We start from the raw sequence: 60,948 nt of genomic DNA, 5'->3' as shown, positions 1-60,948 counted from the left end.
CCCCATTTGGAAAATGCCTTTGATTAAATACAAATTATTCTGTCAACTGTAGCTATTTATTTTATTATATCATATGTTACCCAAAGCATAGCCTTCTTAAAGATACAAAATAAATAAATAAATTTAAAAAAAAAGTTCTTTAATGTGTCAGAAAATAGACATTGAGCTTAGACAGGGCATCTTACCCCACTAGCTGGGGAAAATGCCTTTCTCACAAAATTTACATTTGATAAAATTCAAATTAATTTGTCAACTGTAGGTGTTTAATTTACTTTACATTATGTCAGCAAATAGACACTGATCTTGGGGGCCGTCTTACCCCACACTACCACATATTTACTCACTGATTGGTTTTGTTTGCAAGTAACAAAAGTATAATGGCTCAAAGACAAATACATTTTGTCCACATGGTCAGCTATTACCTACAAGGTAATAATCCTCATTAGCATACACCAAGATAAAATAAAATAAAACTACAAAACGTTTCTTAATACTAATACTAATTCAGTGTGAACTAATTTAGAATTTGTATTGTGATAGACTATTCTTATTTCTATATATTTTATAACTGCATTTTATTGCTATGTTTTTGTGCCATTTTTGTTCCACAAATGTGCATATGAAATTAATATATATTAAATGAAACTACACCAATAACAAACAAATAAACAACAACTTAAATGTATGCATAAAACACCTGTATTGATCTGTCTATATTCAATATTAATAATAAAAACAACATACTAATATATTATAATATAACTAATATGATACAATACTAATATAATAAGAACAGCAATAATTATTTGTACCATTATTATAATAGAAATATTAGTTTATTGCTCTATGTTGAAGTTGCATTGTCCTTTTTCGTACATTTCAACATTTCCACTGCCTGTAGAGGGAAGCACTGCGCTGGAGTCGATGATTGCTGTACTTGAGAAGACTGAGGAAGAAGAAGCAAAGGGCGGCCTTCACCGATACAGCACATCCAGGCAAGTTAATTTAGCTATAACGAGAAATCACTTTCCCTCCTTTCAGATAACCGACGCGAGGTTTGTCTGGAATAAAGATATATTCATGTAAGTATTTACAGCAGCGATTGTTAAATTATTTGTGGTATATACGTCAGGTCTCGGGCAGGAGCTGAACATCTACTGCTCGCTATTGTTTGCGTTGGGGAACTAGTTTAACTTGTACATGCCTGTGCTTTGTTAGGTTCAGTCTACTTCCTAGAAACTTAGTCCGTTAACGTCATGTAGCTGGTTTTGGTCAGTGTGTTTCCAACAGCGGAGAAAACTGTTGAGTGTCATCAGTTGGGATTATATGTGTTATTGATAGTGGTTAACTATGTGAGCTACATATTGCTAACCCACTGCTAGCAGATGATGATTGCTAACGAAAAGTGTACACTCTGTGGTCCCAAGCCGCGGTAACACACGTGCGCTAAATGGTATGCGTCCGTTATCGGACACCTCCTTGTAAGGGTGCTTTCTTATCCGTAAAACTTAAAGCATGTATTTTTCCACAGTCAGTGGAAGTCGCCGTCTTCTACCAGACATGATTGTTTAGCGACAAAAGCTTATAAACAAGAAAATGCTTGAATAAAGTTAATTTTGGCTCTGCTGACCATAACTGCTAACCTCATCACCATCTTCCTGACTCATGCGTTGAACATTTTGTGATAATACGTTAACCCAGATTCTCATTTGATTGGCAGTAAGTTTTAAATGAGTGTAAAGTAAAATGGTCAAAACAATAATGAGTATTAAACATTTGCTATGACGTGGTGGGGTTGACAGTTTGGCTTGGCGGTTTTATGCGCTGTGACTGCATGAAAAAACACATGATAAATGGCGATAACGTTTTAAGCTCCAATATAAACTATATATTTTTTTACCCAATGTAAATATTTTTACCCGTATGTTGAAACATGTGAATGTTTTAGAAAACAAACGTTACAAAATCTGAAATACTCCAGAGAAATTATGTCCGATAATGGACCCCGTTCTTTCGCAAGATAGGATCAGACAATTTCCCAGCGCACCCTTTATCTTCCACAGCTTCAGGTGTGTAGGTTTCAGTGTAACATTGCTTAAATTGCACTATTTTGTTAGCATCATAACCTGGCAAGCCAACAAAAATGTTTATCCGTAATTTCCGGAACTGTCTGTCGTCATTTCTAAATGCGGAAGCTATACACATTGGAGGCAGCTCTTAAAGACTTTCAGTAATATGAGTAATACTAACACTCAACATATGATCTGTCCCTTAACCAGCTGGACAGCCTGCTGATGGTGATTAATGATAAGCTAATGTGCTTTTATATTGTGATTGTTTTGAGTTTTTTTTCTCCAGAGACATTCATCAGTAAATATAGTGCTGTATATCATAATAATTTCAGGTGCTGGCTGAGGAGTGGATATTAAAACAGGCAAACATGTCCAGAGCATGTCAGGACAGAAGAAGTCGCTGGCAGGAGATTCAGAAAGGCCTGCAGTTCATCCAGTAAGTGTCATGGGTTGTTAAAGTTGGGGTGGAGGGTCTCCCTGAAATTTACTTGTATAATATTAGGTATAATACCCTAATAGGTAGCACGCTTGTGTAAAGTGTAACAACTGGTCAGATCTTATGTTTGATACTTTCCAATGCTGCCATACCCACTAGTCTTTCTTATCATCCTATCTTGGGAACATTGTAGGATAAGAAAAACATCAGTTGGGATTTCTTAAGATCGGCTACAAGTACTTTCCTGCTGCTGTCGCTGCCTGTGTTTGCGGATCCTTTTTAATGAGAAAGCAGCCTCTATAGACAGCATGATGTAAGAGTGATTTGTCAGCCTTACACCATGCATTGTTGTTCAGATCAGCTGGGTGTCAGCGAGGCAGCTGATCATACTGGCTTTGCTTTGGTTTTGTTTTTAATGTGGGATGTATTCGTGCATCAGGCCGACTTGTAGTAGTATGTCCACATTGTTTTGGAGCTACGCCAGGCAGCGCAGTGTTTCATTTCATCTAATCTGACAGGGCCTTTTATTCATAAACAAAAGTGATACTTAAAATACTACTGACGTCAGTAAATACTTCATAATAACAATATAGCAACCTACACCTTAAAGATGAATAACTGATGCTGGAAATGGATCGGAAAGAGAAACAGCAGTGTTAACAGGAATTAGAATGAGTCACTACATTTAACCATTTACAGACAGGTTTATAAATGTAACTTCAGCATGCTGCTGGTGTTATCTGTATGGTGAGCCTTTGTGTTACAGCTGTTTTCTTCATTAGTTGGAATCTGAAAGCGAGTTTAGCATGCCTCCAGTGATCTAAACTAAAACTTTGTTGCCCCCGTAGTGCAGTGTGCAAAAGAGGAAAGACAACTTCAAATGCCAGCTGCTCTAGAAACCAGCATAACACAACAGTGTCGCTGTGATTATTATTGCAAAATTTTCCATCATCACATGTAATCGCACATCCTTTGACGATACAGCTGGTTTAATGTAAAACAAATCATCTGCCCAATTTAGCAATGTACCAGATTAGTAATAGCTGTTGCTAATCTTGACAGGAACTTTAGTTCTGTCAGCATGCAGATGTGTATTACCTTGAACAAAAATCATGACAGGGCAGTAATAATGTCTTTTATTTTTTGTATTTTTCTGATTTGAACCATGTTGAGACATCTATAGTATATACACAGCCTTAATTAGCTTTTTTTTGTTTAATGTTTTGGTATAATTGGACACATCAACCATATAAATAACATAGCATTTTAAAAATATAACAATTATATATTTTTAATGCTGAGTTCAATGTTTGTCTTTCTTTTTTTAAGAGCGAAGTTTTGTTTACATGTTGCTTTTGCTGACTTGTTTGCATTCACCAGCCAATGCCATCAGCACCTGCACACACAGCAACCTATCAGCACACACACACACCTTTCTATTTGTGTGTTCTTACATCTTAAGTTCAGATCTGTTTTTTAGTGACTGTGCAGAACAGAATATACTGTATCAACTGTAGTATATAGATGTTAAAATATATTGAAATTTATTGTTGCATCACTTTAAATACATTGAAAATTAACCCAATTCACTCAAGTGATTTTGATAAATATGAACAATAAGATGTGTACAATGACTAAATGAATATTTAAGAAAATAATTGGTAGATTAATTGAATTTCTTTCAGTCCTACTTTGTGCTGAATAGACTTATTAGCCCTGAATGCAACTGAATTCTAATAAGATCTGTTAATGTCTGACTCCCGGTTATGTTGTTTTTGTTCTGCTGACACTTCAAAGGTTGTAACATGAACCTTTTGTTGTTTTCAGATCAACCCTTCCGTTTCCTGGAAGTCAAGATAAGTATGAGGTATGCTATGTACATATTAATGTGGTTTGTTCAGCTTCCATCTAGCATGACTGTACGGAGTTACACTGATTTAGGAATTTTTCCTAATTAAAGGTGCTTGAATGAAAGTACAACGCTGCACTGTGTGTAGCTTCTACTGATTTGTACCTCCTTAAATTTTCAGGTGTTCATTAAGGATCTCGTGTGGAATCTTTTTGGAGAAGGAAATGACGTGTTTAAAGAAGGGGACTGGACAAAATCCATTGAGATGTACACCGAAGCCTTGAGTATAGCAGAGTATGCTGACTCGGAAGAAATCTGTATTCCAACAGGTTTACTGGAAAAGCTGTATGCTAATCGGGCCGCTGCGTATTTAAACATTGTTCCGGTAAGTACGTGGTGACCGTCACCACTGACCCTGAGTCTTTCAGTTTCTGTTCCAATCACTTTGAACTCCCTTTGACATGCACACAATACAACAGACAGTTTTCGGTCTCATAAAATTGTTTGCTTTATGTTGTAGTAGAGCTGGGCGATATGGCCAAAAATGTTTTATCATACAATATCGGTAATCATCACGAAAATTGTGAAATCATTATTTCTTTCTTTTTCTTTCAGAAAAATTACAAACACATGCTAAACAGTGGACCACTTAACAAATCTGAGGTAGAACATTCAAAACAATTATGATAAAATATTTTTTTAACAAATATGTTAAAGTTAAGTAAAATCATTTTTAAGTCCCCTTTCATCAACAAAATAAATATCTTAATAGAAAAGTGCTAATTTGTTTGTAATTGAAATGAATTAAATCAAACAATTATTGAACATTTGTTATATTGTTATTGAGGAAAATTATATTGTGATAGTTGTCATTTTTGTTTTATTGCCCAGCCCTATATTGTGGTTTAATAGAACCTGCATCCTTTAGGTTTCCGGTGTTTTCCACAGGTTGGATTGCTTGCTCTGTTTACCAAATGTCAGAATAAAACAGGACTGGGTTCTTAAATGTTACTGCAATTATTATCCTCAGTTTCTTTAACATTAAACAAGAGTTTTTAGAAAGGTCCCCTGCTTGTGGCCCATAATGCAACGTTAACTATGACCTTGTTTAGTTAGGACAGCAGAATATTTTGCTATTCATGTATACATTAGTTCAAGAATAGATCATAAATGACCAAAATAATTAATTTCTCAAAACAAAAATGGTAAATAACCTGTACTTATACAGCGCTTTTCAACCTCAACACACAAAGCGTGTTACAATTTGAGACAGCAAGAGAGTCTTTTCGAATTTGACTTAATATATCAATGCTAGAATTTCTCATTACATCATTTATCCATATTTGGAGAAAAAGAGGATCTTTACATTACTTTCAGAGTTTGCCAACTCTCTGTTAAATACTGTTCAAGCTGACAAACCAGGCTAATAGGCTTGGGCAGTATTTTATTTTATCATACCTTCCTGACATTTCACCGGGGTAAAGTGTACCATGGATTGCATTGTGTAGTCTAAACGAAGATGATGTTCGCACAGCACTTTTATCATCAGGACTAAACCAAAACACACCCAAACAGGGGCAGAGAGTTTTTTTCCCCTTTTTTTTGTAACTAGTCCTGTAACGGTATTCCCACCCCTTGCAGTCGCCAATGATTAGCTCCTTTTGTGTGCGTAGTAAGTGTGTGGCTGAGTGAGAGTGATGGTTGAGCAGACAGGCAGTACATTTGTACAGTCTAGGTTAGTTTGTCAGTGAATGAAGGCTGCAGCTTCTCAAGACCAAAGTAAAGCGTGTGTGTGTGTTCTTTCCCAACTGCAGGGGGAAAAATGGGATATGAAAGGGGTTATCGTGTTGAAGATGATGTCGGGGTGTTTTACGCTATGCTGCCCGCCTACGTTGAGGGAGTACACTACAACACATCACCTCATTACAGCATCAGCTTATCAGTTTTTGATATTAAAAGTCATACCTTCGGGATTTCTAAATACCCTTCAGTTTTTTTTTTTTTTGTGCGCATAGTGCATAGTATGTCTGAATATAAAACCCCAACACAACATGTCTTAAAATTTCAGTGTTTTCCTGCCGTTTTATGTGAGCTTTAGATGAATGTTTTGGTGGTGGTCGTAGTAGTCATGGTCAGAGGGGTGGGGAGGTTTGGGGGTTCTCCCCAAGAAAATATTACATTTACCAATGAAAAATATGTAATTTCACATTATCTTGGGCCATTATTTTCACCATATCTCTGAACAATTAGTTGGAAAAATGATCATGTAGCAGGTAATAAATAAACAACGCCCGAAGATCAGCCTACTGGAGGAACTACAACCTTTAGATTTGGTTACTTGGTTGGTTGTTCCGCTCACCACAGTGATTTTACATTTATGGCACAGCATCCCCCCCTAAAACCCTGTTAATATGACCTCAGAATCTATAGACATTAATATAAAAAATAGGCAGCATGAGAAAATCTTTCCCTTCTGAGGTAGATTTTATTTGCACATTAAAATTCAAAAAGGTCTAGTTTGCATCACTAATTTGCTTTACTAACCTCCAGTCACCTCCGTCCTTTCTTTTCCTAACAACCATTTTTTTTCAGACTCATCTGAAAAATAATTTAGGATGTACCTGTCTGTACAGGACAGAGCTGTAGGCTACACCAGTTTAGTCTACATTTGTACCTGATGATCTCAACATTGGACAAGTAGGTATTAATAAAATACAGCTACCAGTTACTTTCTATAAATTCAGCTAATGTTAAGTTACATAGCAGCTAAAGACGTAGCGTACTAGCTTTCCTGCTTAGTCTGAAGGGGAGGGGAGATGTTAGCTAGCGCAAACCAGCTTCATTTTTCCAGCAGTTGGGGAAACAGACGGAGTGTTCTTGGTCTTTAGAAGCTGACACACCGAAACTGACACCGTACATTTACTGCCAGAATATTTTCTTGTTGCGCTCATTCACACAGTCACTTTCTGCCGCTTGGACAATCAAACACTTGCTACGCACCCCCCTCCTGCTATAACATCATCTGTCACGTAGATGTTCTGTGAAGAACGAGGAGAGGAAGCGAGCCAAGCGATGAGTGTGAGCGAAAATTAGTAGCGCATTGATATGATAATGATTGTGTGAAATTTTAGTCGCAGCGGTCACAATTCAGCAGCGGCACACTGTCGCTCCTGAACGCATATAAGGAAAACACTGCCCTGCTATACCGTGATACCACCTGAGCTTACAGGCTACCGTTACATTTTTAAATTGATAAAACAAACCGTAGTCTTCTTTTTTTTCACCCGTTTTACCCTCCCATACATTGTAGTGGTAAATTCTTACATCTGAATCTTTTGTTGCCGCTGTTGGAATATTTCACACTGAACGCTGTCAAACCCTGAAAATCAATGGAGAAACTTAAGATCCACTGAGAAAACTTCCATTTGGGGGAAATGCTTTTCAGAGGAACATCCAGTCCCTCTATCTAGTCTTCGTCTGTCTGCATTGAGTCATGTTACATGGCAGTAAATGGCACTCTGCTGTCTTCAGGGAGGCCACACCCACACCTGACTCAACTCACTGGACATGCAAAGTCAATTTGCGATCAAAGAGTGGCTTCTTTGTTCTGTGTTTACTACAGTACTATGGTTAAGTATAGCTTTTCAAACTCTGGGACATCTTTTTTTATTTTTATTTTTTTCTCAGGGACTGTATGACCAAGCATTAGAAGACTGTGAAAAGGCTCTCCAGTTGAATGAAGGGAACTACAGAGCACTGTACAGGAAAGCAAAATCTTTAAAGGAGTTGGGGAGACATCAAGAGGCCTACGAGGCTGTTGCCAAATGTTCTCTAGCAGTGCCTCAGGTAAGGTCTTTAACAGTGTCTGTGTGTTTTATGTTGATGTATCCAAATATGCAGGAGAGACACGCACTTTTTTTTTTTTTTGTTGTTGTTGTAAGCAAATACTTTAAATGCTGTCCAAGCTGCCTGCAGGAACAGTAGACACAGGGAAGTCATTGTGTTCAGCTCAACATTAAGACACGTTACTATTGGTGCGCTACCTTTTAGTTTGAATTAAAAAATGTCAGGTTAAACTGACGTACCTTTTGGTGTAATTAGCAGCCACATGTCCACATCAGGTTTAAAATAATTTTTTTATGCCTGCACCCCGGCGATAGACGCAGCCAAAGGCTTTATGTTTTTGGGTTGTCTATCTGTCCCATTCTTGCGACCATATTACTGTAGTGCCTTGAGGAAATTTATTCAAATTTGGCACAAGCATCCACCAGGACTCAAGTATGAACTGATTAGAATTTGGTTGTCAAATAAAAGGTCACTGTGACCTCACGAAGCACGTTTTTGCCCATAACCCAAGAATTGATGATCACATTTCACAGTTGGTTGGACACTGAATTGGTGACACTTTTCACTCAAGGGTCATTATGACCTCCAAAATAGGTTTTTAGCCATAATGTAAGAATTGGGCGATTCTGAATTTTACATGTTGACTGGGACGACACAGTGAGTTACAATCACTAGCACAGTATGGGCTTTCCTCCATCTCGTCCATTCTGCCTTTCACTTCCTGCCTCATTCTGAATTACGTGAACTACAAACAGCCTATTGGACCGCACCTAGCTAATCGTCATCCTGTGAATGGACTACATAGTAATCAAGTACATGTGTACCTGTTTAGCCAATACATCTATGACAATCCTTTTATTAATCAGTTCAACAATGTATATTCACTGGAATCATACATTTGGATCTTCCATTTGGCCAAAATACACGTTATACCTTTTATTTATTTATTTTTTGTTCAGATCCTTCAGTATTCAGTATGTAGTATTCACTACATATATTATGAGTAATAAGTTGAAAATTCAAGAATATTGTAATCAAAGCATTTTCTACAATTTTATAAGCATTACAAAAATGCACAAAGATCAAAGGAAGGGAATGTACAGAGTGTGTTTGACTAAACACTATTAATTTACTTTGTTTCCCCAGGATTCCAGTGTCACACAGCTGACTCAGGACCTTGCCAAAATTTTGGGATTGAAAATCCGTAAAGCCTATGTAAGGAGTAAGGTGTGTGTCCGGAAATATCTCAAACTGTCGTCATGATCATATTTACTGAAACCATTTTTTTCCTCTGAAGAACTAGTTCTACATGATATTAATGTCATAACAAATATGAATATGTTTTAAAATGTATGGCTTTGAAAAATTTTGACAGTTTTTGTGGGTTTGTCCCACTATATAATTCACATAAAATCATCAATTTAATTGACTTCAGTTTTTTTTCCATTTTTAACAGCCTGCCTTGAATGTTTTGCGAGGATCAAGTTATCAAGATGCTCCATGTGACAAAGTAAGAGACTTTTCCTGAACTTTTCCCCCTGCACAATCTGAAATATTTATCAATAATCTCCAAAGAAGTACATTGTTCAATTAATTTCTTACCCATTTATTCAGTTTTCCCATGGCTCTTCAGTTGAAGATATAGAAATTGGTAAGTTAGGATAATACTTTATACAGGTTTGATTTGATAATTAAAGGGGGTTAGGACAAAAGTTATTCATGCTGTTTTTCCCTGATGTGTTACAGAAGCGCCTCAGCTGTCTCAGGATAGCAGTGTTGCGGCTCCAGTTGCAGCTCCAGTGGCAGCGCACCCGTCTCTAAATGAAGCAGTGAATGATGAACTTCCTCTCAACAACAGCATCTCATCTGTGACCCCGTCTGAGCCACCGGGCTTCGAGTCCGTCTCCCTCCCTGTTTCTGTACCCTCGTCAGTCCCTCTTCCGGTACCCACATTTGTTAATGGGTGTAGAACCGGTAAGCCTTGCCCGATGCTTGACACCAGTCAAGATTTCGACGCAGACATCATTGGGGACGACCTAGATGATCTACTGGACCAAGCTGGCCCCGAATCAGCCATGGTCAGTGAGCAGATATGACGGCGGGGGCTCAGTGATCAAATGGGACAATGTGTCAGTACCTGAACAGAAGTGTGACTCGTGTTTGTCTCTTCCTTCAGGTTATACCCACAGTGAGGGGTCCTCTTCCTTTGCCAACCAGTATTGCCTCAGGCAGTCCCATGTCGAATCCATTCCTGATGCCATCTCACATCAACCCATTTCTCCACAGTAGTTCCCAGCAGTGCACCGTAACGCTGCCCCCGCTGTATCACAAGTCAGGGTCCAGTGCATATTTTGGGATGGACACTTTTGACCCCCTCCCACCACCGCTCGACTCCCTGGATAGTCTCACCATAACAGACTTTAAAACAGGTTATTCTACTTTCTTACCTGGCCTGCTTAAGCATGGCATTGCTCAAATGAATATTGTACTAATATTACTGTTGATAAAAGTATCAAAAAGCTGAACAATACTTAACCACCTTATTAACTTTCAACTTTCTTTTTTAAATTTCAGATTATGTTCCGAGTTCATTCATTTCACAGGTAATCTTAATCATATTAATTATTAGCCATTGTCAGTCTAGACATTGTTACAGGCTTATATCTTGTCATTATTCATATTTTATTTTTTATTAGCTGAACAGTAATGAAACCCCAATGGGAATGGCTGTGGGTATGCCTGAAGTGAAGGGCTTTCCTCCTGCCGTGGATTTAGCAAAGAATCCCTTAGCTGAAACACATGAATTCAAACAAGCGTGCTCAATCTGCTACGTCAAAACTGGTGAGGAATTATTTTTAACAGTCCAGTTGTGTGTGGTTAGTGGTAAAGTTCAGTCTAATGGTTGTTTTTATCCACAGGACCCGGTGTGTTGGATTACACACTTCATACAGAAGAGCATAAATGCAAAAAAGATGCTTTACTTGGCAGAATCAAACACTTGCCAGACAAAACGTGGAAGCTCATTCGGCCCAGACCAACAAAAACCCAATACGTTGGACCTTATTACATTTGCAAAGGTAACATTTCGAAATGTGTAAAATTCCTTGGTCAGAAAATATTGCATTTGCCCCATGGACCATTTTCTTTTTTTCATTACCTACAAATCCCATTACTTAGATTCTAACAAAGAGGGGAAAAAGGATCATAAATGGCTACCTCCATTTTATAAGGAATTACTATTAGAAAATTTGAGGTTTAAATATATTAAATATTTTCAGTATCCCCTAGCATCCATACCTACCCTTATTGCACAAGTGATGTCTGGATAACAGCGCATACTAAAATGTTACCTGTGTTGTTTCAGAGGTGGCTGTTGGGAAAGAGTGCCTGTACCCCGGTCACTGCACATTTGCATACTGCCAGGAAGAGATTGATGTCTGGACTCTGGAGCGAAAAGGGTTTATCTCCAGAGAACTACTCTTCGATCCTTATGGGCCCAACTCCAACGTCAGGTTGACTGTGCCTAAGATCTTACAGGAGCATCATGGGATATTCATGTTTCTTTGTGGAGTGAGTATTTATTTATTTAGTGTCTTATTTCAAAACTAATATGCCTGCTGTAACTGCAGTGGTGCAGTGCTGCTGGAAGTGGATGTTCTTAATGATGCCCATTCGCAGGATTGTTTTTCATTCCAGTGTGAGGAGCAAAAAAAACACGCTTGTCTCAGTGTAAATGGACATTTAGCTCAAACGTGATTCTTACAACAATCTTCTGCTATGAAGAACAATAAGGCCATGAATACATTCAATGTGATAAATGGTATGTGAAATGTAAGGCTGTGTTTTTATTGGAGCTTCATTTTTTGATTCTGTGTAATAATTGTTTGTCTGGTGCTTTGTAGCTGGTAGAGGTGTGACGAGACACCTAGCTCACGAGATGAGACAAGACTTGAGACTAGATTTTAACACAATTTCTAAGCAATTTTCAATACTGAATTATATATAGACATTTTGAGCATTAAACAGTTCATTTTCTGCACCAGCTTATGATGGAAATATGTATTTATGTAAAGGGAAACAAAATTCAGGTGACAATACAAAATCTAAACTATTAAACAATATGATGCAGTAAGGCTCTCAGGTGTTGCTTTCAGGTGTTTTTTCCTGTAGATCAACTTTTCTCATAATATCCCTGCTGAGTCAGCACACATGCAGGCATGATTTAGTCTTCCCTCCTCTTTTGTGTCTTTGTTTGGGTAAGTAAATATGCATGTGGCACATAAATGATAAATTAGTTAATTTTTAATTCAATTCTAAACTCCCGGACTTTAGTAGCTCCCGTGTTTCAGCAGGTTTTTTGTCTGGGTTGCCTGACATGTCGAGAAAATTACGTAATATTGGGAGACTAACGGCATCATTTAATGAGAATTTATATTTTTAAGTCTACCAGCCCTATACTCTGCTGTGCATTATGTTTTTGCTCCGCTGGTAATAGGGATGGATGATCGGGACCCGGTTCCAAAATTTCTCAAAACCCGAAAATCTAAGGTTCGAGTTTATAGATACTGCTATCGAGACTTGCGGGTCCTGTGATGTAACATTATGTCTTGAGCGTCAAATGTGATTTAATTTGAAACGCAGTGGATAAGAAAATAATCAGGTTGCAGTCTCTGACTGCTCTCTGTCGGCTCCACACACACACACACACACACACACACACACACAGCGGCAGCAGCGCGAGAGGCTGCGCCAGCGCGGTGGAATACGGTGAGGGTTAAGTGAGCTCCAAACTACCGTAACGTTAGTTGATGGCAGCTACGCTCGTTACTGTAAGTACGTGCAATAAAACCTTCGCAAGTAAAAAGACAATACTTTATCAATACACCTGTCTGTAAGGTAACGTTAAACATGTAGAAATGGTTAATTTAATCATCTCTGTCCTCAGTATCTCATCCTGTATGTTTTATACAAGCTAACGCTAGCTTGGCATCAGCCAAATGTTAAAAACAAGCTAAATAGAAAGCTGTCTGTCTGGAGCACAGACTGGCCTGTAGTCTTAAAAACTCAGCTGCTGGCTGAGACAAACCAGCCGCTCCTCCTCCTACCTGGTAAGGTTACCTGCAGCCAGCGAGAGAGGAGGGACTGATACAGACTGGTGTTATTCTTTCTAAACGTCACTCACTACTTGTGATGGCAGATAAAGTTATTCAGTAACTTTGCTGTTGTAAACATTAATGTTGCTGCTCTAGAAACAACATTTAGCTGCATTTAAAATATTAATAACCAGGCAGTTAATATGTACACTTCAATATATGTTTATTTATCGCAAGTGATATGTCACATCAATATATAACGTTATGGCACATTGAATATTTTCCTCATACTGTGCAGCCCTACCTCATGCCTGTTGGGTCTGGTCTTACCAAATAACCATCACAAAATAATAGTAAAGTATCGATAGTGGTATCTGATCATTAAGCAGTCTCAATAAGGGTATCAATAAAAATTAACGATCCCTATCCCTAGCTGGTAATATCCCCTTTAGAGCGTCTGACACACAGAAAACCTGGTTGAAACTGCCTGTAGGATGACAGACAAGGAGGTGGTGGATAGACGAAACTAAAACAGTTGTGATCAGGCAGAAATGTCACCACAAATCCACACTCGTTAACTTCAGCACCTCCGATAAAGTGTAGCTCACAGGCCCAAGCAGAGAGCAAGGTTGAGCCTCAGGTTTAAGATGTTTACATTGCAAATCTCTACCAGTTAGCTCGTCACAACTGTCTGGATTCACTGCACAAGATTCATTTGATTACTATCACGTCTGTGTCGCATCAGCTGGGTGGAGTTGATTCACACAACAAGTCACAGTATCAGTTACTTTTGTTTTTCACTGCATGAGAAAATTGATGTGTGGTGAGAAATGTAAATCGCGTGACTCTCGACACCTTTTAACCCAGGGGTGTCAAACTCATTTTCACCAAGGGCCACATAAGCATTACGGTTACCCTCAAAGGGCCAGTTGCAACTGTAAGACTGTATAAACGTAACTACTCCTTAACATATTGTTAAATAACTGTCTCTTTATTTGATTATGTATTCAAGTTAAGGACATTTATCAATGTAAAAATATAGCCTTAGTTATAATAACAGAGAAATTCTCTTTTTTTCTAACAAATAAATGAATTTATCAGATTTAAAAACCCTCCTTACTCCATCAAAGATCAAACATTTCAAGTAAATAACAAAGACAAATATCAAACATAAGCTTTTACAGTAACCTTTCACTTTTTCACAGTCCAGAGGTGCAGAACCATGGTAAAACAAATAATTGTGAGCTGCTAATAACATGAGGGACAGATGTGGCATTTGATAAAACAAATAGTCTAGCTGCACACAGCCTTGCAGAGGGCATACATCCAACTAATGAGAGATAGTTTTATTACTTGGAAAAATGCAGACATATAGGCTACTGTAGCCTAAGCCTAGTTCACCCTACATGATTTTTAGCCCGATTTGACGATCGGCGACCGTCAGGCTGTGATCGGGAGTAAATCAGTGGTTGATCTGTGGTCGCCAGTCGTTATGTGTGAACTACTCAAGGACGCATCAAAACGGCTCCCCCGACACATTTCTGACACGTGTTTTAACCTGACGCGAAATCTCATCATGTTGTGGTCTGTCACGCCCCTAGTAGCTGGCATACTTGGACCAGTTGTTAGGGAATTTTAGAGTGATATATGGTGTTTTATTGTGGTATGTTGCAGGGTAAGACTTTGTCAACCAATGTAGTCCTTTTGTGTCATTGCTGTGTTAAATCTGTTGCGTTCTGAAGTGTTTCTAATACATATTGTTTAATTTACAGGTGTGCTTTGACCACAAACCCAGAATAATCAGCAAAACCAACAAAGATGATCCCTCACTTTGCTCTCATCCAGTGACAAAGCACGACTTTGAGGATCATAAGTAAGTTATTTCATATTTTGGAGCTCTGAAACCATCATGTTGCAAATTATTTTTAGAGTTCCAATAATCTACCAACGCGAACAAGACCATGTGCAAATATGTGAGCGACTAAGATTAGGGCATAAGAGCAGGATAAGCTTGTAGACATTGTTGTCCCCTCTTTTAGGTGCCTGGTCCACATTTTGAAGGAGAATACAGTACGTTATTCCAAAATCAGACCCTTGAGTCCTCAGTGCCAGCTGGATCTGTGTCGCCATGAAGTCCGCTACGGCTGTGTGAGAGAGGACGACTGCTTCTACGCCCACAGCCTCATCGAGCTGAAGGTCTGGATGATGCAACACGAGCTCGGTAAGACTGCTTTTTAAAATATTCATCCAAGGGCTGGATGCTGTTGTACCTGGAATACTATTACCACTAACCGTCTAGCCAACAAGAACCCATCTTGCAGTATTTTTCACTGCTAAATTGAATATAATTTTAATATTTTAGCCGTTCATTTTCCCCCTTTTTTATTTTGCATCATGTGTAGGTATCACGCACGAAAGCATCGTCCAAGAGGCAAAGAAGTTTTGGAGTGCACATGCTTCATTGCAGGGAGCCCAGGTAAGCCCAACAGTCTGACTCAGTTTTTGGCATTTTGTGATTTGTATAAATGTAACCATATAGACAGATGGGTGATGAATGAAAAGTAAGTCTGTCTAGTATGGTATCATGCCACTGCGAACCTCCAGAACAGCTCGTTGCCAAGTGTGGAATTCTATTGGAGGGATCTAGGTGAGATCAAGATCTCTTTAGCAAAAAGACAAACAAACATAGCCAGATATAACAAAAGGATGCATCAGAGACAGTCACATACGTATACATAATTTTCATACTCACCAAACCAGGTGCATGGAAGCATCTGCATTTTATATTTACTTGTCATGCCTCTGGCAGCCAACTATACTTTTAAATTTGATTTTGTGTGGGTTAAAACAGAATCACTTGGTTTACTTTTGGCTGAATCTTGCAGTTGTATCACTGTTGTGTGTTTACCACAAACATTTTAATCAGTCCTTCAAATTTCATCAGCAGCTTTCCACTGCACAGAGGAGGTTTGGGCCTCCAAATCTGAAGATGATGTTTGTTTGTGGCCAGTGCTGGAGGAATGGCCAGCTAACCGAAGCAGACAAAAACAAGAAGTATTGCACAGCCAAGGCGAGACACACGTAAGTATTACCAAGGCCTGAACACATGAACTGTGGCCAGGAGGTGAATTGATTTGTGAAATGGCGTAATCTAATACATCACCACAAATCTGTTTCTGTCCGTCTTCTCTCAGGTGGGCAAAAGACAGGCGGGTGGTGCTTGTAAGTTCCCACGAAAGGAAAAAGTGGACAACAGTTAGACCACTTCCAACCAAAAAACCCATCCCATCTCAATTTGAGGTATGCGCCTAACATTTTGATTCCCAAGATTTTGTTTTTTGTGTTTCTGATTAAAACAAATCTACAGCAATGGTCACCAAATGTTATTTGTTATGTTTTATGTTGTTCTTTCTTAGATCTGCATGCATGTGACAGCTGGCAAGAAGTGTCAGTACATTGGGAATTGCACGTTTGCTCACAGCATAGAAGAAAGGGACCTTTGGACCTACATGAAGGAAAACAACAGTGAGTTTTGTTAAGAAGAGGGGGTTTCTTCATTGGTAGAAAAGCCAAAAATGCACCAAAAGCAACCACTTTAATTTTATACCCTCCATTTAGTTCCAGATATGGATCAGCTTTATGAGCAATGGCTGCAGTCTCAGAGGCCTGGCTGGGGTGAAGAGACCTCCAATAACTCTGTTAGGGAGAATGGCAAACAGATCCACATGCCAACAGACTATGCTGAAGAAGTGGTGAGTTTACAGCCCTGCAAATATGACACAGTGCTTTTGTCTGGTCAAAGGTTTGCATAGAAACAAGTTAGTAGTGTTTAGTCCAACTGTAACTCTAAAAGTCAAGTTTTAGTGAAACCCTGCAACTCCATTTTGGTTGCATTTGACAAAATCCTGCAAAAGTATCCTGTCCTAGTTTTCAGTTATTGTAGGATCTTAAACTGTTACACTGTCCCGCTATGAAAACACTCATTAGCAGCTGCATTCCATTGCATTTGTACTTTCCTTTGGTACACATTTAGTTGTCAAGTTGATGCAGTAAACGCTATTAGTGCCTAATGGTTAAAGTGTGAACATTTTGATAGAATCTTGTTTTAATGTAGTAAATTGGCAGGTGATAATATAACAGAAATAAACAGCAATAAATTTGAGTGATTAAGAAACAGTAGTCTCATTCGCACCAATGGCAAATTACCGTCTGTGTATTTTTGCAGGCTGGCAATCACTGTTGGCTGTGTGGTAAAAACTGCAACAGTGAGAAGCAGTGGCAGCAGCATATCACCTCAGAAAAGCACAAAGACAGAGTTTTCAACTCTGAGGATGATCAGAACTGCTGGCAGTATCGATTTCCCACAGGAACTTTCAAAGTTTGTGAGAGGTAAGATTATCAGCCGCAGAATAGTGTGTTTCTCCGGCAACCTGCCTGATTCGAGTAGTTTGTGATGGTTGACATTTGATCTTGTGTTCTGACAGGTACCTCAAAGGCACATGCACAGAGGATGAGTTGTGTAAGCTGGCACACGGGGAGCAGGAACTAAAAGAGTGGATGGAGCGCAGGGAATTCCTTTTGATGAAACTTGCTAAAGCCAGAAAAGACCATCTTATAGCACCAAATGACAATGACTTTGGAAAATACAGTTTTCTGCTTAAAGACATTATATAATGATGTGATGACAATACTCATGCTCACTTGCAAGTAACGCAGTATTCAAACAGTCTTGAATCAAATGATCCTTAATGGGCCTCAGAGGTGCACAGGAAATGGCTGATCAGCATGATTTTAAAGAGGGCGTTCAGGACCGGCTCTCTGATTGGTGGTAGGTTTACTCTGATCTGAACTACAGTGTGTTGTCGTTAACAGCAAATACTGAGTGAGACACTTGAAGCTTTGCCATGCACCATTCAGTATCTGAAAATGGTGATTAGGGGGGAAAAAAGCATCTGTAAACCTTGATCAGACACGTTCAGATACTTTGACCTAAAGTAACTTCTTTTCATGAGCAGTTTGTATTTGTCAGTCTTTACCAGTTAATGTTTAAAGTATGGAATACCTAAATTGAGAGTACAGTTGACATTCTCACTTTCCATTTCTCTAATAGTGTTACCAGTGTAAAGGGCACCACACCAAATAAAGCCTCTTTTTTAATCTGTGTTTAAACTGCTGTGTTTTATTCAGTACACATTTCTAACCAGGGGTGGAAGAAGTATTCAGATCATTTACTTAATTAAGTAGTAATACAACACTGTAATAGTATTCCATTCCAAGTGTAATAATCCTGTACTGAAAATCTTAAAGTTATGTAGATATAAAGGGTACAGAAGATATCAAATATAGTACTAAAGTACTCAAGGCAAGGGAAAGAATCCTTCGGAGTAGTGTCAGAATGACAGAATTAACACTTCAATGTCTATATATTGTGTTGCAAAGATGTCTACTGAAGTTAGCATGCTAATGAGCTACCCCTGGGCCGTCCCGTCTCCTAAGATCACTTTGTACCTCTAGAAGTGGTAGTCCGATACACAAGCTCGCTCAGCTTTTAGTCTAATAAAAAACTCACGACATGTCAAAGGAAATATTCCTTCACATATTTTCCTTACTGAAAACAGAAAAATATAACCGCACACCTTCTGAATTCAAGCCAATTAAAGCTCCTTTTTATATAAAAACTGTCAAATGATTGGAGGAAATTTACAATATTTCTGTCCAAGATGTATACTATTAAGTGGAAATACTGGAAAATTTTAGTTTATTATATTCCATCACAGGCAGAAATTAACTTTGATGAAAATGTCATTGTAATCAAATTGTTTTCAAGATGGAGCTAAATATTTTGTCACTGAAAAACAGTATAGGTATAAATATTTAAATTCTGTTTTTTGGAAAATAAAAGTAGAGCAGAGTACTTGAAAATCTAAGTTATCTTTCTTTAATTGTATAACCATCTTGCATCTGCTCTAAAACGATACCAAATTCTTACAAAGATGATTGTGGTATAATCTGACAAGACATTTCCAAAGATAAGATAATGATGCAAGATGCCCTGGTATCTGGATGTTTGTTCCACTGCAAGCATAAGCAGATCAATTACAGGAGGTAACAATGTTAGGATGATGGTTGCTCATAAAGTAGGTAACTGTGTAAGCAACTGTCCTGAGGAGGTGCACTCCAGCTACGTAAACCCTCAGAAGCAACTATAAATCCAGCATTAAACCCCACTTTGAAAACTGAACTCATTGGAGAAGATGCCAAGCGGGAAATAATTTCTGTAACTTAAGCATCTCACACACAGCGTAAACACAGTTTTCTCATGTCAGTCATTGTAACTCATCTGGCATAATACCTCCCAGTCAGCAGCCCGACATCTAGGAGAATCTGCTGTTCAGTCCTGGGAGGTAGTTTTTCTCGTTAGTCACTCCGACACTGAATAACCAGCTGGTTTACATACGACAGACGCAGGTCGTTCTGTCACCAGCAAGGCGGCATTTCCACCAACAGCTCTGCATTCAGGCCAGCACCTGCTGCAGGTCCTCCACCTCCACCTTCCACATCAGTCTGTGAAGTGCGCCGCGCTCGGAGAGGTCTGCCATCTTCACTGCACGGATGACTGGCTCCGGGGAGATGGCCTGGATGACACCCATCACCATGACATATTTGCCTGTAAAAACAGGAGCAGGTGGTCAATTGTTCAGTGACAATAGATTCAAGGAAACAAGGACGGTGATGCAGGGGGAAGTGGCTGTTTTTCCAGATAAAGATATTCAGGTGCAGTCACTATCATTACCAGCGTAATGTTCATGCTTTAGGGACACAATTTGCAATTCTGAAGTTTTTAATATCTGCTGTAAGAAATGTCTACAGTCCCAGTTACCCTTTTCTTTTGTTTTGCAGCTACTTATTAGCAATTTAAGAAGGAATGTGTCTTGACTGGCTGGTAATATTTAAAATGTCCACTTACTAGATATTATAGTAAAAGCCTACTGACTGTTTAAGAAAATTGTGTCCTATTTTTGAAAATGAAAAAGGGAAATTTCACTGTTTTTCCTCAAATGAGGCAACAGAAGACCAGATAAATCCAAATCTTGGTTCTGGATCGAGCATAAAATACAGGTGCTGGTCATAATTAGAATATCAAAAAGTTGATTTATTTCAGGAATTCCATTCAAAAAGTGAAACTTGGATATTATATTCAGTCATTACACACAGACTGATATATTTCAAATGTTTATTTCATTTAATTGTGATGATTACAACTGACAACTAATGAAAATCCCAAATTCAGTATCTCATTCAGTATTAAGTAAAATTAGAATATTACTTAAGACCAATAAAAAAGGATTTTTAGAAATGTTGGCCAACTGAGAAGTATGAACATGAAAAGTATGGGCATGTACAGCACTCAATACTTTTGAGTTGGGGCGCCTTTTGCCTGAATTACTGCAGCAATGCGGCGTGGCATGGAGTCGATCAGTCTGTGGCACTGCTCAGGTGTTATGGGAGTCCAGGTTGCTCTGATAGTGGCCTTCAGCTCTTCTGCATTGTTGGGTCTGGCGTATCGCATCTTCCTCTTCACAATACCCCATAGATTTTCTATAGGGTTAAGGTCAGGCGGGTTTGCTGGCCAATTAAGAACAGGGATACCATGGTCCTTAAACCAGATACTGGTAGCTTTGGCACCATGTGCAGGTGCCAAGTCCTGTTGGAAAATGAAATCTGCATCTCCATAAAGTTGGTCAGCAGCAGGAAGCATGAAGTGCTCTAAAACTTCCTGGTAGACGGCTGCATTGACCTTGGACCTCAGAAAACACAGTGGACCAACACCAGCAGATGACATGGCACCCCAAACCATCACTGACTGTGGAAACTTTACACTGGACTTCAAACAACGTGGATTCTGTGCCTCTCCTCTCTTCCTCCAGACTCTGGGACCTTGATTTCCAAAGTAAATGTAAAATTTACTTTCATCAGAGAACATAACTTTGGACCACTCAGCAGCAGTCCAGTCCTTTTTGTCTTTAGCCCAGGCGAGACGCTTCTGACGCTGTGTCTTGTTCAAGAGTGACTTGACACAAGGAATGCGACAGCTGAAATCCATGTCTTGCATACGTCTATGCATGGTGGTTCTTGAAGCACTGACTCCAGCTGCAGTCCACTCTTTGTGAATCTGTTTCACAATCCTCTCCAGGGTGCGGTTATCCCTATTGCTTGTACACTTTTTTCTACCACATCTTTTCCTTCCCTTCGCCTCTCTATTAATGTGCTTGGACACAGAGCTCTGTGAACAGCCAGCCTCTTTAGCAACGACCTTTTGTGTCTTGCCCTCCTTGTGCAAGGTGTCAATGGTCGTCTTTTGGACAGCTGTCAAGTCAGCAGTCTTCCCCGTGATTGTGTAGCCTACAGAACTAGACTGAGAGACCATTTAAAGGCCTTTGCAGGTGTTTTGAGTTAATTAGCTGATTAGAGTGTGGCACCAGGTGTCTTCAATATTGAACCTTTTCACAATATTCAAATTTTCTGAGATACTGATTTGGGGGTTTTCATTAGTTATCAGTTATAATCATCAAAATTAAAAGGAATGAACACTTGAAATATATCAGTCTGTGTGGAATGAATGTATACATTATACAAGTTTCACTTTTTGAAATAAATCAACTTTTTGATGATATTCTAATTATATGATCAGCACCTGTAGCAAGATCATATTTTGCATTTTCAAAAACACAAACTGGACAGAGAACTAGATACAGTTTAGACCAGGGGTTTTCAAAGTGTGAGGCGGCCTCAGACTTTGAAAACCACTGGTTTAGACTGTAGTGTTTAGCTGGTACAAGTATAATGTTTTTTTTGCTTTTTAATTTTTTTAATCTAGGCCTGGACCTGGATCTTATCTTGTAAAAGAGTGAAATCACCCACCTGTCTGTTTTCACAAACAGAATAAAGGTTTTAAATTGAGTTTAAAATAAGGCACCATGGCTGCAATAACCTGCTTGGTCCTGGGGACTAATAAAAATCTCTGGGCACCTATTGACACCTTATGTCGCACGATATTATTGTGCATTTGAGCAGAAACAATTGGTCAGTTAATCAAACAGCTGATGGACAGACAAATAATTGCCAGTAGTTAGATAATTTATCAATCATTTAAGTCATTTTTCAAGATTTTTTTTGATTACAGCTTCTTATTTGTAAGGATTTAGTGTTTTGTTTTATTACAAATTGATTACATTTGAGCTTTGAACAGCTGGTCAGAGAGAACAAGACATTTGAAGAGGTGACCTTTTACTGACAAAATGAGATGGATATTTTTCAGCATTTGCTGACATTTTATAGACTAAACAATTAATTGATTAACCAATAAAATAATTCAGAAATAATTTGTCATATTTATCTATCAGGAAAATGACCTAACCAGCCCTATTGTGCATATTCACAGTTGATGAATCTACCAGAAATGACCTGACGTAAGTTGCTCCCTTAGTTATCTTTGTATTTCTGTTGAAACAAATGTAACGTTATACCACACCCTGAAACATCCCACTTAAATACTGACTTCAGCTCTTAATATGACTTGTTATTCATGAACCAGAAACCAACTTCAGTCTACTTTATTTACCTTGTGCCAAACATGGTTTCCCTTTGGGGATGTTGTTGACGCCCTGAACAGCAAAGGTTCCCGTCTCATCCATCAGCAGCACGGTGTTCATGTCCAGCTGGACCTCCAGTACAGTCCCCTGCATCCACACCAAAGAGACCAGCAGAGAGCGACCCCTGCCCAGCTTGATAACACATCCATCTCCGCTGTCGGCTGTACCCCGGCTCTCTGCCGTCCTCAGCTGACCGGACAACACTTTGACGGGCGGAGGGCGTTTCCTTTCTACGGTTGTGTTCATTGTCCTGTTGTCTTTTAACGGTGGTCCAAGGCTGGAAAAGTTACGGCGTCCCGCCAAGCTTTACCTCATGCCGGAAGGTGTGGTATTTTTTCCTGCAGCAACAAATTTAGTTCCGGTCTGGAATCCTTCAGAGTAAAAGCATCACCTCAGTCTATGAATGTCAACCACACACTGTAGAGGCGCACAGTGTACTATTTCTTTTTAATTGTAGTGGAATGTAACTAACTAGGTTACATTTGCTAAATACTGTACTGAAGTAGAGGTACTTGTCCTTAACTTTAGTATTTCCGTTTTATGTAACTTTATACTTACGCTCCACCACTACACTTCAAAGGCAAATATTGTACTTTCTACCCCACTACATTTATCTGACCACATTAGTTACAAGTTACTTTTCAGGTTACCCTTTCTGTCCAATGACAACCGTGTATCCCCAATATCTCATACTTCTTAAACTAAATGAACTATTTTAAAGCTCCCCTTGGATTAACTGGAAAATGCATCGTCACAAATGATGAAAACAGGGGTGTTTTTCTGAATTCATGAAAAATTTGAGTTTTTAGAAATTGGACAACCAACACTACAAACATATGATGATCTTATGGTAAACTGCTTAGATAGGTAATTTAAACAACCCAGCCATATTTAAAGTAGTTAAAATCAGCTTAATCGTACCCAACTACAGCAGTAAAATGCAACATACTCATTATTGCACCAGTAATATTAATCCCAAAACATCACACAGTTTAATAGAAAAACACTGACAAAGCCCATTTTCCCTACTTTCACTTTGATTGTTTGTTTTAGTAAAGTATTTTCAGTAGTTGTATTTTTGAGATAAAATACAGGAGTGTTTGTGTGAGTGGATAAATTGTGCATAAAGATCATTTCGCTGCTTCACTGTAGGTCAGGTGGGACAATAAACATGTTTTTTTTAAACTGCTAACATCTCTGTCCTCTGGTAATTTTTCCACTCTTACCATGTAAGTCAAACGGTAATAAGAGTTGCAAGTCATGGCTTTACATTTTAACTTTTGACTTCAATGCTTTTGGTTTTATTAGAATTGGTACGAGATCAAGTATGTACCTATTAGCCCCAGGTGCACCTTATCTGGTGTTGGACAGGTTTGTATATGTGTTTTGAGAAATAGGAACCGGTTTAATTGTATTGTGTAATTTACCATCAATCTCTGCAACTCAGGTACTAATGTTGAAATACCGGTAGGAAGGGCAAATTCCCTTTGATGAAAACTGGTGAAAATACTGCTTTAAAAAAATAACAAAATGAAGAGGCACGTTGCACTTATAATTAAAAAAAAACATCAGCATTACTTTTAACCATACTTTTGTGTTTTAAACTAGAGGGCTGTTTAGTTATTTGTCAAACTGTCTTGAAATAATACACCAATTAACTCTGCAAGTCATGAAAATTATTTTGATAGCACTTGTATTTTACCCTACAAGGGAAATAAGGCAGCTTGGAGTACTAGCCTAACGTTTTTTACACCTAGTATAATTTCCTCCTTTCATGGGTGTTCTGATGAATAAAGCACTTTATGTGGGATACATGGAAACAAAGTAGAAGATAGTTCTGTGGTCTGAGACCAACATCAAGCATTTTGGCTATCATGCTAAAATCTATGTTTAATATAAGCCAAACACTACACATTACAGCAGCCTTGTACAGGTAATTACAGAGAAATCCTGGAGGAATATATGCTGCGGTCTGCAAGAGAACTGTTACTTGGGAGATTTATTTTTTCAGAAAGACCATGACTAATAATAAAGTTCTGGGGCGGCCAAGTCTGGACCTCAAAACTAATCCACAACTTGTGGCAGGACCTGACAATTGTTATTCACTCAAATCCACTATACAGCTAGACAGAGTATGAGCAGTTTTGCAGAGAAACTGGGAACACCTGCATTGTCCAAATATGCAAAACATTGGTTCTACACAAAAGTGAATCAAACACAAATGTAGACAAAGTTTGGGTGAATACAAACAACAATGCCCTATGCACTCATTTCATTAAATAAGTTTTATTTCTTTAAGAATAACTGAAGAAAAGTGTTAGCAATTTCTGTACAATTGTTTCATCAATTTCCCTTGCATTTGCTGAAAACTTGAATGATCAACAGGGTTGAGAAATGTTATGCTGCCACATAGTGCACTTTTCGCCTAAAAACAATATGATTAGTCCACAGGCACCTGTCCGTTTCGTTCCAATATATTCCAAGAAGTTCCTTAAGCCTCGCTGTTGACTCCAGATTTGTTTTTTTAATTGGCTCCTCCTATCAAACCCAGTTCATCGTCAAAAAATGAGGCACATTAGAAATACTGCCATTTTCCAAGGACTGTGTCTTTGATTGCATCGACAAACTGTGCAGGCACCCAGTAGACCCAATATTGAGAAGCTTCTGTTGGACCCAACTGAAAAGCCTAAGAAATTGGGAAAAATGGTAGTGAGTTTACCGATAAGTAAACAACAGACCTTAAAAACACACAGGATTACAGACACTAGACAGCACAAGGTGAGGCAAAGGCCAGTTTGTATAAAAGAGCCTTCGGCTGCTTTTTAAATGTGTCAAAAGAGACCACAGAATGTCTATAGGAAGAGCTTTCCACAGTGTCAGAGCCACCAGATCAAAGATGCACACATAATTCTACAGACAAAACTGTGAATAGCAACAAATGCAACTCATCTGTAGAAATTAAACTGAACCATTTAAATCAGCTCAACTGGAATGTCCTGCACAAAAATTTGGATTTCTGCATGTTTGCAACATAACATTTTTAAATAAATCAACACTCACAAATCTGCTAGCTGGGAACACCGTGTGTAATATACTGCCTCTCAAAAGACCTTTCAATGAAAAAACAAAGCTCTTTGCAGTATATTACTTAATCACACATCTAAAATGCAAAAATGTATGCGACTTTCATGTTCCCCCATGCTGCTTTTCGCCCTAATCATTAAGTTTACCCTCTCCACTGACATTTTAAATCATTACTGTCCTCTTCCATCTAGTCCTCATACATTATCTTTTATTCTTAGCTAGTGGTTTAATTCATGAGCCAAAACACTACAACACAAAGCAATGTCATTGTAATTCCACCTTGCTGCACTGCAGGTGTAACACATTGATTTATCTCAACAAAGTGGTTCTAAAGGCTATGGTTTACTGTCTCAATCCAGTGTACATGCCATGCCATGCAACAAGGCAGAATTGCACAGGTATAAACTCTCACACATTTTTATTGACTATACAGTCCAATTATGTTCAGGCAGTAGGAAGTGGCAGTAAACCTCAGCAACAAGGAAGGAAGAAAATCTGGAAACTCCCTCAAATTTCCAGTCATACATTACAGCACAGTGCATTAAGTGCACTTGTGGCAAACTGCTATTAAATTCACAACACTGTCAGTTTGTCTGGTCTTGTCTACTTCCCATTAGTGTAAAAAGTACAGGATACCAATACTAGATGTAAAATGCTATTGTAATTACAATTATAGAACCTCCTTTATTATCAAATCAAGTTAAAAAACACACCAGTTATGCGGTGCACAGAGTCATCGACTGGGCTTTACTAAATTCTGCTATAGTTTATATTCTTTATTCTCATAACAATAGACTTTGATCTCCACGAGTCAGCTTGAGTCAATTAAGCAACTTGTTCCGGGATTTCTATTTCACTGACAATGAAGAACAGGAGTACCTTTAGACATAAAGGTTAATCTAGAGAAAGCACTGCCATTTCCTGCTCCACCGCAGAGCCCAAAACAGCAAATGATGACCCTATCACTCTGATGCGCACATGCTACAGTGACACATCTTCACATCCACAAAATACCTTTTATAGACAAAGCTTGCTAAATACATTTTAGTTCACTCCATTTCATTTATTTTCATTTGTTGTCACTTATACAACTACCATGTATATTTCACCCTGACCCATATGCACATTTGTATCAGCCTCGGAGCATTTGGCATTATGAATTTTCACAAAACAGATAAGTCTGACATGCAGGCAGCAGCAAAAACAGTTACCATCATGTGATAGTCCTCGTGGCCTTCAATGGGTTCAGACACTACGTTTTTAATGGAGCCCATCGGGACTTTCTCCGTTCTCTCTGCAGCGAAAAACACACAAAAAGGAAAAAACATTTCATCATCAGCATGTTTGTTTAGCGGTGTATTTAGTGAAAGGAGGCCAGCTGTAATCTCACCCTTTGTTCCGATCCACAGCTGATCTTGCTCCAGTTTGAATGTGAGTCTAACTTTTCCTCCGGACTTGTTATACATTCCGGCTAAAGGCACTGTTGGTAATCGTTCCTGTTAGCGGGGGGGACAACGCAGTTAGTCACAGTGTCTGATTTTAAACTTAGATAGCCAACATACATCTGTGGAAACTGTTTTGGACTGCAAACATTGGGATTGATCTCCCTTCATCTTCTCTCACCTTTGTTCCTTTAATAGCTGGCATTATGTCATCTGGTTTACCTTTGTCCAAAACTTTCCTGTGTTGCTGAAATAACAGTGCAGGTTTAAAATAATAATAAAAAAACACGTCATAAATATTTGACTCTATTCTGCAGAAATGTCATTAAAATTACCTTCTGGCTGCATAAAGGCTCCTTCTTGTTTTCTTCGGCTTTAACTTCCTGCTGAATGACCTCTTTGGGTGTATTCACAGCTAATACATCATTTATTGTGGAGCCCACCACCATTATTTTTGCACCATTTGTAACCTTTATTTCACGTAACGTCTTGTCCTCTGGAAGCAATCCCTTGTACATCACTTTCTGCATTGCTGGTGGAAGACCTTGGAATACAAAGGAGAACATTGATCAGGCATGCAAACTGGTCAGGGGTACAAAAGGTGAGAAGGATACGCATGCAGAAAAACACACAGAGACAATAAGAGGGGTTTGTTTTAAGCATACATGTTGTAGAGATAGTATGCATTTGTGGGTAATCAACATTTCCTTACAATGTTGATTACCCACATAGTTCACAAGTCATACGTCATCCTCCAAGCTTGCGCAGGCGCACTGTCATGCCTCATTAAAAACTGTCCCGCCTCATTAAGTCAGAGCATCAAACCGATACACATCATTGTGAGCTAGCTAACCAATTTATCATGTCATTTACTTAGAACTTACAGTAGGTATGTCTCTCTGTGTCTGATTGTTGGTTTGTCTTTCTAGTTTAGTTAGCTAAGTTAACTTGTTGTAGTTAGCCAGGTGTAGTTAGCTAGCATAGTTTTTGCAGAAAGTTAGCTAACAGAGGGTCTTAATTTTATTTTTCAGTTTCCTCCTCTTGGTTTAGTGTGCTGTTCATTTTCATTATGGCATTTGTGCGTGCGGTGTTGGAGGACAGATGACAGAAAACGCGCCGCACTTTCACCTGCCACCGTCTTATATACAGTCTGCAGCCTGCATTGTACTGACGGCCGTTTAACCAATGCATCGGCGGAGGCAACGGTATCAGAAGTCTTTACATACAGTTCAACAGAGTAATAGACCCACCACACGCCCGCGGTAAAGTAAGCGCACCATAAAACCTAGTGGGAGTTATCGTGTGCAGTGCGTGACAGGACCATCGATACTATGATTGATAACAGCTGATAGGCGCACATTAGTTTATATCATGGGTAAGTAATAGCTACTCCTGCCAGACAGTACAGTGTAACGTTACTAAACTTTACAGTGTAGTGACAGCATATCGTTAGTGGACACTCCAGCCGGTCAGTTTTTGGTTTTCATGGTAATGTATTACGTTTTACGTATTAACCACACCCCCATTCCCTGTTTGAGAAAGAACGTTAACCAAAAACGGCAGTTACAACTGGCTGGAGGGGCTTTAATATCATCCCTGCCGAGTCAGCACACATGCAGGCATGACTTAGTGTTCCCTCCTATTTTTTAAAGCATTTTTAAAAATTGCTTCCAATTATATACTGTATATTATACACAGTCTATGATGGGAACATGTCCCCAGCGTCTCCAAGTGTAAACAACACCGATGCCGACATGTTTTGTCCTGTTGACATTAAACTACATACATCTTGGTTGCTGCCATTGCTCTCCATAAATTAACAATTAGCTTAGCTAACATTATTGTTTAGTAACAGCGGGCTAGGATATCAACTTGGCAACATTACTGTATCAGACAGGACAGTTAAGATTTTAAACTAGCTTACTTCTGTAACATCAGGCTTGCTTTCTGACGGACAGCTCGTTCGGCAGTAACGTCCACCCGTGTTCAACTTATTTTAAGGTGAACTACTGTGTGCTCTTACCAGTGAGTGAATGGATGCTCTCTTTTAGTTTGGCTCCGGTGTTATCAACAGGAATTTTCAGATCATATTTATTCTTGTTCCAGATAATCTTCAAGTCCACCATCTCCTGGTTGTCATCTGCGTTGTCCCCATTGCTAATACTAGAGTCCTGAGTTGTGGCGTTCCCTGCATCTGAGTGAGACGTAGTTTCTGTGTCACCTTTCTCGGCATCTTCTCCTGGTGGGTCAGCTTGTTTTGGCTTTGCCTCAGTTTCCATTATGACTTCTTCACTTCCTGGAAAAGCATAAAAACTTTGATTAAGATCCACTGATTTAACTGTTATGGAGCTGGTAAGTGCAAGGCTGGTAGTTCTTAGAATAGTATATGCTCCCACATAGATGCAAATATTCAGAAATTCCCATCTGGCATGTCCTGCTTATCAGAGAGATAGTCAACAAGCAAGTGTGTCTTGCATTTAAACAGTGTGTATTACATGCAGACTAAGCAAGACTGATATGTGTTTCTTGAAATCATAAATGTTCTTATTCTAATACGGCCAAAAGAAGGAAGTCCAGTTTAGTTTTTGAAACTGAAAATGAAACGTATAATCATCAAACGTAACATATACAGTGTTTATCTCAAACAACTTTCAGTAAGTTATTTTGTACTTTTAAGACAGGTTGTTCCATTTTTAAATCTACCGAGTCTCTTAATTATGGAGCCTTTAAATTAATAAAGAGTGGGTTAACAGTTGATTAGTTAGGGTAGTTTGTTTACAATTCTTATGACTGTGTTTTGATAAAATCAATTATTTTCGTTTTATAATATGCATTTAACCATACTTCCAGAATACCTAAGCTGGCTGAAGTATGGAAATATAACTATGCGTCAACAGTATAAAGTGTGTGTTGAAGTCTTGTTCGCTTTGTCTCTAGCTCTCTCGTGGTCTTTCTAGCTCTTTCCATGGCGGATTTTTTTTCATCTAGGCAACAATTCTTACTTCTGTGTTGGACGAGGGGATAAATAAGATCCAACCACGCTTGAACCCAAACACAGATGGTTTTCAGACGAAAATATGTGACGTTACTCGCCAAAATAGTGGATAATAAGACTGGCCTTACTGGTTACAAAACGTTAACGTAACATACTGCACGCTGATGACGTTACTTCGCCGTTACCATTTATAACTTTACCATACGTAGTTAGCTTTTTAGCAGCAAAAGTTGATCAATTCAAACCAAGCACTGGTTAAATCTTCCAACATTAACTCCAGCCCTCCACATTTGTGGCTATATGTCACTGGTGTTAGCAGTCGTTAACGTTAGCTAGCTGCAATCTTGGTTAACATTTGTAGAATAACGTTACGGAGGGGCGTACATTTGCGTTACCCTGCAATAATAGCGTCACACACTAACGTGTCAGTTACAAACACGTGTTATTTCATTAACAGCGCTTAAGCTCTATGTAGAGATATGAAGGAAATAGTACTATATTTTCTCAATACCCACCATCCACTGTCGCCATGATGATTGTGTACAATCTGTTTCAGGTTGTGGCAAAGAGGTTGCCCAGAGCAGGATGACTACTGATGTTCCGGAAGCAAAAGTCGACTGGATACAACGAAAGTTCTGCTCAAACGTTTGACAAAATAGCAAACGGGGAAAAAACAATACACGTTTGAAAATGGCATAACAAGTGTAACGATACTTACCGTCACAACGTTAAAACATTTGTAGTTTCAGATTGCCAAAGGAAAACAGAATGTAAATACGCATGTGTCATCGAAAATAACTGCAAATAAACTTTATGACAAAACCAGTTGTATTTATGATTAACTAAATAATGTATCAATATAATGTCGTCAACTAAGACTGGCGCAAAACATTTTTTTTGATTCGAATCACTGAAAAAACGAACTGTGTAATTTAGCAACATACGGGCATTTTGGCAAACACGGAAGTAAGTGGCAGTCGTACTCTCGCTTTGCTAAGCTTCTTTGTTGTTGTGGTAGCAAAAGCAGACACCAAGAGGTGGCACTGTACTCAGTGGCTATTGGTGGTTACCTTTTTCTTCTTCTCCATATTGTCTGAGGTTTGGGATTTAAAAAGATGCATTATCGCCAACTATTGGATTCTATGAAACATCTCCAACCATGACAAATTAACCCCCCCCCCCCCCACCACCACCAACAACAATAATATAACATCCTAACAATCTTATCATACCACCTATCACAATACTCGTGTCAACTTCTATAGAGGGTTACCTTTTATTGGAATTACAATAATGTGAGAAATGTTTCAACCATGCATTATATGATTCATGTATCCACAATAGTTGGAAGGCGAACCGGCTATCTTTGTGTAGAAATGGGACCAATAGCTGAAAAAGCATTAGACTACTTGCTAATCTCTTACGAATTATCTCTTTAAATTGAATTGAAATCTTTATTTCGAACATGCAAGAGAAAGTGTAAAACAATAAAACAATGTTTAACAACATAGGAGAATATATATATATAATCTTGAATTCTAGTGTGAGTTTTAACTCTCTTTGGCATACTGATTTAAAATCCAACTGATTTTACTGAGAATTTGGCGTGCTTTTCTACTCCATCTTTGGTACTCTTTATCACATTACAGTTTTTGACCGGAATCTTTGAGCTTGGTCATGACATTTTCTCTAATTATCAGTAAACCAGAAGACTGAAATAAATGTAATAATAAATAGGCCTACACTGAAAATGACACTACTGCCTATAGCTCCCATGAGTTATTTGGTTGTTTGTTGACATTATAACCTCTGCAATGAATGTGAGACAATTGTTTCTCTTTCCAAGGGAGAATATTCCTCCTGGTTACCTCTGGAAGGCAGCAACGCTAAATGAGTGTGAATTACCGCAAATTGCACAAGAAGAAGAAGAAGCCGCAGCAGTGAGAGGACAACTATGACAAAGAAGTCGAAGAAGAGGATCGCAAAAAAATTGCTTTTAATTTAAGTCACAAGTTGTCATGCGTAGCCAACATGATAGAAGGGAAGTGCCCTCATAACAGTGCCACTCTATCTGTGTCCCATACTCTCCGCAAAACCTCTGCCATTTTATTCCTGATTTTTGCGCATTAAACTGTAACTAAACAGTTAGTGAAGTCAACTTTAGTGGCGCGACTTGGAAATGTATTTATCCGAGTCGTTGATGAATCTGTTTGGGAGTCTTTCCTTTGATTTGTAGGTCAGACGAGTCGATAGCGCAACATTATCAGCAGCAATAAATGTAGAATGTAACGTTATTGCTAGGAGGAGTAAGAAAACGCCATGGCAGACATAAGGACTTTCAACGTTGTGGTTTTGGGAGTGGGGTTTTTGTTCATTTTCACCGCTTTCACCACCTGTGGCAACATTGAAGTAAGTCAGCAAACTTTATTACTGAGTGTATACTCATCCAGTACAGTGTTACGATCCAAACCAGTGCATGGGAGTCACATTTGTTTGTTCTGTTGCTTCTCATTTACCCAACAGCCTACAAAAGAAAAATTGCTAAAATGAGATTTATTTTCACTTTTTAATGGACTTTCCTGGCAACTCAACTCTGCAAAACTCATTCAAAACTTGAAGATAATCCTATGCTGCGTTTACACACATCTGTCAGCCTACGTGCAGTTCAGCAACACAAAAAACTAATGTTGTACAGTCATTGCATTTTTATGTGTGTGTAATTTATCCAAAGAATCACTAAATAGCTTCACATGCAGATAACAAACCATTAAATGCACTCTTTTGTGAAAGCTGGAAGTTAGTTTTAATCTTAACTAAAAGGTCTAATGGGCAGTAGGAAACATGCCAATCAGAGCTGTATGTCAGGCGCACCTCGTGTTTCCAATTTTCATCAGTGGTGGAATGGAAATGATCAAACTGGATGAATGACTTGAGGACATAATTATGACCCATTTTGCCTTGTGGTTCACTGAGTTTTTCCCCCCATCTTACTTTCAGCAAACTGTGGTGAAAAGCCTGCAGAATTACACTTTGACTGGAAGTGGGTACCACAGGTAGGTTCACATCCTCAGCTCAGGACTGAGAGGAAAAGAAAACTTTTGGTGTTCGGTACATTTGAATAAATAAGTAGATTTTTAAGTGGAACTGGAATAATGATTCTCTTTGCCTCCTTCCCAGTCTTGGAATCATCTATGGGGTCTTTTCGTTCTCCAATTTACTTGCACCAACAGTCGTTGCAGTAATTGGACCAAAAATGACTATGTTTTTCAGTGGCCTACTTTACAGGTAAATGCTGTCATGGTAATTACACACAGGATGTTGAAGATACTGAAGCTGTTGCTCCTTACAGTTCTCCATGTCTTCTGTCTAGTGGGTACATTGCTGTGTTCATTGTCCCTTCAACATGGTCCTTTTACTTGACCTCTGTACTGATCGGTATAGGAGCAGCCAGTAAGTTCCTCTCCCATTAATCTTTACTGTAACATCAGACATGAAATAGTTTTTGTATTTGGTTACAATAATGTTGAAGCTAAAATAATGCTGAAGCTACAAACTGTAATTTTTTTTAAATGCATGTTTGCACCAGCAGTGATATGATAGTTAAAACAGTGATTAGTAACTTTATAGGGCATTTGGAGCTATCCTCAGACAGAGATGAAGAGGCTTTGTCTCTTGTTAATTAGTCTCCACTACTTTATGATGCAGACCTGAAACATAGGAAGAAGAATGATTAATTAAGATAAAATTTAACAAGATATTTAGAGTTTTATGTCTTACTTGTGCTTAGAGACGGGTCGCAATTAACAATTATTTTCATAATCTCTCTGTTATTATAACACTCAAAACAAAGACTAACCAAGACATGACAGAGCAGCTCCTCAAATGTTTGGCACTTTTGCTTATAAATGACAGAAACGGTCAATTATCAAAATAGTTGTCGATGAATTTCTTGTCAATTGAGCAAATAGCTTACAGTTTATTCTAATGCCTGTTTTTATTCAGAATCGACAGAAATCACATCCCATTTACAAAAAAGAAGTGCACATCAATTTGATCAATTTGAGCAGGATACAGTGTGTTAACAATAGCCCAAGATGCTGAGGCACATAAATACTTACCTCATACTAACCTGTTGGTTACTGCAGTCCATGCATGCTCAGTTTCTTTATTAAAATGTAAATAGTGCATACAGGGATTATCATGACTGGGATGTGCTGATGTGTATAAACAGTATATTCAAAATTAGACCTTAAATGGGTTAGGAGCTGTTTCTGTAAATTGTGCGAGCACTCTGAGCTTGCTCCTAGATGTTAGTTAAAATAGTGAGAAAGCCGCCCTTCCATGCAGCCTTAAAAGATTGCAATGTAGTGAATGTGTATGTCTTAGGGGTACTGCGTGGTTAGATGCATTACTTACCAACACAGAAAGATAATTTTTCACTCCATATGGGTAATTACCATACTGGTTAATTTGTTTCCCTCAAATGACGTTTCTTACTCACGTTCCTACAGTGCTGTGGACAGCTCAAGGGCACTTTCTGGTGGAAAACTCAGAGGCTTCCACCATCAACAGGAACACAGGGATGTTCTGGGCTCTCTTACAGTGCAGGTATGCGACTACTGACAGACACAAATGTTAGACACTAGTCTTTCAGTCCATTCACTGGTAATGGATGCAGCCTTGATACCATTATCTTCATGGACTACTTCATTTAAAATTTCAAACCACACTGCGTTTTAATACTCAGATTATCCTGAATGTGATTCTCTGAAAATTATTTAACTAATAAACTGAATTAAATATATATATTTTTGTTAAAATGTTAAAATCCCCCTACAAATTTGCTTTCTAAAACAACCCAAGGTTGCTATTAAATTAGCCTGTATTATAGTATTTTTTCCCACCAACTAAAACACAACTCATCGCCATGTTTTTTTTCCTCTCTTTTTGTTTGATGCAACTATTCCAAACATCCTGTTTGCATTTTTAGCCTGACAGGGTATTAGTGTATGCTTTATTATATTTAATTAATCACGTTACAAATGTTCATATCTGCCATTAGATTTTTCTGCAAAACAAAAAAAACCCCTCAAGCCTCTTAAAACTGAAGGTGAGACTTTTGGTCTTTTCATCTCTTGTATTTGGCCTGCTGCTCTTGCACACTGGCTTGGACAACTAATTTGTATTTGTTAAAATATGCAAATTGATTTAGTATAATAATTACACTGGCTGTCACCTGCGCCAAAGCCCACAATAGGGCAATGCTAATCTGACTCGGCAATGGTGATCCTTGCCACAGTAAACTTGTGATTTAGTTCTTCAGAGCCTGCACACACACACACCCACGCACGCATGCACGCACGCACGCACGCACGCACACACACACACACACACACACACACACACACACACACACACATACTGTTTCTTTTATGAATAACCCGTTATCCCTCACTGATGTTTTGGGACAGACTAATTGCTCATCTACATTTTTTAGTTTAGGTAATATGTAATTAAAGACAGAAATAGATCTCAGCGGTTTATAGGACTGCAGTGTTCACCATGAAAGGCAAATAAACAGCTTAAAAAGAAATGAAAGAGGCATCCTCACGAGGTAGAAATGCAGATTATTGTTTTTAGAAAGTCGGTGTTTGATCCAACCAAAAAATAGTCCACGGTGCTTTTTCTGCCTGTCAGGCATGAGTCCTCAGATGACGTTTCAGATAGCAATGTATAGCCAGTGTTTTATTAATTACACTGATTGTCCTAAATAATTAAAGGTCAACATTTTTAGCTGTCAAAGCCCTTGAGTCCCACACCAGAGGGTTGATTCACATGAAACTTGCTGTACAAAACAAATTGCATGGAGGGCATCACAGTTACATGTTAGACTGTATCACTAAAAAATCTCAGATGTTATTGCTCTGATTATGAGAAACTTTTGAGGACTGATTTGGGTTTGCATGATCAGGAATGGATCCCTGATTGGTCCCAGTGGTGACTGCATCATTTGTGGAGAACAAAGTGTAACTTTGTTTTCTAGTGGTATTGGTTAGAGTTTTTACCACTTCAGAATTGCTTAATTAATTAATAAGTCAGAGGTTTTTTTGTGCTTTAGTTCCAGAGTGATGGATGACAAGATGGTTGATTACATGCTGTTGTTGTCAGGTGAAAAACCATGTGCCTCCAAAATGCCATCATTTTACTTTTAACTTTCAATCATATCACATGACACAGACCAAACTGTCTGCTGATCATGTTTTTGAAAGCTCTAAAACAACTACTAAATTGAGGTGGGTTTTTGTGTGTCCAATTAACCAAATAGTATAAAGAGGGTTTAATGAAGCAATGAAAATGGAAAATTTGGATGGATGGAAAACAGTCTATATATTTCACTTGAGATACAAGGTTTTCACCCAACAGCCATGAAATGTTGTGTTGTGTTAATGTCATGTCTGCCTTTACTCGCTTGATTTCGTATTTTATCTTATTTACAGCATGCTGTTTGGCAATCTTTACATTTATTTTGAATGGAATGGAAGGACAGATATACCAGGTAGGGTTAAACCTGAGTAAGTACTGTCATGACTCTAACATTAAAATCTAGTATGATGATGATGATGAAAGCAAAATATCAAGAGGATTATGTGAGTGATTGGTTATTTTGAATATGCTCTAGCTTAATTCTGTTAATATATATTGTGTATTTTAATTAAGCAGCTTATTTTAATCTTCCTCATTCAGACAGCAGCAGGAAAAACATTTTTCTGTCCCTGTTGGCCGCCTCCGTACTCGGTACACTCAGCTTCCTCGTGTTGAGAAAGAGCCATCACGAAGAGGAGATGCTCTCTGAAGAAGAGGGGCAGTCGCTGCTCTCAACTCGCACGATGTAAATGAATATCCTTCAGATAATTACACGTTTTTCAACTGTAGTCTCACAAAATCACTCAAAACATATAAAAATGTCTGAACCACAACTGAAAAAGGACACAGAGGGTATGAACCTCAAGTGGTGAATAAAAAGTGAAGTAGACTGTGTTTTTTTTTTACATATACAAATAAAAGTTTACTTTTAGTCCAGTTGACCATGTAAAGCTGTAACCAAACCACCTCAGAAACTATTACTCTTCAAATAACCCACCTAGAATTTTGCAAGGGTTTTCAAGATGACACACTGCTGTGGTACTGCAGGATGTTTAAAACACTCTTGTCCATCACAAAAATGACATTGACCGTTTTCCTCCAGATCACTGAAATTTTGTCAGAGTCAAGCCTAATCATTGCACTTTATACAAGTAGGATGAAATCAGGCAGATTTGGGGCAGCTGAGACGGAGACTTTAGCAGTCAATGTCCCCAAATTCTCCAGGCACAGCCCTCAACATCATTTCAGACATATTTACATTTTTATGACGAATCTGAACAAAGTTCGACTCAAATCGTGAAATGGAAAGAATATGAAAAATATAGCTGGCATCAAAGACCACTGAAAGTCATGGGGAAAGTACATGGCCAGAAAAAAAACCCAGGTACAAAGATATGTGTAGGACATTTTAACACTAACAAAATCAGCTTCTGATGATACAGAAATGTTGTTTTGGACCACACTTATTTTCTGTCTGTCTGTCTTGTGGCAGCAGATTGTGTTTACAAACTCGTTTGGTATCTCCTAGTTACAGGTATTTGATCCTTTGCTTATTTGCTGAGTTTGAGTGTGTGCATGATTCCAAAACCACAACAAGGAATCCTACAGGGAGCCATTATTTACATGCAGTATGTTTGGATTTTCAGTGATCCTTGTGAACCTTATGCAGCTAAAGTCATTCTGTTTGTAAATTACTTCACCTGTTGTTCCCTTGAAGGAAGTTACATGATTGTTTGTGTGTGCAGTTTTTTTGCTATTGATTAATTTCAGCTTTATAGAAGTGAAAATTGATTTATTTCTTTTGTTTAGGTATAAACACAGAGCAAACACTGCCATACAGGATGCCAAGTCAGAATTCAGTAAGTGTTATCAGTGCTTTTGGAATACCACACTAGAGTGTCTATTTTGTTTAAGTAATTCTTGGGATTTGCTCATTTACACTGCATCAGCATGCATCTACTGTATCCATTATGTATCCTTAGATACTATATGTATACATAATGCACTATATGTAGTAACAAGATTAATGGTGAGTCCCAAATCCATTCTACATACTCTACTTTAGCATGCATCGTATTCACACTGGAAAAGAGACAAACTGAAGTATACTCCAACCAGACAGTATGCATACCAAACAGTCAAGTTTTGAGTGTACTGTTGATGCACATTACTCCCTCTTAATACTGTGCACAAACGAAATTGAGGAGCTGCTTATAGTTGGGAACTTCATGAATAAATTGTGGGTGCTGGGGAGACAACTCCTGAAAGATCTAAAAACAAAAAATGTAAAATCCTAGAAATAAACAAATGATGTCTGTCTGAAGTTTAACGGGCAGTGACATTCCAAAGTTGCAATTTGTGTTGCACGTATTATACAATTTCCTTTATGTATAAAATGGAAAGTATATTGATTTCCTTGTTAAAACAATATAGCACGACGATTAGTATGTAGTATTTACTGTATAGACTGTAGTATGTATTTGGGACCCAGCTTAAGAGTGTAAAGCTATTCTAGTGGCTCTTAACACTTTAGCATGCTAACATTTAATCCAATCATCACAAAACACAAAGTACAGTTGAGGAGGGTGTCATCAGTTTTGGAAGTGTCATTGGCCAACACAAATTTTGACCTCATGATGGTGTTAATAAAAAGTCAGGGGATAACCAGTTAGTTCACTTCACCAGAAGGGGGAACGTGAATGCGCGGACCAAATTTCACAGCAATCCATCTACCAGCTGTTGAGATATTTTACTCAAAACCACAAATTTGAACCTTACGGTGGTCAGTAGAGGAAAAGCCAGGGCATCGCCAAAGTCTTTAGGATTCATCATCTGGGAACCATGGATCCCTGCACCAAATTTTGTGCCAGTCCATCCAATAGCCGTTGACTTTTTCACTGGATAAGGGAAAACTTTAACCCCTGGGTGACGCTAGAGGAAGAGACAGGGGATCACCAAAGTCAGTGGGATTCCTCCTCTGGGGATCATGAATGTCTGTATAAGAATTTCATGGTAATCAATCTATTATTGTTGAGATAACATATGTAAGTCTGGACCAAAGTGGTGGACGGACCAGCCAACTAACTGATTGCTGTCCATTGAAAATTCCTTGCTGAGTAAATTTGTATCAGCTGATACATATTTTCATAGTTGATGACAGAAAAAAGACTTTGCAGAAGTGTCTGTTATTTTGCTTTTCTTTCTCAGTTATTTGGCATACAACAGGTAACCTTTGGCTCTCCACACTTCACTGCTCTTAGTCAGAAACTACCACGCAGTTTTGTTTTTCTTTAAGTTAAAATTGCTTTCATGTGGATACAACTCTTCTAGCATTACAACAGAGTACACAAAAACTGCCTGTGTGAGACTTTTATTTCAGATTATATCTCCGCCAACAGGAAACTCTGCTGCGCTCACTCCCGCCTTCAGTGCAGCCTCAAGTTGTTTGGATGATCAGATTGCTCTTTGTCTTGTGTGTATCTTGTGTGCATGTAGACTTGTGTACACCTGCCTTAAAGGTATCGGGTTTATCAAAGATGCACACTGATTTATATCAAGAAAGGGCATCCAGGCATATATAAACAAACCAAGTGGGACAGACTTCTTTCAAAATCTGAATTTCCCTAACCACCTGGGGGAAATTCTCTCTTGGATGTTTTTCCACCTGCATTTAAAGATTATTTCCCCATTTTTTTTATCTGCATTGAACTTTAATTGTCAGAGGGTAAAGGGGGCCTTCATGTCTGCATTTGTACCTGAGCTCAATCCAGATGTAAAAACGGTATATAAATTGGAGGTTTATGTATTAATTAGCAATTCAAATCTGTGTATTGTTTGCCTCCTGTTTAGAAACCATCCTGCAACTTCTAAAGGCTAAAACCATACTGCTACTGAGTCCCTGCATGGCATACAGCGGTAAGTCAAATGGAGAATGCATTAATGTAATAAGTATATTAGCCTCCAGTGAAGGCTTGCAGCTACATTGTTCTCTGCTTGTTCTCCAGGCCTGGAGCTATCTTTCTACAGTGGAGTGTACGGGACTTGTATTGGAGCGACTACACAGTTTGGAGAGGCAGCTAAGGGCTTGATTGGGATCTCTGGGATTGTGGTAGGCATTGGAGAAATTGTGGGTAAGTCTACATTCCTCTATCAGAGTGTGTTTAGGTGATTTAAAGTCACTGGAGGTCATAGAATTAATAAAGATGTTCTTTATCATCAGGTGGTGGCTTGTTTGGATTGCTGTGTAAGAACAATCGTTTCAGACGGACCTCTGTGGTGTTTCTGGGAATGGTTGTCCATTTTGTTGCTTTCTATTTGATCTTCCTCAACATCCCAGATGATGCCTCTGTCGTCTTTAATACTACCACCCAAAAGAAGCCATATCTAACGCCAAGGTAGTATGTTTCTCTGACAATTTAACAATAAGGGAGTGTGAACATGGGTAAGGCAGATCATGATTCAGTTTTGTTTTAATAAGAACTATATTTTCTCTCTCAGTGTATCCATTGCCCTGCTGTGCAGCTTCTTGCTTGGACTCGGGGACAGTTGTTTCAACACACAGCTCTACAGCATATTAGGCCGTGTTTATGCTGAGCAAAGCACGCCTGCTTTTGCCATCTTCAAATTCATACAGGTAATCCCGTGTTGCCAATTCTCAGACATTGTTAGCAGAGCTGTGCAAAGCTGGGTTAAAATGTTGTGCTGTCAAGGATGAAATAAATCAAATAAATAAAACCTGAAGCCAAATTAAAAAGGAAAAGAACAAGGGCCTCATGTGCCCCTTAATCTCCCCTTTTCTTTGCTGCAACAAGGACTCGGACAAGAAATGAATCCTAAAAATTGTGGTATTTTCTTAAAGGTTCACCTGAAACTAAAGAGCATTTTATTTATTTTTTGTACAGGATATATCTGCTCTGTACATTACCTATGGTGTGTTCTCCTTGAGATAAATTTTTTGGTGATGATTTCACGATGGGGCCGACTAGTTTAACATTAATTCGATGGAACGCATATGGAGTCCTTATTATTACAGAACCATCAAATATTGCATAAATCATAGGTAGGGCAGACGGTCACACTGAACCTGACAACTGCCTCCTACACAACATAAGACTCACACACTATGATCAACCCACAAGAAGTTTCCTACTAAAGTCTCCTTCTTATTTAACTTGCAGACATGAAGAGACGTCTTGTCCTGCACCTTAGCATGTTGAACGAGTGACCAAACAAACATTTACCTGGGAAAAAGTCCACTGCTAACGTCAGTTTGCAGGCTAGAAAGCCAATTAACTGCTTAGCTGCAGCACATTAAACAGCATGTAAATATACCTGCAAATGTCACTTGGTTCTGCTTAGATGCTGGTGTGGTACCACTAACAACACACTGACTGCACATGACATGTAGGCTACAGTGCAAATCTGTTTACTTTGTCTCTCGTTCTGGACGGTCAAACACAAACACTGACATGCCCAGCTAAGATGAAAAGGAACATTTCTGACCCAAACCCACGTTTTTTCTTATTTTCAATAATAATAAAAAAATACTAACTTTCCACTTTGTTTTGATTGGCTAACTACTGGAAGCCTGCCAAGGGGCAGCACTAATGAGACTTGGATACAGCTTTGCCGCTTAGCCTTGTTTTCAATTTTGCCCAGTGTTCTCTTTTTGTTTTTCAGCGAAGAATTCCTCTGCTGCCCAAGTAGCATTTTACCCATTTGCACAATTACAAGATACATTTGTAAAACTGTTGACAGGACGACTCGAACTGCAAACAAGTTCAGTTATGACACACACATTATGGTTTCTGATCCATGGAGGTTTTATATTTGTAAAACTTTCCTCAAGCTGAGAAAAGTGATCTGTGAAAATCTGTGATGTCATCAAAATGTAAAGTCTATGGGAGCTCAGAGCGCCTGAGCTTTTTGCTCACAGTAGTACTTTTACACATGCTCACCTCCTTATTTGAAACTTTATTTACAAAACAAAATCTATTATATTTTTGTCAGTCTGTTTTTGCAGCGGTGGCATTCTTCTACAGCAGTTACCTCCTGTTGATGTGGCAGCTCCTGCTGATGGTCATCCTGGGCTTCACTGGAGCACTCTGCTTCTTCGTGGTGGAGAGGATGCAGAACTTCTCTATAGATTTTCAGGAATATTAGAAAGTGGACACTTCTGCATCAGCAGTGATAGTTTTGTGAGACAATCCTGTATTTTTTATTTCATGAGGGGTTATTAAAATCTATTTTTAGTATTATGAATGCACTGAAGGTCACATACATTTGAATAACATTCACAGTCAAAACTATTGCCACAACTGAAACCAACAACAGACAACGTTTGAATAGCATTACATGGTTATCAGTCAGCCTGGATTGTACCTTGCACACCTGCTGTTTTAATTACCTGACAATACACAGTATCATCGTTAATCATTAACATGATTTTTCTCCTGCACCACTGCACTGTTGGTTTTGCCGTTGGACTTTTGTAACCGCTCACCTTATCTCACATTTATCTGCATTGCTTTCAGCTCAAGTTTGTTATTAAAGACAAATGTCACACTGTTAAAAATATTATGTATCTAAGACTTAACAACTTTTAAAACTTTTCATAGCTTCACAGAATGATTCAGTTTGATAGAAGAGAGAATAATGCAATGTTGTCATGTTTCAGAAAAATGTTAAATATCAATATCATGTTGTCAGTGTTTTTTGCGATTCTTTAATGTAGTTCTACGCATTTTGCATTTTCAGTGATTTCATCAAAACGCGTGATTAAAAGTATTTACTTGGCATTTTGTAATAAACATGTAGTTGTCAGATGGTGAAGAGGTGAAACAGTCAAGGCCACAGAAAACAAGTGAAATGAAAGGTTTGATGTGTAGCTAAACAGAGGAATGTTTACTGAGGTCATACTTGTTAAGTTGCTTATAACCTGAAAATCAGACAAATTGGGGGCCCACACTTGAATTTTATGTTCCTTCACTGAACTGAGTGACATAAGTGATTTTTTACCCCCAGTCATCAACACCCTAACAAAATACTTTGACAATGTGGCATTCCCAGAGCAGGGCCATGTCTGAAGAAACAGGTTTACTGAATTATCTGGTACTTTTACTGAGAAAGATTCTGTGTTTCAGATTTTGGTGGACTGGAGGTTTTTAATGTAGTCAGTGCACATCCTGTAGTTTCTTTATTGTATTACAAAACAAGATGAATCTGCTGGATTTAATCCTGATTTGCCAGATTTATTTGAAAATCCATGAGGCCATTAATCAAAAGAGGAGCATGAGGGTCGAGTTGGATAGGCCCAGAGGTCCCACACTACTTCACTGGTAATTGGGTATTGATCACATTATAATGAGAGTAAGCAGTTTTGTGTGATCTTAAGTCAATTGTGCCACTTACTTGACAACAACAAAGCCCTGATAGGCTAAGTGAAGTATACAGCATTTACTAACAGAATTAAGTCATGGCAGGGTTCATAGTATTGCTTTAGAGAGATAACCTTGTAAGGAGTAAGTAACTAGGTTTGGATAAGTCTATTACCTGAACATTGCTATTAGTTATTCCACAATGTTTCTCCATTGAAAATCATGTAATAAAAGCTTACACATTTATCTGTAGCACTGTCAAGATAAGTAAAATATGAAAAAACTATAAACTGTTAACTATTCATCATTTCACAAAGTGATTCCTCATAAACATAATACATTATGTTTGTTGTCCCCATGTTTTAGACTGTAATTTCCTTGTTGATACTCATAATTCTCACTCATCTTTTCAAAACAGCACATTTAATTCAATTTTCATGAGCTGTTTTGTTTATTAAAAAATACTCCCACAACCCTTCACCTTCTCCTCAGAATTATCCTGCCTTGTGCAGCCTTGATTTCCCAGTGCACTACTTTAGCTGACTGCAAATTTGGTTGAAAAGCAGATCAAATGTGTACATCAGTGCTGATCTACTTCATTTTGTCACATCCTCACATACTTCATGGTTCTAATTAGAGGGCTTGATTGAAATGGACCTACGGGATACACGACTGGGGCTTGTCAGAGGTCTGAAATCTGAAATGAAGCGCTGCCGTCTTTGTAGTCAGGTGTTGTGTTTTTGGTGCTCAACAAGAGTTGGACTGTCAGGGTACTTAACCAATGAGACAGTTTTAATTTCAAAGTCTGTCTGTGCCCAGGGGATTAATTCATTTAATTTATTAATTTTCATCTGTGACCTCCTTGATTGCCTCAGTCTGTCAGTTTAAGCAGAGATCCGTGTTTATTACCACATTTTTGTACCTGTAGCTCACTCGGTTATTAAATTTGAAGACTTGCCTCATTTCCATGAATTATGGAAATCACACATCTGAGAATATTTGTAGGAATAAGGTTGAGAACACAATTAAATAAGCCAATTTGAAAAGAGAAACATATCCATATCAAATTAGATGGCTAACAACCCTCCGTAAATGATATGCATGATGAAATGAGCACAAACAGTTTTAACTGCTCATTTGTGTTGTTTTTTCTCCTGCTGGTAGCTTTCCACACAATAGATGTTGTTGCAATCATCAGAAGCACAATTAAACTAATCATTCAGCTGTGTGTTCAGCATTCATGGATTGAAAGCTTGTGTGATCGGTGGTTGTGCTACCGTTTAAGAGAATTAGCCTTGTATTAGTTAAAATCTCCAAATTGATTTCCCTCCACAGCAAAAGAAAAGAAGCTAAACTCTTTTTTCAATTTTTATTATGGATCTGCATTCATGACCACCAAAAGCTGACAGAGAAGCTGAGTTCTAAGGATCGGACATAATGCCAGTATCGGACAGGGATGAAAAGCACGTCTCCAGGTTGTAACACACATTCGAGATACGGAGCCTTGGCAAACTTCGGGAACCGCTCTGTGTCTGGATTCTCCACCTCCACCTGCATGGAAGGATTCAGAAATTGGAAATACTGCATATATTAGCAGGCTCAACATGTACTATCTCTATGGACTGTCAATCCCACCTGACTGGTATTGTGAAGGAGCTGTGATTGATGAGGGTACAGCTTGTCTGTGTCCTCGGGGGAGTATAGGCGAATGTATTTGCTTCCGACCACCTGATATACATATATATACATGAGGAAAATCCCATGTGGTAAACAAACTGCGACCCCGTGAAAGATCTTTGACACTAACTGGATTCACAAAGCAGCGTTGTTATCGTCACCTGAGCCAGGAAGTTCTGCTGAGGGTCATGGTGAAGAGGAGACACTGTACCTGCGGGCCCAAACCATGCGTTTACTGTAATATTGTCTTCATCTCCTTCACCAAGGCAGCAATAATCAGGGAGGCGGATGTCTTCCTTCAGCTCTGGTATCTAAGGCAACATCAAAACAAACAAAATTCCATCAAGGGCATTTACAACTAAGTTCACCGACTAAATAATGTCTTGTTGTTTCTTACCAGAACATTTTCAGACGTTTCCCAACGTTTTTGTCCTTTTACTGTGCATTTCCTTGAGGTATTTTAAAGAGGTCATATTATGCTTTTTGGCTGTTTCCCTTAGCTTTAATGTTGTACACGGTTACAGGCTGAAGCAGCTTTGTTTCAGATCACACTACGTGCTTGTCAGGACCCACCTAAAGAAGGCACAGCTTCAGAGCGGCATACTTGGTCTTTCAGTCTGTTCATCACTTTGGTCCAGACTGAAATATATCAACTATAACAACTATTGGATTCATGTTCCCCTAAGGATGAATTGCAGTAATTTTGGTATACCCGAAACTTTTCATCTAGTCATCAGGTCGAATTTTTTATTTGCCAATTACTTTGGTTTTTGACTAAATACCTGCAAAACTAATGACATTCCCATCGGTCTCATTTGTTGGGGCTCATGGTAATTAGCAAATGTTGAAATGCTAACCCTCTTAACATGGCGAACATCATAGCTGCAAAACATCATGCTAGCATTGTCATTGTGAGAATGTTAGCAAATCACAGCTACCATGGCTGTAAGTTTCTTTATTATTGTTAATTTTTAACACTTATTTATTTGTCTTTTAAGGAAATAATATGACATTGTTAAATCAGTTTCTAGATAAATATAAATAAACAGCTGATCGCAGGTTGAGGATGTAGTGTGAAAAACCAGGATGAGTGATGACTCCTCGTTTGGCCTCATTCTGATCTATTAAAAAGCCTAACAACTTTTGGCTTGACAAGGTGCTCTTTTTGTAAAGTTCAATCCAGACAATTTATTGACTTGTACAGTTAAATTAGGACTAAAAAGTCAATACTGTTCAAAGTGATGTGGCGTGAGGAAGAAAGCTGGAAAAAGTTGGTTCTTCATAGTGCCAAAAAAACATAACATGAATAATCAATTAGTAAACTGACAAAATTAATAAATAATTATTTTCATAAACATGCACTGATTTCCAAAGTAAAATTAAGACAAAAACACGCAGTACCATACCTGATCAAAAAGCTGGTGCTGAGCAAGATAACCCAAACCTTTCACTCCATCCTGATCCGCAGAGCAAATGAAAATACTGTTAGAAATCACATGGAGATGTTTTATCTTCCTTTATTAATTTTAACGATGGAGGAGCGAGTCTTGTACTTACTTTATTTAAAATGTATCGATCAATGAATTCATTGACCGTGAGCAGTGTTTGTGACCATTCCTCGTCTGTGTACCTGGATCCCACCTCCACAGGAACAGTCCGACAGCCAGCAACAGACCTCAGGTATTCTATGCTTTGCGGTTAGGGAGAAAATGCATGAATTACACATTACTCTAATACTTGAGCAAAATTCACAAAAAATGTCATGTGTGCACTTCGGGATGTCCACCATCAGAGCTGAGAGTCAGATGTCAGGAGCCGTATGTCAGATGTCAGGAGCCGTATGTCAGATGTCAGAGTGAATAGTCAGCAGTGAGGGGGAGGACAGTGAAGGATACTCTTAAATGGAGAGGCAGTTATGTTTAGTGTCAGAGTCAGGAATCATGGATGTTGAGACAAGTAAACTGACCTAAACCCAGTTTGTGTAGTTCACACATACCCACATTTTAAAGCAACAAAGACCGAAACTAACACTATACATCAAAGCGCTTAGTATCAAACTCATGTAAATTGTATGTTACATCCTGCAGGTTTTCTGGAAAGGTCACTCAGCTGGTGTTACAAGTGTAAATCAGTCTAATTACATGGCTAGACTGAACATAAGCAGGGTCGTAGTGTTTAACCATGATGGAGGACTACTGATGAACAGTATATGCTAATATTAATACCGTGGAGCCAGTGCTTATAAACAGAAGTGGTTTGCTTAATGAAAATTTACTTGAAGACCTTGTGATTATGATTTCACCTAACCTATAATTTCTGAGCAGACCTTTGGTAGAGAGTTTGACTGAATGAGTTTAACATGCTAATAATGATAAATGGGTTCATAATACTGACATTGTCATCTGGACAGAAATATGCTGAACGATACTGATGGATGATACCAACCTATGTCATACACATAGCACTATTTAACTGAACAAGAACACACACTAAAAAAGGCAAACCTCCAGGGGTGTTCGTTGAGGGCGGGCCAGTGGTCAATGATCCCCTCTAAAATCAGTGGTTTGAGGGGGAGCAGGTAGTTCGTGCTGAAACTCTCCAGTGAAGGACACTTTATCCTGGGAACTGCCAACTCTTCTTTGATCGCAGGAACATGTGGGCACTCGATCTTTATTCTCTGTTAATGATGCCAAAACAACAAGGATTTGTCAAGTCTTTAATTCAATTCTGAAATGAAGAGCTTTAAGGTGAAAATAACAAGATAAACTGTGCGCCTGTGATCTTATTTCTCTTGTAGAGCTGAAAGGATTAGGCAATTAATTATTTTGATAATAACTGTTTGTTATTTTGCATGCTGAAATACCCCAAAAACTCAAAAATAAAAAGTCCAGTGTTTAATATTTATGAGGATCTATTGACAGAAATGCAAAATAATATACAGGACTGTGTTTTCAGTGGTTTGTAAAGACCTTACATAATGAACCATTATGTTTTTATTATCGTTTAGTATCATCGTATTCATGTTTCTACAGTAACCCCAATGGACAAACTGCTTTACATTTACATACACAAACTTTGAATCATCAAGAATCTAGAAAAGAACCTTAACTTGACTGCACCACAGCACTTAGTGGTCACCTAAATTAAACCAGCAGTCCAGGTTTATGGTAATGATAACTGATGATTTCCTTCATTCTGTTTTTTTTTTTAATTTTTAATTATACATGTGCTGTAGCAATTAATTTTAAGCTCTCAAGACAACAATGTTAAAAAATTCAACTCAAATCTTAACGAAGCATCACATTACTAGCCCCAATTCAAATCCTTTTACCCCACTTTTTATGTCACTACTGAGGAAACTAACAACTTGTGACAAACTCACGTAGAAAACTGTTAAAATAAAAAGACCACTGACCTTGACCTCAGCATTTTCACGTTCATTTCCTTCTTTAATGGATTTACTGACTTCACCCTGCAGAATCCGAACAATAACCTGAAGTATATTATCCATGATGGCTGCACCCATGAGTAAACCCATGTCACAAGTCTTTACAGCCTGCAGGACCTCATCTGCTGATGGGTCTTCACGACACAGAGCGCCCACTTTGAACAGGCAGCCGTAAGAATAAACACGGCGCCATTCTTTGTCCACGTGTCGCCAAGTTCCCATGTTGAGTTTCTCCCATGAAAAATCCAAAATGATCTGAGCGTTAAGCATTCGGCTGGAACTTGTGCTGATGCTGTATAGCTGCTGCCTGGACTGTTTCAGTATTTCCACCACACTTGACTCCACTTTATCACTGAACTCCAGTGGAAACTGTTCCTCATTAAGAGGCAGAACTGCAGAGATCTTTGACCACAGCGCTGCCATTGTTGAGGAAGGTCTTTATTTAAGCTGTAAGACAAGCAGAGAAAGTGAGTCAGTTATCATGTTAAGAGTGAATTCCTAATGATAAAGCACTTACTTTAAGCTTAATTTCCATCTGCACTGTTTGGAGAATTCAACAATTCAATGTGACTTTCAGAGGCAAAGGTTATTTAATCACTTGATCCGTGCTCAGCTGGTCATGGGTCCACCAATGTCAAATTTTCGTTATAACTGCCCACCATCGTTACACACATACACAGGCCAGTTGCTTTCTCTGTCGCTGACAGCCTCTTTGCTGCAGTGAAACAGATGTACGCACGTAATTTCCAAATTGGCAACCACAAAAACGCAGGTGAGGATTCATGAGCCAGAGCTGAAAGTGTGACACATGCACAATGACGACATTCTGTCACATGGTTTCTGAAACCGCCAGCTCTGCCTCCATGTGAGTGCACCCACGTTTGGATGCTCTGGTTAGGTGGAGATGGAGACAACGCAGCCAACTTTGAGCACCTGATTCATTTGAGTACAGAAACACAGCGTTGTGAACCAAAGAGAATGGTTGCATTTAATATGCCACATGCCTGAGGTAATCAGTGCCAGGGCAGTTATGACCCTGCAGTGCATGCCAACAGGACTCACAAGTCTGATATTCTGCACACATCACATCAGCTGAAACATTACTGCAACCGCTGACATTAAGCACATTTTGCTAAAACAACAAAACAAGCAGAAACTCCAGTTTGGGAAAGAACGGTACAACTGTCAAATTGTATTACGGAAGTCATTAAGGAAGATGGGCAGAGTGAAAGTGCACATCTCCCACTTTCTAATTTACTTGTAGGAGGAAGATAATGATATTTTTCTTTAAAACCTCAGAAATGGGACTCAAGAGCCATTTTTAGATAACCATGTATCTGCTCTATGCTGACGTTTTTTTCTCACAATCTCACAAAAAAAACACATAAAGATATTCACTGAAGGACCTGATGTCAGCTTTATTGCTGCGAGGCGCAGAAGCAGAACTTTAATTAAAAGGTACAGTTAAACACCCAAATGGAAGTCAAATATGAAATCTAAAATTCGCAAAAATGAAGATTTTACCAAATATATCCAGTCTGAATCCTAAAGCAAAGACAAAAATGAAACAATGGGGTCAAAATTGGTTAAGTAGGCACAATCTGATGATATATTTTACACAAAACACACACTTTTTTTCACGAATTAATGAGACTCCTGTTAAGCGCCACTGTGTAAAGTATTCAGAGAGGAATAACCACAACAATATAATCATAGGGAACATGTTGAATATGGCATTCAGAGAAAACGCTATTTTGCAAACAGCTATTACTATGAATATGAACTGTTTCTGCTACATTTAATGTGAAACCTAACGAAATCGAGTAAATAAAGTAACGTTAAGAACGTTAACATTTGGGTTTAGCTTATTTGTAATTTCACCGACACAAACGCTGCTAGCTAAACTGAATTGAACACGTTAAACGTTATATTTACCTGTTGTAACGACATCTACGCCGTGAATCCAAAACTATCTGTACAACAGGAGACTTTAACCAGCACCTGTACTTTATACATCCATGGTACCCAAGCTACAACATCTTCAGCCACAACTTTACTGCCTGTGGGACAACAATAACATACCGGAAGGGAACTCGGACAACGGAAAACATTGGTTCCACGTTACTTTCAAGTTGTCCAAAAAAGGAGTTAATAGCTTCCCAAAATGGTGCAAAAAATCGTGAGCTCTCTGTTATACCTACTTAAACTATTTCAAGCATGTCGACGTTTAATGTCTGACTTATTTTTTGAGCACAAACTATGATCTGCACTCACTCTGTGCTCCTGTAGAGGGTAGTCAGGACCCTACTGTGCATACCTACATTGTCCCATCTGTCCACAACCTCACCCTTGCTGCAGCACAAAAATCTGTCTCTCTCTAATCTGAGCTTTTGCTTTTTAGATTATCAACCAGCTGTAGTAAAGATAAGACAATTATAATAAAAAAGTGCTCCTGTGACAGCACAGCCTAATTCACATACACATAGAAACACATAAATAAACTATATAGACAATACATGTGTCTCGACAGGTGAACATCCAGTCATTATGTGGCTTTGAGGCAACAGTTCTATCATAATAAATGATGGCACGAGTGTTACACAAAAAATTGTTTCCCCCCTCTTTTCATTGCACCTGCTACTCAGAGTGTTTTATGTAAATACAGACATTCCTAGAAGGCTGATTGATATGTATCTGCTCATGCAAAGCTAAAACAATAATTGGGTTTGTCTTTTTGATGTCACACATAGATATTTGAGTTTTTCATATTCAATTGCTTTTTTGGAGGGGGGGAGGAGCCTGAACAAACATGATAGGAACCCTTCTGCAGGGAAGTCTAGAATCTATAAACACACGGCACTATTATCAAATGTCAAACACTCTATGAAATTCAAATAATCTCAGTGCAAACCATGGAGCTGTTCCTGTATGTAAAGCAGATGGAAACAAGAGCGAGAGACAGCCTGTCTTTCCAGGAATCACAGGGGATTTTCAAATGTTTCATGCATTTCTGTTCATTGTCACGCATTAAACAGCAGAATTCTCGTGGCTCAATCTATTGTTCACCTGCTCACATGGAGGTGAGAAATTACTGTAAAGGCCAAAACTGCAGAGTGTTGTTTTTTTCTCTTTTAAGCTCTTGCTATTGCTTTTGGAATAAAGGGAATTTAAATAAAAATAATGAAATAAATAAAATTTAAAAGAATAATATCCACAGGAAACTGCATTAAGGATGAATATGTGTGCGTAACATCAAAAACCCCCCAATAACAATCAATTACAACTCAATTTTGGGCCAAAATATATCAATACCAAACCACACTGCAGCCAAAAAAGGAGCCAACAGAAGTCCTTGTTTGAAGTTGGTCAGCTGGTCAACAAACTGTGTTCATTAGTGTCTGGGATGCTGTGGGAGACAAACCAACTTTTTGTTTACCTCTGTTTATGTAAACCGAGGGTGTGGTCCCAGCACGAGAGGCCGATGTATTATTCAGATGGGCCTGACTCTGTGGTTGTAAGACAACATGGGGCTACACTGAAGGTCAAAGGCCCAGCAAAATTATTCCTCCCTGTGCTGTCAGCGCTGACTTCATGTGCAGGCCCTCGTTCCAAATCTCCATTGGCATGGGGTCAGTGACCTTTCCCCTGCTCTATCTGTCCCTCCCAGGGCCTTGTTAGCCAGTGTCCCTCTGAAGATACTGAAAAAAATCGATTTTAAAATGTTATGTGTGCTATTTCTATTCTTCAGTTTCTTGAATTTAGGTTTTTGTTTAATGGTTTCTAAGCTATTTAACTGGTGGCTGCCTCCTCACTGAGAAATTAAGAAAAGGTTTTGTAAACACTTTCAGTACATCCCCTTAAATTACATCTTTTATATTTTCAAAGACTAATTAGACACACAATACTTATACCTTTTTTCCAGTCTTTGTGCTACGGTAAGCTAATTGGCTGCTGGCTCCAGCTACATAAACTGTACAGAAACGAGAGGTATCAATCTTCTGATATAATTCTCAAATAAGGCAAATAAGCATATTCTCAGAAGCCATACTCCTTTTATTTACAATTAATGTCCTAATTTACTATTTTTCAAACATGGATGATTGCATTCTCATCAATGTCACTATTCTGTGAATCTAATAATTTTTGTGAACCAATAGGACATTAAAAACCTAATTTCCAAACACATTCAGCACTGTTAAAAAAAAGTAGAATGTCCATTCTTTAGCTGTTCTGGAGCTTTCAGTCATATGACACAATCTTCCTCAGCAGATGGAGTTGCCTGTGTTGCTGAGGAAGATTGTCTGATATGATTGAAAGCTCTAGTATAGCTGCTGAATGGACCTTGCGGTGAGATTGTTTTGTCAGCTGCTTTTTTCAAGGTCAAGAATGAACTTTCAATCTCACCATCGTCTCCACTCTTTTCTTGCTGAAAAATGTTTTTTTAAATATTTAAAACCTCTTTAACTGGACAGTTAATATATCAAAATTCACTATAACCATAAGTGCTATGTGCTTGGATTGTTTTAAAAAACATTCAGAAGTGAATTGAAGGTTCTCTCAAAAGTAGTTTTTATTTTGGGCCTCTACAAATGCGAGTCTTTTTTGATATGTTATTTGGGATCTAGACTGTGCCTGAGTTTGTGCAGTAAACAGTTAATTTGATTTGTATTATCATGATTCCCTTTGAACCTGCTTCAGCAGCGCTGTAACAAAAAAAAAAACTCTCAGCAGCAGCGGCAGCAGCAGCTCAGGGTTTGCCAGGAGCCAAACAGGCTAGCACGGCAGCATGGACCATGACTGTCGGCAGCGTATTCCCAGAGGCTTGCGAGAGCTGAACCACTGGGACACCACAGGAGGGATGTAATCACCACCATTACGCTCCAGGTGCTGCTGAAATAAAAGATGGAAACAAGCCTCTGGTGGTGTTGCCATGGATCAGAATCCAATTAAACACTGTTTAGCTCGACACAAACTGCCAGTCGTAGCCTGTTGACTCATGAAATTAATGTATTGTCGTGGCACAAAGAAACTGTTGCAACAGAGAGTGCAGCGTGATCCGAGGCACGACCTATTCAAACCGCTGCTGCAGCTTCATTCTGGTGTGTGATGTAAATTTCATTAGGCAATTGAAGTATCACAGAGACAACGCAATTTTGCATCTGTAATTCCACAATCTGGTCATTCTTGTCACTGCCTAGGTTTTGAAGGTCATCTGTTTGCTCAAGCTTTTACACAAACACACATCATGTCACTGCCTCCAAACGCTGTGTCACATTTATCCCCAAGGCAATTTATGCATGCATAAAAGCTAGTGGAGGTTAAGGGTTGCTACATTCCTTGGGCACCTGGTAATGGATATTTGGAAATACCCAGAGGAGGTAACGAATGAGAGGTGTAAAGTTAAATGTCCTGTGAAATCATCAGGAGGTCTGAAACAAGCTGCCTTTACAGTCTCTGGGAGGTTTCCACAGACAATTATCTTGGGCACACCCAGCCCTCAGTTCAGTGTGACTACAGGTCAGCGTCGCAGGTCTGCTCACTTACAGATGTTGCTGGTAAGTCAGAGGCAGGGAGGACAGAGCCGTCCCCTGGGTCACTGCGAAGGCACAGGCTTGCCAGCTTCGCGCACCTCCACAGAGCGGTGTTAGTGGAGCAGTCTTGCCTGGTCGCTCCAAGCAGGTGCTCAGTTCCAGTGGCTTAATGTGGGACGCCGGAGTGCAGGCAGTCCGTCAAAACCACTTTGGATCAAATTAATGCAACCAGGTGTGCCCCTGCAGTTGGGGCTCAGGTGACACCTGCTACTTCCCTTTAATTAGAGCTCAAACAGCTGTTTCAGGATAGACAGAGATGGAGAGGGTCCCCAGGTTAGTCTGCTGCCTCTTAATACCGATCACATTTGATTATTGCTGCAAGTTTTGGATAATGCTGATACATGAATCAATACCTGGCAGTGGGGAAATTTTCACCCTTTCCTAGCGCAATAAAAAAGTAATCATGCCATTGAATGCGTTTGCCAGCTTGAATAATCCCCCGTTTTTAACTCTCCCCCATTTCATTTACAAGAAGAGTACGGCACTTCTGGCCAAAAAGACTCACTTCTGACAAATATGACTCACTTGCTACAGCAAGGTAAAGATAAAATTGGAGGCAGTCTTCACCTTGTTATTCTAGGACTGTGAAGAATCTTCAGGGGGCTGCAAGCTCTGAGGGTAGTTTATGTAGCTTTGATCTTTCTTGGATGCAGTAATAAGCACAGTGCAGATGAAGAGAGAAGGTATCCATCTTGAAATATGATTTCCCTTTGGTTCTTTAACAAGGCTAAAAAGAGGTGGGTGGTCAGCTCCAGGGGCTCTGCAGGAAATTCTAAGCTCCTGAAAGGGTGTGAGTGTAGAGCTCATACATACGACTGGGGGATCTGAACAAAATGATATTACTCCAAATGTTCGGGTGGCTCCTGCAGCTGGGGATCTTGTGAAACATTACTAAAACCGCATGCCCCCACACACAGTTTGTAAATTTGCAAGTCACGAGGAGGAGAATCTGTATCATCAACCTACATGAGGAAATGACAGAACATTTCTAAATCTGTCTGTAGTCTCTTCAGAGCATGCCTGAAGTGCTGCACTTCTGAGGTACAGGAAAAAAAAAATTAATGACAACGGTTTGATGAATAATTTTTCCTCAAACATATGCAAATATACAGTATATGCATTTTTAATACTATATTAACTGTGTACACTCAGCAAGATTTGAATTTGAATGTGGAATTGAAGAGGTCTTTCTCAAAATGGTAAGGAAATGTCTTTAAAACACTTAAAACCCTTTAACAAATAGAAAACCTGAATGCTTGTTCTCTCCCAGCTCTGCTCTGAAACAGTTCAAAGGTCAGTCTAACATAAGAAGTTCATTTACCAGCAGAGAGCAGTATTGTGGCAGCAAAGTCCTTCCCCATCACGGCTTAATAATTTAGTATGCAAAGAGGAAACAGAGATAGTCGCGTATCTCATGCTTTCTTTGTTGACAGTCTTTTGACTCCAAAGGCTTTTCATCAGGTCAGATTTATGAATGACGTCCCAAACATTACAGAGAGAGGCTGTAAAGCAGAGATTAAGACTTCAAAATCCTGTCAAGAGACAGAAAAGAGTTATTAGCTATGTACACAACAGGTTCATAACATTCACTGTTTGCTCTACTTTCCAGTATAAAGCAGAATGATTACTTCAGGTAAATAAAAACATTCATATCAATCGTCTGACCCAGCTATAAACAGAATGTGGCCAATAGAGAGCTCCTTACTGAAATAATTATTAAAATACAATATATTCAAATATATTTCTAAGTTCAATGCACGCCCTCTAAAAAAAATGTATCTAGAATTTAAGTTTACATTTATTTTTCATGTTACCATATTAGATAAATTTAAAGTTGAAAGCTTAAAAAACCCTCAAAAAATGTATAAAGTACAAATTATTAACAAGTTATTACTGCTATATTTTACTTTGTAGTGTGCAGGCTCACAAAAGTGAAGATCAGAAAGACATCCACAATTGAAAATGAACACGCACAAAACCAAATAATGGTGTATACACCTGAGTCAAGAATGCCTTTTGGCGGTTTGTGAACAAATAAAAGCTGTGGGTGTCTGACCTTGGCACATGTTACCAGCTTCAAAGTGGATCAGCAGTCACCTCTACTTGTGGAAAGAAGTCTATTCTTCATTTGTGCGCAGGCTGAAATGTGATGCACCGGGTGAATGCATCCGCCGAGTTGTGTGTCAGTATATGGGAGAGTAAATGTTCGCACTTGTTTGCCGCGGAAGGAAGAAGATGGTTAATATTCGTGGCACCTGTGGCCTGCCACTGTTTCTGCCACAAACAACTGCCTCGGTAAATAAGGAGGCAGAGAGGAAGATGTATGGTGGCAGAGTCTTGTTTTTTTTTTTTGCCCCAACAGTCTTAGGTGGATGTATGCAGAGACCTACCAAAATATCATCACATGGTATTGATTTAGGAAACCTGAGGAGCTGATCGATGATTTCGACTCTGAACAATGAGCTTCCCTTTTATTAGCTCTCTGTTCAGTTCTGCATGTTTGACAGAGATGCTCCATATGGGGCGGAAAGTCACTGCATTTTCCTTTGCTTTTAATAATAGTCATTCCGAACCCCCTTCAAAATGCACACATACGCATTAGACTGCTTTCCTTGATTTTATTTCATGAAGGCGTTGCGGGACCCGGAGCCGGAGCCAGTGCCATAACTTGAATAAAGCAGAGTCCACCTGCCTCTCTGATGAACAAATACACAGACATGTCCCTGAACATGCCCAAGGGCTCTTATCACATCCAGCTGTCAAGAGGGTGTTGATACATCATCCAAGTTCTGTGTTCACATTCTGACACTTTGACCTGTCCGAATAAATCTTTAATATGTCTGAATGAGTTGGATGTTTGTGGTTTTTGTGCTGGAATTTACAAGGGTGAATTTCCATATTACAAAAAAAAGTGTCACTTTCCTTTCACACATGTTGATATGGTGTGTGGGTTTGGTGTTCATAGTCTTATTGAGGGACGGTTCAACGAAGACAGACACATTATGGCCAGTTGTTGCCAGTCTTTGTTTATTTCACCCAATAGAGCAGACTTTTACAGATATCCTATTACACATTTTTACTTCTCATTAAATACAAATTGTGATCTATTCCCAAGTCCTGCTACCTAAAAAACAAAGCTGTACTGGTAACCTTGGAAACTGCACTCTTGTCTGAAATGGCTGTAGCAATGTTCCTTCAAAATGCCAAATTATTCAACCATCCCCAACTTTTGTGTGTTATGTTAGTCCTTAATGTTGACATCAAATGTGGTAAATCAACTTTAAACGTGTTCTTGCATCATCAGACCTGTCAGGAGACAGTCATATCATGTTTAATGCTTATGACAAAGTTTAATACTCCATGTGTCCTATGTATTCTCCTACAAAACTGTTAAAAGAAGAATCAATAAATGTCTAAAATTATGCTTAGGACACACAACTGAACTGGCAGAAGGACTGCTGTCCTCCATAAGCTTCTTATATTTTCTTTGAAATCAAAACCCAACCAATTCATTAGTTTCCTCTGTCTAGTTCAGAGAAGATTTGCCTTGGGGGGATTTGTCCTGCCTTGCCTGTGAGCCTCGCAGTTTGTTTCATGTTAACTTGATTATATTTCTGACATTGATAACTGACATACCTACATGAGAAGTTATTTTATAAGTTATACTTATAACATTTTTGCTGCACAGTTTTTTTTTTTTCAGAAAAGGGAATTTAAATTTAAGGTGGTTAGTGTCTTTTCATCAACATAATTCAAAATGCACAACTTTTATTTGCACCAAAGTAAAGTAAAGAAGATTTTACAGTTCTGCAGTAATCAATAACAGGCTTTTTGGACTTAATCCATAAAACACTGTTTAAATGTGAGTGGGAAGACCCTTTGATTCTCTGTCTGGCCACAGAAAACATTTCCAATTGCCATATTTTCCGCTGTTTAAACAGTGAGATGAATTCTTTCCTTGCAGGATGTGGAAGATTTGGCTGTTCACTGACTCCAGGCAAACTTGGCAAGCCTCAGTAGTTTGTATTTTAGCTTGGATAGACTATAGTATATCTGGTATAACAAACTCAAGCATCTCCCCTGATGTGCACCTCTAATCTTGATGCTAATGCTAACTAAAACATAGAAAGGTTGTGATTCATTATGGTAATATTGTAGCAGAGAGCAGCCTGTGTGAAATCATGAAAATAATTCAAGCTGTTCACCTCAAGTCATTTTTTAATGCAGTTGGTGACTCTTCTTCCAGAACGGAGAAGGAAGAAAAGAAAGGAAAAACACATTTTTCAAAATACATCATGACACTTCATTTCTCCAAGAATTTCTTGTGTCCAAGTTGTAGCTCCCACAGGAAGATGAAACGTGCCCCAGCTGTATTCTGCTAGCATTAAAGGTCATTTTGTAATTATTCCGACATGATACATTAGTATGTGTCGTCACTGTAATCATCATCATTATCCCCATCACTGGCATTATCACAGTGAATTAAATGTAACTGCATAATCAGAGCAATGCAAATGCTACAAACACCATCCATCAGTGAATGTGCTGTGGACACACAACATCTCACCAAAAGAAAACAAAAAACATAAAGAAACAATCATGAACATAAAAAGATTTATAAACACAAGTATAACTAACTTATAACTATAAATATATGCACATGTATATGACATACATATTATAGATATAGTTTCAAACTTGCACAATTTATACATAAATATACTTGTGCCTGCAAAATAGACACATATCCCCTGAAGAAACACCAAGTTACCATTAGAAATGACCACAATGCAATAATATATTTTATTTGTTTCCCTTGGGACACTCTCACAAAATTTAATTAGGAGACCCTCCAGCTCTGCTTGATTTCAGCTGGAAGTGATAAGTTCAATTCTTGGAGAAAATATAAACAGTAGACGCTGCAGCTGAGAAAAAGAAGAATGATGCAGATCTCGCCACTTCACACAAATGAACCTTTTAGGGACTACAAAAGAAACTGGGGGAAGAAATAAAATAACATTGCAATCCAGAAAATTGTATCACCATAAACAAACAGACAAACATCTTTCCTATCATTTATAGCTTAGTGTACAGCCTTATCGTTCTATTATTCTATTTTACATTTCTACACAAATTGTGCTGTGTTACAAACTGGCTTCTGTTGACTGGAACCCACCAACTCACCAAACAAATTACTTTTGTGGTCCTTGCAAACGACTGTGTGCACAGCTGTTTTGCGGTCACACTAAAACTAAGGTTTCCTTCAGAAGACTTATATCTTTATAAAGGGGTCAGGAGTATGTATGTTTTCATTTTTAACGAAGGCTATGTGGTTTCTGAAAACAGCTGGGCATCGTAGTTTTTAGCAAACATTACCTACACAAGAGTAATTAGAAGATTTGTTGGGGACCATTCTCAGTGGCAGATTTATACATATTTCATGTGCTGGTGGAGGCTGTCCTTGGCAATGACAGCATCAGCTGTTTCAGCATATGCCCCAAAATTACATATGTTTCGCTGAAGTGACAAAGCCTTCTAGCATAGAAATTATCATGGGAACAAAGGAGGAAGTCAGGTTACGGTAATATAGTGCAACAAAGCCCAGGTAGGGAAGAGGTCGGGGTGGATGGATCAGTCAGCGAAACATCAGACTTTAACACAGAAGGCTGCTATTTATTTTCCATTTCAAACCACAAGTTTAAGCATGACAAAGGTTGTTCGGTATCCCTATGTTTATTGTTGCAACCATAGGTATTTAATTTAACCTAAATCATGACCTTTTCCTAACCTTAATGAAATGGTCAACCCAAACAATGATCTTTCCCTAAACCTAACCTGTTGATCTATGTGTCATTCTCGGAGGAAGGATAAACAGTGTCTGTGGTTTAATTGGGAGAAATTGTTGTTCTGGTAAATATCTAAGATGGTGATTGGCTCAACAACAAAAAAGAAATTCTACAGAGGCCACGTTCATTGTAATAAGGGAGATCTCATGCAACCGTGTGGCTCATAAATGTGTTGTTGAAAACAGACGCCCCCGGTACCGGGGGCAACGGTGCACTGGGCGAAATTACTGATATATATGGACATTCACCTGGTATATTTTGAAAATCTTGTATGATAACTGTTGTATTTTAGTTTATTTTCATCAAATTTACAGTTACAATTGCATTCTAGGTGTATTAGAAGATATTTAGTTGCATTATAAGCTTCCTTAAGATGGTTTTGATGGTTTATTGCAT

The 60,948-nt window shown here is 38.7% G+C and overlaps 5 protein-coding genes across 8 annotated transcripts; 2 read left to right on the top strand and 3 right to left on the bottom strand.

The window, feature by feature from the left end:
- The first annotated feature begins 883 nt into the window (after positions 1-883).
- On the top strand, positions 884-18,465 carry zc3h7a (zinc finger CCCH-type containing 7A). 3 transcript variants are annotated; one of them, XM_038703706.1, is made up of 23 exons: positions 884-995; positions 2,405-2,508; positions 4,336-4,375; positions 4,539-4,742; positions 8,045-8,203; positions 9,350-9,430; positions 9,660-9,713; positions 9,818-9,854; positions 9,950-10,281; positions 10,380-10,632; positions 10,778-10,806; positions 10,900-11,044; positions 11,122-11,280; positions 11,568-11,773; positions 15,069-15,169; positions 15,336-15,517; positions 15,699-15,772; positions 16,241-16,377; positions 16,491-16,596; positions 16,713-16,821; positions 16,915-17,048; positions 17,522-17,685; positions 17,781-18,465. In XM_038703706.1, the coding sequence occupies exons 2-23, from the start codon at positions 2,441-2,443 to the stop codon at positions 17,968-17,970; spliced, it is 2,964 nt and encodes a 987-aa protein (XP_038559634.1). In that variant the 5' UTR covers positions 884-995; positions 2,405-2,440; the 3' UTR covers positions 17,971-18,465. The 3 variants fall into 3 exon arrangements, with proteins under 3 accessions (XP_038559634.1, XP_038559624.1, XP_038559615.1); XM_038703696.1 differs by having other exon boundaries at positions 932-1,082; XM_038703687.1 differs by lacking the exon at positions 884-995 and having other exon boundaries at positions 16,244-16,377.
- rmi2 (RecQ mediated genome instability 2) lies at positions 18,456-23,291 on the bottom strand. The gene is made up of 2 exons (XM_038703728.1): positions 22,919-23,291; positions 18,456-19,963 (listed from the first exon to the last, which is right to left on the bottom strand). The coding sequence occupies exons 1-2, from the start codon at positions 23,193-23,195 to the stop codon at positions 19,812-19,814; spliced, it is 429 nt and encodes a 142-aa protein (XP_038559656.1). The 5' UTR covers positions 23,196-23,291; the 3' UTR covers positions 18,456-19,811.
- Positions 23,292-25,182: 1,891 nt separating this feature from the next.
- On the bottom strand, positions 25,183-31,103 carry ubfd1 (ubiquitin family domain containing 1). The gene is made up of 7 exons (XM_038703718.1): positions 30,986-31,103; positions 29,499-29,771; positions 27,811-28,019; positions 27,657-27,722; positions 27,424-27,529; positions 27,245-27,327; positions 25,183-25,635 (listed from the first exon to the last, which is right to left on the bottom strand). Exons 1-7 carry the CDS (start codon positions 30,999-31,001, stop codon positions 25,525-25,527), a joined length of 864 nt encoding a protein of 287 aa, XP_038559646.1. The 5' UTR covers positions 31,002-31,103; the 3' UTR covers positions 25,183-25,524.
- Positions 31,104-32,399: 1,296 nt separating this feature from the next.
- On the top strand, positions 32,400-44,276 carry LOC119891786 (UNC93-like protein MFSD11). The gene is made up of 13 exons (XM_038703653.1): positions 32,400-32,879; positions 33,468-33,523; positions 33,648-33,755; positions 33,841-33,920; positions 34,982-35,078; positions 36,968-37,026; positions 37,215-37,359; positions 38,424-38,473; positions 40,464-40,529; positions 40,619-40,744; positions 40,834-41,008; positions 41,112-41,247; positions 42,624-44,276. The coding sequence occupies exons 1-13, from the start codon at positions 32,790-32,792 to the stop codon at positions 42,774-42,776; spliced, it is 1,341 nt and encodes a 446-aa protein (XP_038559581.1). The 5' UTR covers positions 32,400-32,789; the 3' UTR covers positions 42,777-44,276.
- Positions 44,277-45,345: 1,069 nt separating this feature from the next.
- On the bottom strand, positions 45,346-51,200 carry kdm8 (lysine (K)-specific demethylase 8). 2 transcript variants are annotated; one of them, XM_038703665.1, is made up of 8 exons: positions 51,051-51,200; positions 49,083-49,562; positions 48,172-48,344; positions 47,225-47,357; positions 47,074-47,124; positions 45,829-45,978; positions 45,626-45,718; positions 45,346-45,541 (listed from the first exon to the last, which is right to left on the bottom strand). In XM_038703665.1, exons 2-8 carry the CDS (start codon positions 49,536-49,538, stop codon positions 45,377-45,379), a joined length of 1,221 nt encoding a protein of 406 aa, XP_038559593.1. In that variant the 5' UTR covers positions 49,539-49,562; positions 51,051-51,200; the 3' UTR covers positions 45,346-45,376. The 2 variants fall into 2 exon arrangements, with proteins under 2 accessions (XP_038559593.1, XP_038559601.1); XM_038703673.1 differs by lacking the exon at positions 45,626-45,718.
- Positions 51,201-60,948: the final 9,748 nt, after the last annotated feature.

Source organism: Micropterus salmoides, unplaced genomic scaffold (genome assembly GCF_014851395.1).
Source record: "Micropterus salmoides isolate LMB-PRFRI ecotype aquatic unplaced genomic scaffold, ASM1485139v1 Ms_hic_scaffold_10, whole genome shotgun sequence".
NCBI lineage: Eukaryota > Metazoa > Chordata > Actinopteri > Centrarchiformes > Centrarchidae > Micropterus > Micropterus salmoides.
The sequence above is the reverse complement of the archived record's forward strand: the minus strand, read 5'-3'. Positions and strand labels throughout refer to the sequence as shown.

Bases quoted from the DNA above. Each gene is read 5' to 3' on its own strand.
- ubfd1 (XM_038703718.1), bottom strand. The intron at 27,723-27,810 runs GTAATTTTAATG...CTGTTATTTCAG, and splicing joins AGCCTTTATGCAGCCAGAAG to CAACACAGGAAAGTTTTGGA. The intron at 27,530-27,656 runs GTGAGAGAAGAT...CCCCGCTAACAG, and splicing joins CAGCTATTAAAGGAACAAAG to GAACGATTACCAACAGTGCC.
- LOC119891786 (XM_038703653.1), top strand. From the start codon at position 32,790: ATGGCAGACATAAGGACTTTCAACGTTGTGGTTTTGGGAGTGGGGTTT. The intron at 32,880-33,467 runs GTAAGTCAGCAA...TCTTACTTTCAG, and splicing joins CCACCTGTGGCAACATTGAA to CAAACTGTGGTGAAAAGCCT. The intron at 40,530-40,618 runs GTAAGTCAAATG...CTTGTTCTCCAG, and splicing joins TCCCTGCATGGCATACAGCG to GCCTGGAGCTATCTTTCTAC.
- kdm8 (XM_038703665.1), bottom strand. From the start codon at position 49,538: ATGGCAGCGCTGTGGTCAAAGATCTCTGCAGTTCTGCCTCTTAATGAG. The intron at 45,979-47,073 runs GTATGGTACTGC...ATGTTGCCTTAG, and splicing joins AGCACCAGCTTTTTGATCAG to ATACCAGAGCTGAAGGAAGA. The intron at 45,719-45,828 runs GTGACGATAACA...TATGTATATCAG, and splicing joins AGCAGAACTTCCTGGCTCAG to GTGGTCGGAAGCAAATACAT.
- rmi2 (XM_038703728.1), bottom strand. From the start codon at position 23,195: ATGAACACAACCGTAGAAAGGAAACGCCCTCCGCCCGTCAAAGTGTTG. The intron at 19,964-22,918 runs GTAAATAAAGTA...CTGTTTTTACAG, and splicing joins GAAACCATGTTTGGCACAAG to GCAAATATGTCATGGTGATG.
- zc3h7a (XM_038703706.1), top strand. From the start codon at position 2,441: ATGTCCAGAGCATGTCAGGACAGAAGAAGTCGCTGGCAGGAGATTCAG. The intron at 9,431-9,659 runs GTGTGTGTCCGG...CATTTTTAACAG, and splicing joins AAGCCTATGTAAGGAGTAAG to CCTGCCTTGAATGTTTTGCG. The intron at 10,282-10,379 runs GTCAGTGAGCAG...CTCTTCCTTCAG, and splicing joins CTGGCCCCGAATCAGCCATG to GTTATACCCACAGTGAGGGG.